This window comes from Sciurus vulgaris (assembly GCF_902686455.1).
Source record: "Sciurus vulgaris genome assembly, chromosome: 7".
In the NCBI taxonomy this organism is placed as follows: Eukaryota; Metazoa; Chordata; class Mammalia; order Rodentia; family Sciuridae; genus Sciurus; species Sciurus vulgaris.
Window position 1 is genome coordinate 148,633,324 of NC_136467.1, and position 72,089 is coordinate 148,705,412.

The window sequence follows — 72,089 nt, forward strand, 5'->3', positions numbered from 1 at the left end:
TCTGCGTGTAATAGGCTCAGGCTGCTTCTCTCACAGCCAGGATGGCCAGGAGAGCGCATGGTCTAAGCCTGCCACGGCCTTTAGCTGAGTCGCACAACATTACCACACAGAGTCCCCAAAGAGGGAACTGAAGTCAACACACTCTACGCCAGCCACACTATCATGTGCTTGATGCTCACAGTATCAATAACAACCAAATGCCTGCAAATTGCAATCTTAAAAAATTCAACCAAGGTGACGAGAGAGGACACTTCAATTGCTCCAAAATGGGAAAGAGGAAATGATCACGGCCAGGGAAGAGAAGAGTTAGCACAATCCTCTCAATTCTGAGCTTAACGGACTTGCTAGCTAGAATATGCTAGAATATGCTCGCCCTGCTTTGGTGCCCTTGGTTCTCAGCGTACTTCCTTGTATCTCATTCCTCCGTGGAAAGCTGCCTGCACATCACAGAGGGTCATCTGTGAACATTCACGCAGTGTTTGAAGGAGCTGAGAGCCACAAGGAGCCTGCCTTGTTCAGGTAAGGTGCCCTCATTTAATAACAGCAGAGAAAATGATTCATGATAAAAAGGAATATTGCAGAAACATCTGACAGAAACCGAGACCTCTATCTGTAAGGATCTTATTTTGAGTTTTTGAGTTTTGTTTTTAATTCTTTTTAATCAGGGTTGATTTATTTAAAATAAAGAGAGAGATGCTAAAAGGATGACTTCAGGAAACCTGTCTTAAATACTTTTGAATTTTGATACAAAAAGAAAAAGAAAAGAATGAACCAAACATGCTAGAACAATAAAGATGAGAGAGTGATTTTAAAAGTTCTGGACTCAGCGGGTCCCCATGATTTAGTGAAATACAGTATGAAATATGTGAAAACAAGATAAAGTGCTGGAGAACCAATGAACAGAGATAGAAGAAGAAAGATAAAGAGAAGGGGAGGGGGGAGAAGGAAAAGAGTGGGGGGGGGGAGTTGACATTAAGTCTAGTTCTCCAATTTAACCCCAGGATTTGGAAGGAAAATGAGCTACTATTTCTGTGGCATAAAATAATAAATTCTAAAAACCCCATCTATTCTAGAATTTCTTATCCCTTTCAATTACTTCTTTGCCTTAAGGCATTATTATTATTTTTTTAAATTCCAGACCCTCATGTGCCTTTATTCCATGTTTCCTTTTCAAATTAGTTGTCACGTGTGGGAACTTGGAGGTGGTGGGACATAAGACAAGTGAGTTTGGGTCATTTTGACCATTACCCAGGAGGCAGGACACATCTGTGGGACACAACCTGTGGGAAACACATCAGGTTTAGCAGAATGTCTTGGTTCCTGGAAAGGTGACATGATGCAGGACATAATCAACAGGGAGCTCACAGGGGGTAAGTTTCGTATATTAATGTGATATTTAAAATAAATGAGGCAAAGGCAATTTTTTAATAAATGGTATCGGGACAAGGAGGTAGCCACTTGGAAAACATCACATTCACGTCATTTTCCTTGAATCAAAATAAGTTTCAGATAGAATATTGCAATACAATATATTGCAATATATTGCAATACAATAAATATATTGCAATGTAAATAATAAGATCATATGGTATTAAAAGGAAACAAAGTTTTTAATTATGGAGTGGGTAAAGACCTCTCTATGACTCAACAGAAACTGTAAAAAGATAAATCTAACTATATAAAAATTTAAAATTCTGTAAAGAGAAAACATTAACCATTCAAGGCAACTGACAAGCAGAGAAGTATGTGCTACTCATATCCCAGACATTGAGATCATCTCCCTAAGACAAATCCACCAGGAATATGTTCCAAGAACCCCAGAGGAGGCCTGTAATTGTGCAAAGTACCCAACCCCATACTCGTTCTGCTTCTTCCTATACACACATACCTATCATTCAGTTTAATTTATAAATCAGGCCTTGTTAGAGATTAACAGCAACTAACAATAAAATGGAACAAATATAACCATATACTGTAATAATAGTGATATCAATGTAGACTCTCTTGAAGGAATCAAGAGGAATAATATTTTCAGACCACAACTGACTGCATTTAACTACGGGTAATGAAAACTGAAGGGACAGGAAGATTCATAAAGACCTACAAATAGTTCTGAAACATATAAAACGATGCTCAACCTCACTCAAACAAAAGGTAAGAAATGGAAACCATAAACTGATGGAGCTTCATAGCTACCCATGAACAGGTTGTAGGAATTCTCCAAATTTAGATGCATGAAAACTGCCTGGAGAGATTACTAGCATGCAGGTACTGATTGAGAAGGTGGAGGGGGGCGAGAATTTGCATTTCTAATAAGCTCCTTGGTGATGCTTCTGCTACTGGCCCACCCATACCTTGGGTAGCATGCATTGCTGGTGGGCATGTAAATTTGTGTTATCCATCTAGAGGGCAATTTGGCAACATCTTTTAAATTAAAAAGCACACATCTTTGTGGGATAATTAGTAATTATTCTATGGTATTTTTCACATAGGTGTCAAATTACATGTGAAGGAGGAAAGTTATTGCAACCTTATTAATAATAGCAAAAACTTGGGAGGGAATATCTTCAACAATGTAAAAGCACTCTCCAGGGCCTGGGGTTGTGGCTCAGTGGTAGAGCGCTTGCCTAGCATGTGAGGTCCTCAGCACCACATAAAAATAAACAAATAAAGGTATTGTGTCAAAAAATGCACTATCCAGACAATCTAATATGCAGATGGGAGAAATAATTCTGATATGGAAAAATCTCCATATTGATACTGGTAGTGTGAGTCCTGTTCCACAGGTGTTGAAGACTGAATGGTGAAGCAGGAGCAAAAAGTTTTACTTAAAGGATAAAACAGAGAGAGAGAAGGACAGAGGCTCCTCCACAGAGGCAGAGGAGGGCGTCCAAGTTGGTCCCCTAGGAGTGGGGGGTCCTGTCCCTTTTATAGATTTTAGATTTCCTTTTTTCTCATGCACCCTCCTCCTCTCATCCTGCCTTTGTGACCCGAAAGGTGGAGTGATCCAGGGCAGGAACGGAGCCATCCAGGGGTACAGGAAGTGAGTTGCGAGGGGCTACTCCTTAACAACTCCTTGTCAGGGAGGAACAGTTCCTGGAGGCAGGTAACCTTGGCAACAGGTGAGGAGGGGAAAGTACTCTGGAGATATTAGCATTTTATTGCCTCTTGAATTGCCCCCCATCTTCCAGACCCAGTCATTCATTACCTACACTGGCTGCCCTTTTGCTGCCCCCCATCAGATATTTTCATTTTATAAAGATGGTTCTTAATAGTAGGTCAAGAAAACCCATACGCATTTGTGCCTGTGTGTGATTGTTTTACTGAATGAGTTGAGACGGATATCTTCCCTCCCCATGGCTGTCCCAAGAGGAAAGACTGCAAAGCTCTTTGAGACACACTTGGATAACATCCACATGCGCACACACAAACAGCCCAGTGCTGCTCGTCACCAAGGTAGTTTTTTTCTCTGTCTTCTGCCACAGAAGGCAGATGGCCACAGCTTCCTGACCTGGGGTTGCTCATGTCCCAGTCCTCAGGCTTCATCCATGGGGCCCCTCAGACTCCAGGAGACCCACATCAAGCTAACCAAGGACACCCTGGACACCTCTCTCTGGTTTGAGGAGCAGGAAGGCAGAAACGTCTATCTTGTTTTGGCTACTCTTCTGAAGTTGCTATTTGCCTCAACTGGAACAGATGGAGGAGGTACAGATCTTACGGATATAGACCCTAGTATTAGAGGTCAAAAACCGGTAGCAGAGTTTATTTTGGTTTTTGTTTTGGTTTCATTTTGTCTTTTGTATTGGTCAACAGTCTTGAAGTTAAGATTTTACATAAACCTCTGATTTCTGAACATCTGAGATGCATGACAAGGTGGCCTGTGTCAGCCTGAGAGGCCCTGGACTGAAGCTGAGCAAAGGCTGCCCCCACCCTAGGACCCCTGTCCCAAGGTTCCCACTACTTCCTGTTGTCTCCACTCCATTTACTGTCACTAGCCCCCCAGTCCTTCTACCCTCCTGTGCATCTGAGTTTATGACCCTTCCCCTGGCTACTGAGATTGTCAACCACGGACTTGGGTAAAATGCTTAAACCTTCAAAGTGTTCCACTACTTGCTTCTATGTGGTTTTCCTGCTCTTCCTTCTCTCCAAATCCAGGAGGGCTTTTTTACTGCCCCAAGTTCTCCTCTTTCCCAAAAGAAAATGGGATCATCTCATTCACACTAAAATGTCAGTGACTTAATATATCCTTTGGGGAAAAATGGTCGGGAGTAGATTAGCTTTCCCAAATGGTGACATTCCAGCCATTGCAGCATTTGTATGAATGAGACATTTTGGGGCAAGAGACTGAGAGACTATCCCCTAAGACCCTTCAAAGCACATCTGGTGGACAATTACTCCTTTTCCACTTGATGTCAGCCAGCTAGAATCTTGGCCGAAATGATCAGAACAGCTGTTCCTTTGTGCTATTCAGGCTAGTGGCTTGCCAGGGAATCCCTGCCCTAGTTGAGTTCTTTCTGGTAAAAATATTTATATAATTCATTCCTATTCTGGGATGGGATGGGATGCCCAGTGTGTTTTAACCTACCAGAAGCTAATGAGTGTGATCAGTGCGGTGTGGGAAGATGGAGGGAGGGAAGGAGGGAAGGAAGGGTGGAAGGGGGTGGGCAGAGGAAGCGAGGAAGATTAAAAACTTGAACATAAACTTAGTTACATCCACAGACAGAGAAAGTACCAGAAGTTTTCTCATGGTGCTCTGAAATCTGAACCCACATCTGGGAATTTGTACAGATCATTCTGGAAGCCCATTTCGAGAAGAATGATGACAAATCAAAAAAGCATTTTGAGAAAAGAAACCAAGAGGAGGAGAGGTTGGACCTACACCTACAATAAGAGGAGACTAAGGAAGAACTCCTCCTGTCAGCAAGGAGACGCTCAGGGATCGGATCTTTGTTGTGCCGGAGAGCAAACTAAGGCCAATGGATGGAAGATAGGGGATGGGAGTAGGAGGAGATCTTGGCTCAGTATATAAATTTAGCAGCTACTAGATAGAGTGGAGGGAAATGACTTTCCCTTTTACTAAAAATATCCTGAGAGAGGCTGTTTGGCCATCTGTTTGCAATGCTATAGAAAGAATCCTTACCCTGGTTGGTGACGGCCTGATTTGAGTTTTGTTGGGACTCTTGAGACTAAATTCCACATTTATATGAATTCCCACTTGCATGTCGTACAGAACATAGAATCAACCCACAAATGCAAGGTCAAGTCTGCAGATATCCCCCAGATTTCAGGAGAATCACTTAGGTCTGATGACCCCCTTTTGCCTCCCAAACCAGCATCTATACCACCTCCATTTCTTCACCTCAGTCTTTAAGCTCCTTGTCTGTGCATATTTTGTGTTCTTTGTTGTCAGTAAGCTGGTGAGATAGATTTTCACTCAGTGGGTTTTCCCTAAGTGCTCTTGCGAAGAAAATGATGTGGCCAATTGTTTATTCCATGGATAGCCTTTTTCTGTCCCCAGAATATGGCCAACATCTCTCTGACTCACATTCACAGGACAGAAGGATTGTTCTGGCTTATGTTTTTACTTCTTTGGGCCAATTGGAGAGTTATTTATAAACATTTATTGATTTGAATTCATAAACCAAAGAGGGGGAAAAAAAATCTTGCTGTGCTGGTCGCTATGGTAACTAGCATTTCACACATGCATCCGCCAACAGGGACGGCTCACAACAGAAACCAAAGCTACCTGTCACTTCCGACTGCACGTTGACTCCTGTGCATCTTGAACTGAAGATCAGTTATATCCCCCACCAGGGCCAAGAGATAGCATTGTGCCAAGGCAGAAAAATAAGTAAATTTTGTTTTCATTTATTCCTGCAGTGATTTCTTTGCTTCTCTCGGGGACATTTTTGCAGACAGACATGACTTCTAATCAATTTTCATTGTCAAGAATTAAAGTGATTCCACCACAAGTTGAGCTCTCTGCCATGTGTTGAAGCTGATATGGAAGAAATGTGGGTTCTATTCTTTATCTTCAAGGAACCTAACATTATAGCTGGGATCCAGGAGCTCAGACATAAAGCAGCAGGCAGGCTACACAAGGACAACTGTAAAGTGCCCAACTGTAAAGCACCACAGAAGATAATAGAAGCTAAGCATGCTGGGAGGAGCACAGGCAGGAGACAGGAGCTTTGCACAGTGTAGCCCTGAGTAAATAATTTCCCTTTCCTTTCTTTCCTTCCTTCCTTCCTTCCATCCTTTCTTCCTTCTTCCTTTCTTTCTCTTTTGCAATTTATTAAAATGAGAATGATAGCCTATCAGGTTGTTTTAAGGAACAAATAAGAGAATTACATAAAGTGCCTTGGATAATGGTACACCCATAGCAATCTCTCAGTTAATGGGAGTTGTTATTTGTGTGTTGGAATAATGTCTTGAGATAATAAATTACATCTTGTTTTTGCCAGGAAAAGGTCCTGGTTTTATGGGGGATTGAAGCTTATACAATTTTTGGCTCTATTTTAAAAATGTAATAAAAATTTTATGAATATAAAATCAGGTATGAAGAAACACTACAAATCCAAAACTTAAGAAGCTGACAGAATCTAAAAATATAGCATTATTTTAGTGTGTAATTGCATAATACTTCTTTCTAATATTTCTTCCTACACATCCTGACTGTGTACTCTGCCTCTTTGTATGACTTTGTTTTTATAACATTATCTATAGAGAAAACAGAAACATCATTCAGTGTTCTTCTTGCAGGGCTGTTGAATTTACTTTTTATTATTGATGTTGGGATGTATAAGCCATGTGACTTCATATAGAGTACACTTTCTATTTATAGTACTGCTACAAGCTTATCACTTACAAATACAGGAATTCTGATTAGTTCTATTTCGTGTGGTTGCCATAAAATAGAGGAAAATATAGAGTGTGTGTATAAATTTATACACTGCCTCACAGACTATATTCCAGGGAAAACTTCTGTTTTGACTAGGCCTCCATGAGAATCAAATACTTGGCTTACATTCAGTGATTGGAAGAACTTTCCACAGATGCCCTTCTGGCTCAGTGCATTTCAAACCTTGCTTCTCTTCCACCACCATGTATTTCTGTTTCCGGAGGGGAGACGAGTACACCTATTGACCCCTGGCCCTGCCCAGGGAGCCAGGAGAGCTGGTAGTAGAATTCTCACAAGTCATTCCTGTACCAGAATGGCCTGCAATCTATGGCAGTAACTGTAGTACACAGTCCCCTGACACTAAACTAAATGCTTTTCCCAGCTTAACTTACCCATGGCCACTGATGGCCACTCAACGCTAGGAGAAAGAGAAGTGTCTAATCAATTATCCTTAGAATATCCTGGTTTTGCTTATTTGGCAATGAATACATTGCTAGGGCCCCACCCAGGGTCCTGGAAAGGGGCTTTGGAGATTCAGCTTCATTGCTTTCATGGAAATGATTTCAGTTCTTTCTGGTTTGGGGCAAAGGGACATTATTCCACAGGTGAGAAAGAACAGAAGCAAGAGCGCTGAAGAATAGAGGACTGATGGGTCCCTGGGACAGACACCAGATAGAGCCAAGCCCTAGTCAGTGGGACGTGACGAGATTCAGCTCTGGAGGACCTTGGAGGGAAGGTGGAGAGAGAAAGAATAAAGAACTTCCGGCAGGAGAGAGACAACAGGAAAGCATTTTCAATATGAGCCTGAGTGAATGCCTACTGGGCTTTGGGTTTCTGCAGAGGCCCCAAGAAAAAACATGAAGCTATCTCATCAAGAGGCAGGATTCACGCTCAAGCAGCTGGTGGCTCGGCCTGATGTTGTGGAGATGCATGATGTGACGGCCCAGGACCCCAAGCTCTTGGTTCACCTCAAGGCCACCTGAAACTCAGTGCCTGTGCCACACCACTGGTGTTTTAAGTGCAAGTACTTGCATGGCAAACAGGGCATCGAGAACCCCCGCTTCGAGTTGCCAGACTTCATCAAATGCACAGGCATCCAAGAGATGCGGGAGGCCCTCCAGGAGATGGAAGAACAGAAGACCATGAAGTCAAAAATGCAAGAGAAGGTTCGGCCCAAGATGGGAAAGATTGACATTGACTACCGGAAACTGCATGACTCCTTCTTCAAGTGGCAGACGAAGCCAAAGCTGACCATTCATGGGGACCTGTACTGTGAAGGGAAGGAGTTTGAGACACGACTGAAGGAGAAGGAGCCAGGAGATCTGTCTGAGGAGCTGAGAATTTCCTTGGGGATGCCAGTAGGACCGAATGCCCACGAGGTCCCTCCCCCTTGGCTGATTGCCATGCAGCAATATGGACCACCCCCGTCGTACCCCAACCTGAAAATCCCTGGGCTGAACTCACCCATCCTGAGAGCTGTTCCTCTGGGTACCATGCTGGTGGCTGGGGCAAACCCCCAGGAGACGAGACTGGGAAACTGCTTTATGGTGATGTGTTTGGAACCAATGCTGCTGAATTTCAGACCAAGGCTGAAGAAGAAGAGATTGATCGGACTCCTTGCCGGGAACTGGAGCCATCTGATGAAGAGTCCTCAGAAGAAGAGGAAGAGGAGGAAAGTGATGAAGACAAACCAGATGAGACCGGCTTTATTACACCTGCAGGCAGTGGTCTCATCCCTCCTGGAGGGTTCTCGTCAGTTCCAGCTGGAATGGAGACCCCTGCACTCATTGAGCTGAGGAAAAAGAAGACTGAGGAGGCAATGGATGGGAGTGAGACACCTCAGCTGTTCACTGTGTCGCCGGAGAAGAGAACAGCCACTGTGGGGGGAGCCATGATGGGATCGACTCACATTTATGACACATCCACGGTTATGAGTCGGAAGGGCCCGGTCCCTGAGCGGCAAGGTGTAGAAGTGGCCCTGGCACCTGAGGAGTTGGAGCTGGACCCCATGGCCATGACCCAGAAGTAGGAGGAGTATGTGCGAGAGCAGCAGGCACAAGTGGAGAAGGAAGATTTTAGTGACATGGTAGCTGAGCACGCTGCCAAACAGAAGCAAAGGAAACGAAAAGCTCAGCCCCAGGACAGCCGTGGGGCAGCAAGAAGTATAAGGAGTTCAGATTTTAGGTCCCCCTCACACCGCCAGATTTCTTTTAGGCTCTTTGGGTGCCTGGGCCTCATATGTGGGTCCCTAAGAACCAGTTCCCCTGCAGTCATTTCATGGACTCATTTTAGAAATGTTTTGTAAATAAAGCTGTTTCCCAAGGGGTGGGGGGAGGAGGCGGGATTCAGGCTGGGGTGCAGCTCAGTGGTGGTAGAGCACTTGCCTAGCATGAACAAAGTCCTGGGTTTGATCCCCAGCCCTGCCAACAAACCAAAAGGCAGAACTCCATATGGCAAGAGGAACCTAGATAATAAGACTAGTAGGCGAGTTCTAACTTTTGAGAACATGCTATTGAGGGTTGGCTGTGAATCTGAATTGCAGACACTCAGTGGAAATGTCCTTACAGTGTTCAACTGGAAAGCAACCTTTGAGTCTTCACACACAGAAGAATGGGGGGCGGGCAATGTGGCTAGCAGTCCTCTCCAAAAACTGACTCCACTAGAATTTAAAACCAACATCTTGACTCGTCATCCGAAGTCAAGACAATGACAGAAGACAGAGAAGAATCGGGCTCTTCCAGCCTGTCCATTCCTCACTCGCTGGAGCCGCCCAATCATCACTGAGTACCCAACTCGTCTCATGAACCACTGCATTTTCTCCTGAAGGTTTTTAGACAAAGACCAGAGGAGAACAGGGTCAGCTAGGGAGCACCTAGTTACAATGGGCTAAAGTAAGATTAATGGACCTAAAGAAAGGGAAACAACCAGAATATCTGGCTGAAAAACATGTGATGAGAGAGAGAGGGAAGCATTAGTACCAATCATGTTATTTTGAATATTGAAAGAGATATGGCCATGTGGGTACCCTGCCAGTGAAGCAGAATCTGTGTGTTTTATATATTGGTCCAATAGGTTTGGATTTTAATTGCTTACTTATTTATTCAGTAAATAACTATTGACTGAGGGTCTATGGGTGTCTATACGCACTATTTCAGGTAAGAGAGAAAGCAACGTTTAAGACAGACGAGGTGTTATACTTTAGATCATGAGAATTTCCCCAAAGGCCCATAAGTGGAAGTCTTAGTGGCCAAGATGGCACTATTAGAAGGTGGTGGGACCTTTGGAAAGTAGGACCCAGTGGAAGATCTTTAGATCATTGGGGGCACGCCCTCAAAGGGTATAGTGGGATCTCAGATCCCCCTCATTCTCTCTTTTTTTACCTGGCCATGAGGTAAGAAGTTTGACTCCCGCCGTATACTTCCACCATGATGTCCTGACTTGCCACAGGCCCCAAGCAATTGGGCCAATGGATCATGGACTGGAATCTCTAGAACTGGAATCTCCAGAACTGGGAGCCAAAGTAGATCTTTTCTTTTTGTAAGTTGATTCTCTCAGGTATTTTGTTACAGTCACAGAAAACTGACTAACATACCAGGCTCCTATTCCCATAGAGTACACTTTCTAGTCAGAAGCAGAGGGGAAATTAAAAAAATTAAAAAACAATCATTTCAGATACCAACATGCTATAAAAAATATAAAAATGAGTAATAAGAAAGGTTGTGGTAAAGGAAGAAAGGGTTCAGCAATTTTACCTCTGTTAACCAGGAAATGTCTTAAGATGAGCTGAAAGATAAGAAGAAGTCAACCATCTGAACACTAAGGATGAGACTCCTAAGCCTGGAGCCAGAGAGAAAAACAGAGTGGCTGGGTAGAGTGGGCAGGTTTGGGGAGGGATGAGTTATGTGATGAGGGCACAGAGATGGGCAGGAATGTCAAATAACTTGCCTGGTAGCCATGGTAAGAAATTTAAATTCTGGCCTCAGTGTAGTGGGAAACCACTGAAGGATTCTAAGCAGGAAATTGATGTGGTCTAATAGAGAGTTTTCAAAAGACAATTCTAGCCATTAGGTGGAGAATGCAATATAGGAGTCAAGAATACAATCAGGAAACATTTATAATGAGGGCCACTGGAATCATCCAGTCAAGACATGATGCTAACTTGACCTATGGTTATGAGGTAGAGCGACTGAATGAATAGCCCCCATTAATGGTATCCCAGTATCCAGCCCTTTGGTCTGAATTTTATAGTTCCCTTCATTCTGACTTTGGGCTTTAAGCAACATGAAGCAAAAAGAGGCTTTCAAAGACCTGTATGCTGGGGTTTGCTCTCTCATACAATTTGTCTTGCTTGCTCTTGGAGCCCCACTATACCATAAGAATAGGGCCAAGCTAACTGCTTGCTGGAGGAGGAGAGACCACATGGAGCAGAGCTGAATTATCTTAGCTGAGGTCATCCTAGATCAGCCAACCTCTAAACAACTTTCCAAGCCCACCCAAGACCATCCAAGCCTAGTCCAGATCAGCAGACATGTCCAGACAAACCAAGGACTTGTGAAAAAAAACTCTCTCTCTATATATATATATATAATAACTGGTTTTAAAATATTTTTTGAGAACTTCTTATTCAGTATTAACTGATATAAAAGATTTAAAAGTTATGAGACAAGCTTAGCTCTAGAATATATTTTGGAATTAGAGAAGACAGAGCAGCTTACTATTAGAATAGTTATCCTTTCTCAAGATACATCAGTCCAGAGCACAGCACCATTTAATTGTATGATGCTCACAGCTTGGGAATGTGGAGACTGAGGGCAAAATAAACTTTCATTATGGAATCCATCTTTAAGGACTTAAGAGGGCAGGAGGAAGGAAGAGGAGGAGGAGGAAGAGAAAAGAAACACAGAGAGAGAAGGGTATGGGGTACAACTTCTCCAAAAGAGAACATTATTGAGATGGAATGATTAAGATTTTTAATTCATAGAAATTTGATTTGGGGTCCAGTAAAAAGGTTTTAATCCAATATTGTTTCAAATACAAGTTATTCATAAAAATGAAGAAATTGAGCAAAAGGCCTACAAAGTGGGACTCGACTTAATTCACTGCTCCGAAAGCCTGGGCAAAATTATATTTATGGATTCAGTCTGATCAAACCCTCTGGGGTCAGTATGTGCCCACAAAGGAGACTAAGAGGTAAAAGTGGAAGTAAGAGAGAAGAACTGCTAGCTCTGCGACAGGCGGAATATCTCTTATCTGAAGGTTTGGGACCAGAAGTGACTTGGATTTCGGATTTTAGCAGGCTGAGACTAACCTTGGTGACAAGGCTCCCCTCTGCCAAGAGCAATGACGGGGAGAACTCAGGTGTGAGTGCTGCGCAGGCAACGCTCACAAGAGCCAAGAAGCGCCTGGGTCCCAGGCGTGAACAACAGTGTCCACTTCAACCCGCCCAGCGGGTGCCCCTGCTCCCCTCCCACCTCACGGGGAGGGAGAATGGGGTGACCAATTCAGGCACGACCATGACCACGCCTTTCCATTATCACATGGCGCCAATGCTGTGCCAGAGAGGTGAGGAAGCAAAGGCGGAAAATGGATACTCTAAGTGAGGTGTAAAGAGAAGGAGAAAAACTGGCAGTGGCCACCGAGGAAAGGTGGGGAGTGGAGCCACACAGCTGTAATCACAGCCACTCAGGAGTCTGAGGCGGGAGGATCCAATTTAGCGAGACCCTGCCTCAAAATAAAAATAAATAAAAAGGGCTGGGGATGTAGCTGGGCGGTAAAGCGTCCCCGGGTTCCATCCCCAGTAGCCAAAAATAAAAATTAATGAGAGAGATCTGAGCACACTGATGGAATGAAGGAAGAATTAAAATCAAAAAATACTGAAAATGCAGAAGAGAAAAAGTAACTGGGGAACAAGCACTGAGAAAGAGGGGTGGCTCAGGAGGGAGAGGGCACACGGATGGACCCGGGGGGAGACAGGAAAGATGGCGGCCCAGAGAGACGGAGGGGAAAGGGGAAGGAATCCGTGGCCACCATGCCGCAGTTTGCATTTTCTCTCCGTGAAACGGGAGGCTGAGTCTTCTGCTGAGAGAGCAGGGCTCTGGGCAGGTTCAGGATTTGACATTGAAGTTGCTGCCTTGGGAAATAGGGAAGAAAACCAGGAGAGGCTGGGAATTACATGAAGGCCATGGAGCCGGTCCTGATGCAGTTTGGGGTCTAGGTTTCTGCCTAGGGACGGGAATAGGAGAAATGAAAGACTGTACCTGTCCTGGATGAGGAACTGGCTGGATCGGCTGATACGAGGCACCAAGGGGAAGAGAGAACTGGGTGGTGAAGACAGCTAAGGAGGAGAGTCCCACTGGGAGCGGGGCTGGTCAACATGGATAAGCGGAGGGACCAGGAAAAGGAGAGGTTTAGAGGGAGAGAGAGACTTGAAACAGTAGTTCTATAAAGAGGAATTCTCTCTCACGTCTGTTCAACAGCAGTGATCTTGGCATTCAGATTTTTCTGGTTTTGCTGAGAAACAGGAGCCACTCTGACCGTGGGGCCCAGCGTCTGACCATCACATCTCCAGTGGCCTCTGACTCACGGGTCTCGGTGGTCCTTCCCTCTCTCCTTACTGTCGTCTGCAGCATCAGAAGGTCACTGACCACACCTCTGCAGCAGAGTAGGACATGGTGGCTGCTGGGTATGGTGCCTCTGGGAAAGCCGGTCCTGCCTCTGGGAATTTCCTCAATCTCCTTTCAAAACCCAACCCGTTCCTCCTAGTTACAGGACAAGGAGAAGATGCTCTGTGGCAGAATTGATTTTATACCAAGACAAAAGCTGCGTGTGCTGAATAAATGTTTTCCACAGGGAACGTGGCCATCTGCAACCACAATGAGTTTGCATTCGACTTGGAGACGCGTGTGTGCGATAGCGAGACTCAGGTCCTTCCTGCTTATGCGCACACATGTGGAAACCCTATCGAGAATTCACTGGAGATTGCGAAATGCTTCTGTTCTACCGGGTTGCATCAGACTCCAGGTAATTTTTATTGAAATGACATGGAACAAGGTAACATGAGGACCACTATGGCTGTTTGGGGGACAACAGAGGAAACTGGAGATGGACGAGGCCATTTAGGTCACTCAGCACTTTAAGCTCCCTGGCAGAGAAGTTCTGCCCAAAGCCCTGTGCTCAATTACGCTTCCCCAGGTTGGTTTTAACAGACACGAGAAATCAGGCTGCCAGCCGCCTGTTCCTCGGGACTTTCTCCTTCTCAAGAGTTGATTAAGACCTTTGGCCTGTCTCGCTCTGATTTAATTTTGTTACTGCCTCCTGGCTGCATCGCCTTATGAAATTCCTGAGCATATCTCCTGCTTACCATTAGCTGGGTTTCAAAGCGCCTTCAAGAGAAAGAGAGAGTACATTCCTTGGGAGGAGGCTTTGGACCAAATGACCCCACACAACCCGCTCACCACTGACCTAAACCACAAGCCATCACAGAGTGCTCCCCACGTGCCTTAAAGACCAATAAAGAGAGCATCCCAGGCCTCATAAAAGGGTTGGGAGCTGGAGGAGAAGATGCCATAAATAAGTAATGCACTCCCAGGTCCGATTTCTTTTGTTTAGTTTAAGTGTCCAAATACCACCTTGTTTTATTAATGTGAATATCTTGTTACCATTCTCAGTTTCAATACTGATGGAATCAAAACAAAACAAACCCTGCATCTGTTAACAGACCAACGTTGGTCTATCTCCCCTTGAAAAGGGGGCTGGTTCTGGTGGTTGTTGAGGGTTGCACCTTCTTGTCCTGCCTTACCCTTGCTGCTTCTGCATTGTCCTATAGTGAGAGATTGCCTGGTAGTATAAAACTGAGCCTACTCATCTTGTGATCAGCTCAAGGACAGCCCTGTTCATAAGCCAATTCCAAGGTTGGACCTAGAGCTAGGGACTTGGAAGGGACTCCTGGACACTCAGAATGGGCAGGAACCTTAGAAATGGTCCATCTATAGGCAAGGAAACAGGTTTGGGCAATTTAAATAACTTCTCCAACATGAACATAAGCTAGTGGCCAAGACAAGAGTAAAACCCAGTCCTCCAACACTCTACAACCTGAGGGGTGATACTTTTATGTACCAGGAAATAATCCCAGCCATGGCATAAATTATACCCCTTTCTTCCTGAATCCCAAATATTCCCTTAAGGTGAGTAAGTCAAATCATTTTTTAATTAAAAAAAAAAAAAGAACATGTATTTTTTATGTAGGAGAAAACAAAATTTGCAGGACTTTTTGAAGAGAACACAAGTCTCAAAGGAAGTCTGGGCTTAGACCATTCGGGGTGCTGTTGCTGCACCCCACTGCTCAGCGTGCACCATGTGACAAGCACCACTTGGCCCCACGCTGCCCCCATTGCCCTGGAATTCCCCCCAAGGACCACTGTGACTATTTTCTTTTTACCCTGACCATTGTTTCTTGTCTTATCTCTACATGAGCAAGTACAAATGATTCAAACCCATATGTACTGGAATCTACTTTATTTTTTTCTTGGAGAGAAGGGGTGATATGACCTCAATGTCTTAACCTGTTGAAATTTGATTTTTTTTTTTTTTTAATTTTTGATATGTTGCCTAGCCTAGCCTTGAACTCCTAAGCTCAAGTGAAATCCTTGTCTTAGCCTCCTGGGTAACTGGAACTATAAATGCATGCCACCATGCCCAGTTCTGAATCATTTGTGTTTCTTTGCCATTTTCTTTTTGGACTACAGGTCCAATTTGGCAAAACTAATTTTTTTAGAAAGATTAAGCCTGGGAAGGAACACCTCATTTATTTTCTTTAAAAAAGAAAAAAAGAAAAAAAAAAAAAAAACTCTTCTCACTTAATCCTATATAGTGCAGACATTTTGCATTGCAAAGCTGCTATTAGAATTCATATTTATTTTTCTTCACCTCAATTTACTATCATTCCCATGTTTTAAAGAGTAAACACAGGATTTTTTCCCCTTTCACTTACTTTATCTCCTGCCTTGCAGAAGAAGTTGCTCTTGGAATTCAGTAAAAGCAGCCATGATATGAAGCATGTGCTTCTGAAGTACAAATTGGAAGACCATTTGAATGCTTTCCATGCACTTCACAAAATCTCATCTGGTCAGAACAGCTAGCATGATGTAGGCAGCCATTCCCAATGCATTTCTTTCCTGAGAAGCATGCTACAAACATTCACCTAAATGGTTCCTTTTCACTGTTTACCTTGTGTGCATTACATCAATGACTCTGATTCTTCACCCCTTCTTGCACAATGCACTTGTCTTAGGACTTCCCAGCCCTTCCTACCAAGTGGCAGGACAGACTTTCCAGTTCTTTGGTTATAAGTTCAGTCGTGTAACTTGCTCAAAGGGTGTTTGCACGTACCTGCTTGCTCTCTTGAGTCTCTCCCACTACCTTGAGTAGAACATGCTCCAGGTAGCCTGCTAGACCTAGGAGGAAGAGGAGAGGAAGACCAGAGCCAACTCCAGGCTCTGATCTTATCTGTGGCAGGACTCCAGATGTGTGAGTCCTGCCACAACCAGCAGTTGGTCCCTTCACCTGAGACTTTTGAAGATTATCTTTCCATTGCTCCCAGCTTCCACTGTTCCGTTGAAAAATCAACTGTTCCTCTTACAGTTTCCCCTCAGACTGCTTGCAAGATTTTTTTCTCCCCTTACATCCTGTGATGTGCTTAGATATTTGACTCACCAGAGGTCTTTTGTGTTTCTTACATCTGTCACTTTATATCTTTCAGGGGTTTTTGTTTGTTTTTTAAATTCTCAATCATTACTTCCTCATGTATTACCTCTACCCCCATTGTTTCTCTCTCCTCCTCTTCTAAGACTCCAATAACAGGTAAGTTGATGTCTTCAGTGGATGCTCTAGGTCTCTTATACACTATATGGTGTCTTCCATGTTTTGTTACTGTTGCTGCTCTGGGGTTCAGGATAGGTATTTCCTTTTGATTTATCTTCCACTTATCAATTCTCTTTTCACCTAAATCTGTTTTGCTAACAAACTTATTCAGTGAGTTCTTAATTTCAATTATTACATTTTTTTACTTCTGAAATTATCATCAGGTTTTCCAGTCATATGTGAAAATTCTCATTGGCTTTTTAGAAATTTCCTGAACATTTTAAATCTTATCTGATTTGTTATTATATGTAGGTCTATTTTCATTTTTATTACTTCTTTTGAGTCTTTGTTGTTGTTTGGCCACGTTCTGTAGTCTCCTCTTGTGGCTGGTTAATTTTAATTACACATAGAACATTATATGTGAAAGATAGTTAAGATAGTTTTAGGTTTCGGATGATGTTATATTCCTCCAAAGAGATTTATATTTACTGCTAACAGGCTAGGCTATGGCATTAGCAATCCCAGATCACCTTAATCTGATCAAAGATGAGATGATTCAAAACTGGTCTATTTCTGTTTCACTCTTCCTTCTAAGATGTGGTTCTTCAGGATCCCAATCCAAGCCTTAGGGGAGCATTACCAGGGTATTTCCCATTCTTGCCAGGCCATGGTCCTCCTCTTTGTCCTCCAAGATTCATGATAAGTATAGAACTCTTCTCATATTCTTACCTGTCTCTTCTGAAATCAACACTTATCTCCAAGAGAAAGCATCCACAAATACTGAGCTCAGCTATCTGGGTTTCTTTTTTCTTCTAGATCTTTGGCCCTATAATTCCCCCAATGTCTTGGTAACTCTCTTATGTCTTCAAGCAGATTTTTTCCCATATTTGTTCTCAGTAGAAAAGAATAAGAAAAATGATATAAAAAAGAATAATGAGATGTACCAGAAATGTTGAAAGCCAGAAGACAATAGAAAGCTTTCAAGTAATGAAAATGAATGACATTTTTCAAGTAATGAAAGGAAATAACTGTTAACCTCATTTTATATCTGATGAAAAATTTTTTCAAAAGTAAAAATGAAATCAACACATTTCCACATCAACACAAATGGAGATATTTGTCACTAGTAATGCCTTTATAAAAGAAACACTGTAGGAAGTTCTTCAAATGGAACTAAAATGGTCACACATATATACACGTACATGCAGGAAGAAATGAAAAGCAACAGAAGTGGTAAATCCATACAAACATTGACTGTACAAAGCTAATAACATTTTATAGGGCTCAAATATATAGAATTTAGATGCGTGACAGCCATAACAAAAAGCAGAAGAGGATAAATGGAGTTAATGTGCTCTAAAGTTCTATTATTTTCCATAAAAAGGTAAAAGTATTACTTTACATTAGATTTGAAAGAGTCAAGAATGTGCTCTATATTCTAAGAGTTACTAGTAAAAAGATAAAGATCTAATCTGCTTATGGGTGATAATAGTGGAGAACAGAAAGATAAAATAAATAATTGATGAATATAAAAGAAATGAGAGTGGAGCACATAGGATCAAAAAAGGATAAATAGAAAATAAATGATAAAATGGAAAATATAATCCAAACATATCTGTATTTGGAAACATATTAAATGGAAACAGATTCCTCAATTTAAAAATATTGTCAAACTGGATTAAAATAAATATCATCAACTAGATGCTATTTTTAAGGGGTGCACTTTAAATATAAGAACAAGGAAAAGTTGAATATGAAATAGACAAAAAGAAATACAACGAAAACATTAAACAAAAGAAGTTGGTAGTTATACAAACATCTGGCAAAGGAGACTTTAAGGTGAGAAATATTAACAGAGATTTTAAAAAGATAATAAGATATATAAAAATTGTAATATTTTTTACTTATTAGCATGGTTTCAGTGTATATAGAGAAAAATTTGCCAGGCATGGTGGCACACACTCCATGGCTCAGGAGGCTGAAGCAACAGGATCATAGTTCTGAGGCCAGCCTCAGCAACTTAGCAAGACCCTGTCGCTAAAGAAAACACAAAAAGGGTGGGGATGTGACTCAGTGGTTAAGCACCCCCTGGGTTTAATCCCTGATGAAGGAAGGAAGGAAGGGAGGGAGGGAGGGAGGGAGGAAGGGAGGGAGGAAGGAAGGAAGGAAAGAAGGAAAAATTTTGACACACATAGAGGAGAAATAGATACATCCACAATCCTAGTGGAAGAATTCAACTTAGTTTTCTTTCTTTCTTTCTTCCTTCCTTTCTTCCTCCCTCCCTCCCTCCCTCCCTCCCTCCCTCCTTCCTTTCTCCAGTGCTGGGGATGGAGCCCTCCATGCACACGAGGCAAACACTCCACCACTGAGTCATCTCCCCAGCCCTAACTTGGCTCTTCCATCTATGTATCATTTACATGGTTTGGGGAGGAACCGAGTCCCACAGTCCAGCAGCCCCTCAGGAACTGCAAGTCTGCCAACCGTCATGTGAATAAGCTTGGAAGCGATCTTTCCACCACCAGTCAAGCTTTGGGATGAATATAGCTCTAGGCAACAGCTTGACTAAAGATCATAAAAGACCATCAACCAGAGGCAACTAACAAAACTGTACCCAGATTCTTGACCCATGCAAACTGTGAGAGAGTGAGTGCAATCTTAAGCCAACATGTTTGGGGAGATTCAATGGGTAGCAATACGTAACCCATAAACATTCTGACTCATCAATATAGAAAAAACCCAGTAGAAAAATGAGTAAAAATGGATAAAGAATTGAACAAAGAGACAGCGGTCAATAAACTAATGAAAAAGAGTATTCTAGAAAATGCAATTTGAAGTCATAAAGAGCTACCACAATCCACCCACCAACATGGATAATAGATTAATAATATATGTTTACTCTCATTATTTTTCTAACTCTTTGTATTGAACACTTATGTCACTGAATTTCCGTTTGTCCCAGAGCAGGCAGTTTAACTCAAGTGACTCAGCAAAATATATGCATATCTGTCTCTCATCTACCTGTCTATGTGAAAGATGCCAAGAGACTATGTAGAGAGAAGACAAGTTAGCAGAACGTTAGCAAGAGGCACACCTGGCCACTGGTCAGCAAGCCCCAGCCGGTGGGCAAAACGAGGCTGAAACTGACTCTGTAAATAAAAAATTTTTGCACACAGCCACGCCCATTCATTAAAACATCTATGGCCACTTTTCACAGCAGCAAATATTAAGATGTTTTTATTAGTTTATAAAAAGACTGGCTTCCAAAGTGTTGGTGAGGATGTAGAGATATTAGAATTCTCATCCCAGCTATTGGAAGGGGAAATTAAACCAGTCACTGGAAAACTGCTTAGCAATGTCCACCGAAGCTGAACTACGTTCTAAGTAAGTGCATTCCCACCCATTAAAAATGTACCCCCGCCACACGCACGCACACGCAAATCCTAAATTCAGCAAAGAGACAGTAAAGATTCCTTTCAAACACACAGAGATTTACAAAAAAAAAAAAAAAAAAATCCTAAGCTATAAAAGAAGTCCCAACAACCAAAGAATTAATATGAAACAGTCTCTGATCACAATTCCTTAAAATACATTCTAGGGTTGGGGATATAGCTCAGTTCATAGAGTGCTTGCCTGTCAAGCACAAGGCACTGGGTTCAATCCCCAGCACTGCAAAAAAAAAAAAAAAAATACACTCTAGAAAAAAAATAAGCAAGCATTCCCCACCCTCACTGTGTGAAAGAGTAATCTTTAATTTGCCAGTCAAAAAAATCAATCAAGTATAAATTAGAAAGATATCCCTAACTGAAATTTGGCAAGAAGTGCATACACAAATACATATAATTTCTGGTATAAACCTAAGATGGAAATTAGAGGAAGTTCATTATATTAGATTAATAGAAAAAACGAAAATCAATAATGTAAGTATCTAATATAAAAAGTGAGAAAAAGAGTAAGAGTAAACATATAAATAGAAGGAAGAAGACCACTTGAGCAGAATTTGGTGAAACAGGACACAATAGCAATTAACAATGAGTCAATTATAGCCAAGTGTTACAGCCTGACCACATTTCAGTGAAGGACTGGCCACATAGACCATGGTGGTTCCCCAGGGTTATAATGGAGCTCAGAAATTCCTAATGCCTAGTGAGGATGTAGCCACGGCAATGTCTTAGCAAAGCACATTTCTCACGTGTTTGTGTGATGCTCATGCAGACCAACCTACGGTGCCGCCAGTCATGTGAAAACAGAGCGATACAATTACACAAGCACCTAATCCCCAATAAAGAGACCAATGACTGTGCTGTGGTCTTAATCATCACCTTAAAGGGCGCTCTTCTGCTCATAAACAAAGCTAACTGTAAAGCAGTGTGCGAGTTACAGTAGCAGCAGCCTCACGCATCCTGTGCTTACCCAGTCTCCTGACGGCATCAGGAGGCAACATCCTGTGACTGGCCTGTGCCACCGAGCTTTGTGGAAGTGCACCCTAGGATGTTGGCACAAGCCGACAGCAATGCCTTTCTCAGAGCAAAACACCAGCATTCAACAACAGATGACTGCTACTATCTTGAAGTTAATATCTGTACTCCTCCTGAAATACACAGACCTTCAAAACCTTATTGATTTTCCCTTTTTCTACATTTTATTATCTAGTATGTTGTTTTCATCTTGCTTATAAACAAATCCCCAATAATCAATGCTTACTTAGAAGTCCAATGTTATCAATTTCTTCGCTATTTCTCCCTTAGTCCCTTTTCCTTTTGCATTCAATTTTCTTCCTGCTTACGTATATCCTTTAGTAGTTAGAGGAGCCGTGTGACTAAATTGTGTGTGTATGTCTGAGTGTCTGATTATACTTTCATTCTGGCTTTAGTCTTGAGTGACTTCGATTAGGAAGGACTTAGTTTAGTTTTAGTTAGGCACAGAGTCACATTATTTCCCCCAGTTGTCGAGTTTCTATTTCTGTTGATGAAAACTCTATAGATTGGTGTAATTGTCATATCTTTACAGAGGACGGCTCTGTCACCAGCACACTGGGAGAGCAGAGTGACAGGTTACAGCAGATTGCTTCACTGATCTCCTCCTATTCCTTCAACTTCCTCTGGAGAGCTGGTGTTTCCATTTTCTTGGATGGAATCTAGTTAATATATCTTGACTTTATTCATCATTATCAACTAATAAAATTACCTGGTAATTTTTCAGAATGGACTTTATGTGTTAGAACAGTTTTCACAGCAAAATTGAGCAAAGGCACAGAGATTTGCCCCACCTAGGCTCATGTCCCCGACTTCAAAGGCACAGAGGTGATAACGGAAGAAGCTAGCTACGCTAATGCATCCTCATAACCATAGTTCATAGCTTAGCTTTAGGCTCACTCTTGTGTTTTATGTCAAATAGGTTTGGACAAATATGTGACACGTACCCACCACCATAGCATCATGTAGAATGGTTTCACCATCCTGAAAGTCCTCTATGCTGGCCCTATTTATCCCCCTACCTAACCCTGATGACCACTGACCTTTTTACTATCTCCACAGCTCTGCCTTTTCTAGAATGCCGTGTAGTTAGAATGCTACAGTCTGCAGCCCTTCAGATTAGCTTCTTTCACGTGCTGAGAAGTGCCAAGTTCCTTCCACGTCTCTTCCAGGTTCTTGGCTCACGTCTCTTTAGTGCTGAATGAATTTCATTGTCTGGACATACCACAGTTCATCCATTCAACTTCTGAAGGACATCTTAGCTGCTTTCAGTTTTTGGCCATCATGAACAAGGCTACCCTAAACATCCATGGGCAGGTTTTGTTGGGTGAATATAAATGTGTATGCCTTTCCTTTGGGTAAATACCAAGGGGCAAGGTGACTGGGTAGTATAGGGAAAGTATTTTTAATTTTTGAAGAAACAACAAAGCTGACTTCCAAAGTGGCTGCACATTTTTTGTTACAGCAACAGTGACCAGGAGTTCCTGTTGTTCCACCTTCTCAACAGCAGCTGGTGCTGTTCAAGTTCTGGATGTAGGCCTTTCCTGTTTTAATCCAAATTTCACCCATGAGACAGGATGAGGAACATCTTTTCATGTGCTTATTTTCCAGCGTATATGTTCTTTGATTAAGTGTCTGATAAGCTCCTTGGCCCGTCTTCTAACCGAGACATCTTCTTCTGGTTGAATTTTAAGAGTTCTTTGTATATTTTGGATAAAATCTTTTTATTGCATGTGTCTTTTGCAAATATTTTCTCCTAGTCTATGGGTTGTCTTCTTATTCTCTTGACACTGTCTTTCATGGACGTGTTTTTAAATTAATGAAACCTAACTTATTAAACTTACTAAATTCCTCTTGTGATCCATGCTCCAGAGCATATATAAAAAATCACCACCACACCCAAAGTCACGTTGATCTTCTATGTCATCTTCAAGGGATTTTAGAGTTTTGTATTTTTGCCTTCAGGACTGTGATTTATTTTCAGTTAACTTCTGTGGGGCGGGGCAGGGGGAAGGCTATATCTAGATTCTATTTTTGACACATGGACATACAGTTGTTCTTGCATTATTTGTTGAAAATAGTATATTTGATCCATTGTATTATCTTTACTCCTTTGTCAAAGATAGGTTGACTCTATTTCTGGATTCTATTCTGGTCCACTGATCTGTGTGTCTCTTCTTTCACCAAAACTACGCTGCCTTAATCACTACGGTTCCACGGCACATCTTAAGGTAAGACAGCATCCCTCCTCCAACTTTATTCTGCTGCCATATTGTATTGCCTGTGTGTAGAAACTTCAGAATCAATGTGTAGATGTCTAGATAACTTACTGGGATTTTTACTGGTATTTCATTGAATCTGTGTATCAAGTTGGAAAGAACTGACATTCTGAAAATATTGAGTCTTCTTTCATATGAACATAGATGACCTTCCCATTTATTTAGTTCTTCTTTGAGATCTTTAATTAGAATTTTTTATTTTCCTCATATCCCTGGTATATTTTATTAAAGTTATCCTTCAATATTCGATTTTAGGGGGCACTAATGTAAATGGTACTGTGTTTTTATTTCAAATTCCAAATGTTCATTACTGGTATATAGAAAGGTGATTGACTTTTGCATTATTAACTTTGTATCCTACAACCTAGCTACAATCACAATCGCATATTAGTTCCAGGAGGTTTTTAGTCAGTTCTTTCATAATTTCCACATAGACAATCATGTCATCTGTGTAGAAAGCTTGATGTCTTCCTTCCTAATCTGTACACCTTTCTTTGCTTGTCTTAGCTTATTGCATTAGCTAGGAATTCCAGGATGATGTTGGAAGCGATCTGGCTATTTTTAATTTGTAAAATAAAAAGATTCATTTTAGTAAATAGAATATTCTTCCTTGTGTCCTAGTAAGCCATAGAAAATATATTTAAAGTCCTTCAGCCAGGGCCTGCTTCTCACTAGAGGGAAAAGGAGCGTCAACTACATCTCCATTTGCCTCCTCAGCTTCTCTAACGCTCATTCCTGCTCTTGACTAAGTTGCTTCCCAGATCCTTGGATTGGAGTGGGGGCATTCCACTAGTGCTCATTTTCTGGGAAAGAAGATATTGGCATAAGATCTACTCTTTTGCTGCCGCCATTGTTCTCCCTGCCCACGTCACTTTACAACCCAGATTGTTAGCCCTCGAACCTCCTCGCCAACCACTGGTCAGTTGTTATTAGCCCGCAAAATTCCACTACTTAAGAATGGCTCCCCCACCATTTTCTCCCTCTCTTTCCCCCCCCCTCTCTCTCTCTCTCTCTCTCTCTCTCTCTCTCCCCCCTGCAGAGAGACATTCTGCCTGTCCACTTAGTAAAATCTCTTGCATGAGTCCCGCGTCCAGAGTGGTTTCTGGTGCTTTCATTGGTGCCGTGACTTGATGGGCTCTTCTACTGCCACTTAGGATCCCAGCTGTCCCCCCAGAGCCTGAGACGCTGGTCCCACCTTCCATTCGCCAGACGCTCTCCACATCCACACCGGCTTTCGATGGGTGAGATTTCCCCTGGGTGGGCTTCAACCCTCCTCTACTGACCTGAGACACAACTGTTGATAGTCCAGCACCCTCGAGGTGGTGGAGGAGTGGGGACTCCCCCAGCCACGACTTTTACAGTCACAGCTGCCCCCTTAGTTGACCTTATCTGACGGGCAGGTCCCCGACCTTTATGGTGGAGATTCTCTCTCAGGGTTGAGGTTCTCTTCGCGCTCGCTCTCAAAAATCCTGACGTCAGGCCTCAACTCTCTTGGCTTTTGCCTGGCACACACTGATGGTTGGGTGACGACCCCAGCACTATGCTGCTTTCTCATCTCTGGCCAACTAGTCTGTGACCTCAGGACGCCCTGGACACTGACTTGGCTGTATCAGCCTCCGCCATGGAATCTGGGTCCTCCGTTCCGGCAGATTCACCCCTGGAGTGTCTTCTACTAGACAATCTTAAAACCCTTTACCTGACCCCCAACATAAAGCCACCAAAACTTATCCTTTGATAATCAATCCAAAATGGCCACGTAATGGCACACAGTATCTGTGAGCAAGCAGACAGATGGAACGGGATTCCCGATCTTCAAGTCTTTTCTTTCTTGTGCTTCTTTGCTCTTCCTGCAAACCCGAACCCCTCCTTTTGGCTTCTCCCCCTCTTAATCCCTCCTCCTCCTCCTCCAACTTTGACTCAGCTAACAAACCACCCCCATACCGGTCCCCTGCAGCAGAGGCCCCTCCGGCCCCTGCTCCTCCATCTCCTTTGCCCGGTTCTGTTTCTGCTTCCATTCCCCTGCCCAGCCCACCCAGTCCTCCTGCCAGGAGATCCCACGCGCACATTCCAGCCCCGCTACTGGAGGTGGCTGGTGTGGAGGGAGTAACTCTAACTAGCCCAACAGCCAGTGGCGTGTTGCAGTAAGGAGTATGATATAGCAGCCCCATTCCTCAAAAGTAGTGGGAGACAATGTTCCATAATTTTCTGCACCCAAAGCTGAGACCTGCAATTCACTATTGACACCTCTGGCTCCAAAAACTTTGCTCCCACCTAAAGCCCTCCCTAATCCTCTTTTTTTACAGGAATGAGACTCTTCACCCCTAACCAACAGGAAGATGCTACTCAAGAAAGACCATCATCCCACCTCTGATATCTATAAAAACAAAAAGGGAGGAATGTTGGCATCAGATCTGCCATTTTGCTGTTGCCATTATTCTGCCTCCCCCTCACCACTTTACAACCCAGATCGTTAGCCCCGAACATCCTAGCCAGTGATTGGTCCAGATTGCTAGCCCGCGAACCTCCTTGACAACCACTGGTCCATTGTTATTAGCCTGTGAAATTCCACTACTTAACAATGGCTCCCCACCATTTTCTCCCTCTCTTCTCCTCACTTTCATGCTCTCTCTCTCTCTCTCTCTCTCTCACCCTGCAGGGAGACACTCTGCCTGTCCACTTAATAAAATCTCTTGTGAGTTCCCGCATCTGGAGTAGTTTCTGGGTGCTTTCAGAAGGGTCTGGCAAAACTGCCTGACTTTGTTGATATGCTCTGGCCTGCACGCTTTCGAGGATTTGTGGATTTTGGTGCTGGTTCTTTTGCATAGGAGCAATTTGGTTTTCTTGTCCCGGGGGAGGCTGCATGTTGCTGTTCTAACAGAGGCAGCACCGGGTTGACTCCAGCAGTCTGCCCTCTCTGCTGCCGCTCTCAGTGACCTGCACTCCTCTTCTCTTGCTGGCTCCCCTTCATGTTGGCAGGCCTGCATCTTGGGTAGGTTCCCTTCAAGATGGCCCCTGTTCAAGAATCCACAGTGTCTATTTAGCCCTAGGAAAAATATATATTTTCCAAGCCAAATGGAGATGCATTCCAACTTCCTCTCTTCCTTCTTCCCGGCCCTTACAAGTGGTTCCACTCAAGGCTTCTTGAGACTGCAGTTAAGAAAATAAAAATTAGTCCCTGTGCTTGCTCACATTCTAGGGGACAGTATCAGGTTCTCTAAGTGACCTTCTCAAAGTCCCTTTTACTAGACATAACATGAATAGACTCTGACCAACACACCCCCATCACCACCACACACACATGTGCGAATGTGGAAAAGGCCTTTAATTTTTCCTAAGAAACCCTTTCCTGGCTTCTTGAACTCAAACCTTCATGTTTTTAAAGTCAATTGGAACTGTGTTGTGGTTTTTAATGCTGCTGTCTACATCCTGCAGAGGTAGGTGAGTTCCTCTCTTGTAATGAAGAAGCACTTACTTCCTATTATTTTGTTACTGACCTTGTTGGGTCTCAGCAGAAATTAATAAGAAGTTATAATATAAATCATAAGTTAATAATATCCATTATAATATCGTAGTGCGTATCTTCTTATGTCTGTTTTTCTTTGGTGGCCTTCAGTATTGCCCCCACGTCTTTAGGCGTAGGTTTGTTTTTATTCTATTCCTAACTTGGAGACATCGGCGTTGCTTTGGGCAGTCTTCGCCCACTGCCTCTTCAAATACTGCCTCTCTTCAGACAACCTTTCTTCTCCCCGGAAGGCTTGGTGAACATACATCCAGGTCTCCGGTTCCGTCTTCCATGTTTCCTGACTTCTGCTCTTTTCCATCTGTTCATCTCTGGGATGGCTTCCCCACTGTCGCCTGTTCTCTGGTTGAATCACGCAGCTCTGTCTCTGGTCCATCCTTTCTCCTCTCACCTAAATGCCATCGCCTATTTTCTTAGCGATTGCATTTTGATCTTAGTTTCATTCGTGTTGTGAAGTCCTATCTGGTTCTTTTAAAACTCTACTTTGTGATTCCCAGCATCTGTCCCTGTTCTTTGTTCTCTTTTGTCTCTAATCATTTTGATTTTATTTGGGGGGGGGGGTGCTGCTTCTGGGGCCTCGTGGCTCCTAGGCACACGCCCTGCGACTGAGCTACTCCCCGCCCCTTGAATAATTCTAAACCTGCCTGCAGCAGTTTCCCAGTAAGCTCTTGTGTGTGGTACCTGGACAACTACTGGTTTTTACTGTTGATGGATTCTCACCTTGCTCCGTCTCTGTGCAGCCTGTGACGATTTTACTGGTAGCTCAGACTGAGTCTCGCCTCTCCCCTCAAGGAACCACCGGTCACATCTGAAGGGAACTATCCTGGTACAGCCTTTCTTGGCATTTTCTCCAGCCAATGTCCCAAAGTTTTCACTATAGACCAATTTGTGCAAGTTTCAGGTTTCTGTGCACTATGGGCAATAAAAACGGGGACTTCATATCTGCATATAACACAGGTTTGAAATTTTATTTTTCCCATTATCTAGATTTTATCACACATACACAAATACCTCTGCCTATCATTGCTTCAAGCAAGAAAATGACAACTGTCCTATATTTCATTTCTTTTTTTTCTTTTTTGGTACCGGATATTGAGCACTGGGGTGCTTTACCACTGAGCTACATTTCCAACCTTTCTGTTTTTTACTTTGAAACAAGGTCTGGCTAAGCTGTAGAGGATCTCACTATATCACTATGTTGCTGAGGCTGGCCTCCTGCTTGTGATCCTCCTCCCTCAGCCTCCCAAGCCTCAGGGGTTACAGGTATGCATCACCATATCCATTGTCACTATTTCATGTTATTTAGTATCACATAGAAGCTAAATTTCTGGAAATAGACTGCCTAGGTTCAAATCTCAGCTCTGCCACTTATTACCTGTGTGATCATGAGCAAGTTATTTTAGCCTCTTTAAACATCAGTTTCATTAGTTATAAAATGAGAGTGACAATAATAGATAGCTCATGTGATTGCAATGTGGACGAAGTTCATATATTCAGAGGGCCTGGAGTACCACATGGCACATATTAAAAGTCCAATTAATTACTTACTTTATTATTGTTTTGTTTTTCTTATGATCGCTATCATCATTATCATCCTCTGCATTCCCATGAGTTTATTTTTTAGAAAGGCCCCCCCTTTTTTAATAGACTTGCTACAATATATTTTCTTTTTAATCCGAAAATAGTATCACCCTGCCAAGCTGTGACACTAAATAAGACTCCCTCCTCCCTGGCTCACGTAGACTTAAAAAAGATGCAAATCAACCTTAAATTTAGTCTGTGTAAACTATCATTAGAAAGGGTGAAATTCATGTATTTTGGAAATAATTATAAATAATGTTTATCGTTTCCTCCTGTTTAAGCATTATCTGAATCATGACACCCTGTATCCAGGAAAACCGTTGGGAGACGGCAATTGCTGGCTACAGCACCGTGGCTCAGCCATCAAAGTCACGCCTTTGGAGTCACACACCCTGTTGTGAGCCCCCAGAGAGAGAGGTCCTCAGAAGTGAGTCTTAGCAAGAGTGAGCGACCTGGAACATCATCGGGCAGGCTTTGTAGTCGAGTCTAATGAACGACTGCCCGACATTCTCTGATCTCTGACATGACAGGCATATGGTGTTTATCAATAAATAAAAAGGATATAATTACGTGGAGACTGAAGCTGTCGGACTGGGTAGCATTTCATAAGCTGGCAAGCCGTCTGCCCCACGCTTTATCCTAACAGGTAGAATAAAATGAAGAGTCTCTGTAAAAATTCACTCATTGCACATGTTGGTGTTAGGTGGTCTTTAGTTTCCCCCAGAGAAATAGTAGGTCATGTTCTAATCTGTGTCCAAAGACGTATGCTAATATGTCATTTAAATGACACTTCAGGGTGATCACAATCGGTCCTTAGAGCTTTGAATTCACCTCCTTAAAAACATCCCCAGTCTGAAGGCCCCGGCGTTTCCTGAAGAGAGCGATCAGTACCTGGTGTAGGACGCCACTGGGCTGCTTTGCGCTCTATAGGAACCCTGCTCACAGACACAGGTTTGTGCCCTTCAATGCCAGCCTGTGGGAACAGGTGAGATACATCAACAAGGAAACTCCAGCAAGAAAGGTAAATGGGACAGACTCCCCGTCTGCCTGTTTCCTACATTTAGGCTGCATCTGCACAAAATGCTTTGTCCAAACAGCACACGTGGTGCAACTTGATTTGTAGTGCCAAACGCAGCTTTGACACAGCCCACAAGTTTGCCAGTGGTATAAAATTTTTGATATCAGCCTTACATCCTTTCTTTCTTTCACATTCCATTCTCCTTCTTTCACAAATTCTATTGGTTCAACCTTCAGTAAACTTCGGAATCTTAACCACTTCACACACTCTGCTGCCACCTCCGTGGGCAGAGTCCCTACCTCCCACCTGGACGATGGTGGCCACTTTCAGGCCTTTAAAAAGATAGAGCAGGTCGCATTAGCAGAGAGGTCCCTCGGAGTGCCCACTATGTGAGGTACAGAGAAAAAGTGACCATCTGTGAACAGGCAGTAGACCCTCACCAGATGCCGAATCCGCCAGTGTCTTGACTTTGGACTTCCAGCTTCCAGGACTGTGAGAAATCGACTTCGGGGGTTTAGAAGCCACCAGTCTGAGTATTTTGGTACAGCCTCTGAGAAGATTAGAAGGCCACCTCGGGCAGGTACCATGTTAAACAGCTGCCACTGGAAACTTCTGACAAGTGCCCCAGGACCAAGGCTGCCTGCACTGAGCGAGTTCTGCCTGGGGGCAAATAAAGATGAGCTCGGAGGTGTTCCAGAGCAGCCAGACCGGGCAGGTAAGGGCAGCTGGTGCACGGTGCTGGGGGATGCTCCAGCTCCACTTGGTCCTCTCCAGCGGCTGCCAGGCAACTGTGTTCCTAGATATGTATCATGTGATGATTGTGAAGCAGTCAGTCCTCAGGGTTGCTGGAGCCAGGGAGAAGATGAACTATCACAAAGCTCACCGTTCTCCTCAAGATCTTTTTTGCTACCAGGAATTGAACCCAGGGGCGCTTAACCACTGAACCACATCCCCAGTCCTTATTTTATTTGAAAACAGGGTCTCACTGAATTGCTTAGGGCCTTGCTAAATTGCTGAAGCTGGCTTTGAACTTGCAATCCTCCTGCCCCAGCCTCCGGAGCTGCTGATATGACAGGTGTGCACCACCGCGCCTGGCTGATCCACCTGCTTTTAAACACTCCTGAATTGTTGCAGGCCTTTGATGAATTCCCAGAGTTCTGGAAATGCTGACCTTGACAATTTCCATCCATGTTCTCCTTGAATTGAAGGGAAAGAACAGATTTCCAAGGTCCACACCCCTCCAGTTCTTGAGGTGCTTCTGCTCTTCCCCTGTGTTTAGACCCATTGATTCTTTTGGACCAAGAAAACAGATCACATTTTGGACACTTTGTCCCTTCCTTTTTAATACATAGCACTTTCTATTGCTACCACAGACAGCCTCTCCAAATAGAATCCTCTTCTGTGGGACCGTCCTTGGGTTTTGACATGTGCAAATGGATGATGCTGAGCAGCCCATTGATTTCTGTGAGCACTTTCTTTCCTACGTGTTAGGTGCTATTTACTGTTAAATTTTTTTTCTCACATAGCTTTCTGAAATCTTCATGTGCTCCCTTTCCTCCTGGTTATAATAGTTCAACGGGGCTTTGCTAAACTTAAATATAAGAGTGCACATGTGTGGTCACCTAATTTTAAAACACAGTGGCACAGAAAGCAGGATATACCATGCCCACCAGTTGTTTTTCAAAATTTTTTTTCTCTACCTGAAACCAGTAAGACATAAAAGGAGGTTGGATAATCAATCCAGCTTTTAAAACCCATCCTGTCTATGGATGAATAGGGTCTAAGGATACCATGGAGGATAATGCAATCTTTAACCAATGTGTTATGGCATTCAGAAGGGATTATTTTTACATATCCAACATGGTCACAAGAAAATGAAGAGGTAGATTTGAATTTCCTTACATTTTGAAATTCTTCAAACCTGTGATATTGCACTATTCAGAAATAGTTTATTCTTCCCAAACATACCAATTTAACTGATAAGGACATCTCAAAATTAAATATGCATATAATATATGTAATACACATGCATGCATGTATGTGTGTATAAACTAAGAAACGTATTTCTAAGACAATGTAAACGCTTAATGTCCATATACATGGGGCAGAGTATGTTTGGACCTAGGCTAATTTATTGGTACATAGTTCTGTAATACTTCTTGCAGAATACAAGGTAGAATGTTTTAGTCAGTGTGTTAATCAGCGTTGCTTTGCCGTGACCAATATGCCTGACAAGAAAAACTTAGGAGGAAAAGTTCATTTTGAGCTCACAGTGTCAGAGGTTCATGGTCAGATGACTCTATAGTTCTGTGCCCCAAGTGAGTCAGAACATCACGGCGGAAGGGTGTGGTGGAGGAGTGCTGTTATTGCTGCTTACTGAAGACAAAGTATAAACCCCAAAGACACTCCCCCAGTGACCTACGTCCTCCAGCCACACCCTACCTGGTTACGGAAAGCAGTACTCAGTACAGTACTCCTTTCAAATTATAATCCATCAAATGGATTAATCAACTGATTAGATTATAGCTTTCATGATCTGATCATTTTACCTCTGAACATGTCTGCATTGTCTTATACATGAGTATTTGGGGAACACGTCATGTCCAGTTCATAACAGACTAATAAGAAGTTTATTTGCGCTGGGTGAGGTGGTGCATGCCTGTAATCCCAGCAGCTCAGGAGGCTGAGGCAGGAGGATCGTGAGTTCAAAGCCAGGCTCAGCAATTTAGCAAGGTGCTAAGGAACTCAGTGAGACCCTGTCTCTAAATAAAATACAAAATAGGACTGGGGATGTGGCTCAATGGTCACGTGCCCCTGAGTTCAATTCCCAGTACCAAAAATTAAATAAATAAATAGATAGATAGATAGATACGATGTTCATTTGCTTTCTCCATGTGAAATTACTTATTGGATCATGTGTGTGTGTGTGTGTGTGTGTGTGTGATTAAGAATAGTTTTTTACTCATAAAAGTGCAAAAAAAAGAGAAGGGAAAATTAAGATTAGAAGAAAATAATTACATAAAAAATTTATAAACATGTCTCCATAATTATAAAAATATGTTTGGTTAGCCACTTAACTGCAATAAGTTTTATACCACTGATCCATCACTTGAATTGTCCTTTTATGTTAAAAGAAGTGCCTCTTTAATTAAGCTATCCTACGCTGAGGCTGACTCTGCATTCAAGTGACCCTGTCCGGTGCACAGAGCGGGCCAGGTGTTTCCATGCAGTACAGTGTACGTAGAAACAGGTCAGAGAACCTGAGTAAGTTACTTTCATAAAATACTTGGGCCATTTCTCTGTGTTCCTGGGGGACAACTGGGTGAAATGCTTTACTTGGTAAACAGAAAGAAATATCTATTTTATCTCCATTGGGAGTGCACTTGTATACTGACCTCTGTGGCATTACTCTCACCATTGAGGTGATTTAAAACATAGTGCCCAAGGGTTTTCTATTTGTGCAAATCCCCCTCAGAATCACTGCAAGGAAATGACAGAAACCCTGGCTGTATTTCGACTCCTCGGTGTGCTTTTAGCTAATTTATTGGCACTGGCCTTCTTGGCAGAGTCTGCTGGGCTGCTTTCTAAATGGAGAACACTGAGTACACAGACCATGAGCTTCCTCTAACTGACACTCCTGCGCTCTGTCAACCGGCCACCACGCGCTGTCTTCTGCTTCTCCCTTTTAGGTTCCAAATTTCCACAGTCCTCCTCACAGGATATATACTTGTGATTAAGTAGGAATATTTTGAGTTTAAGGAAAAAAGAAATATTCAGCCAGATGCAGTGGTGCTTGCCTGTGATCCCAGCAGCTCAGAAGGCTGAGGCAGGAGAATCTCGAGTTCAAGGCCAGCCTCAGCATCTTAGCAAGGCCCTAAGCAACCTAGTGAGACCCTGTCTCTAAATAAAATATGTAAAAAGAATTGGGGACGTGGCTCAGTGGTTGAACACCCCTGGGTTCAATTCCTTGTACCAAAGAAAGAAAGGAAAGAAAGAAAGAAAGAAAGAAAGAAAGAAAGAAAGAAAGAAAGAAAGAAAGAAAGAAGGAAGAGAGGGAGGGAGGGAGGGAGAAAGGGAGGGAGGAAGGAAGGAAGGAAGGAAGGGAAGGAGAGAGGGAGAGAGGGAGGGAGGGAGGGACGGAGGGAGGAAGAAAAAGAAAGAAAGAAAGAGAGAGAGAGAGAGAGGGAGGGAGGGAGGGAGGGAGAAAGGGAGGGAGGAAAGAAGGAAGGAAGGAAGGGGAGGGAGGGGGGGGGGGGGGGAGGGAGGGACGGAGAGAGGAAGAAAAAGAAAGAAAGAAAGAAAGAGAGAGAGAGAGAGAGAGAGGGAGGGAGGGAGGGAGGGAGGAAGGAAGGAAGGAAGGAAGGAAGGAAGGAAGGAAGGAAGGAAGGAAGGAAGGAAGGAAGGAAGGAAGGAGGGAATATTCAGTTATTAGAGGAAACATCTGGACTGTTTTGAGACCCAGAAAATACCACCTGGGAGCAGGTGGAGGCTTTCTAAAGCACCACGTACTCTAACAAAGCCATGCATCTGGGAACTGAGACTACTTTCTCACCCAACTCAGGCCAGTCTGGATGTAAATGGAGTGGGAGGTCCTGGCATTACCAAACACTATGGCTCCTCCTGCCCATCTTCCCTGAAAAGACTCACATATGTACACCTAGACAATCCCTGCAAGTTTTTGTACCAAGGAGCATAAGGTTTCCATGCTTGGAATTGAGTAGGGCACTTGCAGGGAACAGACCCCACATCAGTGGATAAGAGGAAAGAATCCCCAGGTGGTGAGGATTTGCCCTAGTGCCTCCGGATCTCCTGAGACACATTTGTCTTGCAATTTTGTCTCAATGTTGACCTGAGCTCATTGACTCTCCTACATTTCTAGTAAAAGTTTGCTGGAAATCCAATGAAAACAGTGCAATAATTGCTTCATAACAATCTTCAAGTCATGTTTGTTTGATGAATTTTAGAGATGAAGAAATATGTTAGCATTTTTAATGGAAAGGTTTTCACCAAAAATATTTACATTTATAATTGATTTTTTAAAATTCAAGTTCAGACCATGATAAAGGATCTGGTATCAGACTTACCTTCACACCAGAGCTATAGAGGCTGAGAGAACGCACAGGACACTGGCTGCAAGGCTTTGCACAGCAAGCGATTCCTAGGTGCCCTACTCAGGAGAGGAAATACACCAGATGAGCCCCACACTCGCTCTAGAGTCCCTGCCTGAAGCCATCTTCCACTTTAAGCTCAGGGACATGGAGCCCAAGTGCAGTCAGTCACACAGGCAGAGGAAGCAGGGATCAGAGTTTACTTCTGCCAGGGAGCTAGGATTTGGAAGACAGGTTCCAGGTAAAGGAGAACTAAAGAAGGGCCCCAAAATTTGCATAACAATTTTTCTTGGAACTCCAACTAACTGGGAAACACACAAAAAGGAAACTTGTTCTGTAATTTCTGGAGAAACCACAGAAAGTATAAGGTTATGACCCACACATGAAAAAAACCTGATAGAGGAAATATAGTGGAATAATGTCAGGAAAGGTAAAGTCAAGTCCAATTAGAGCAAAAACAAATTTAAATAGATTAAACAATCCAAGTAAAACACTAACATTGTCAGATTGGATAAAAAAGAGATGTGAGTCTATTTACAAGAAATCCACCATAAATATAAAGATACAGATGGGTTTAAAATCAAAGAATAAAAAAGATGCCCCATGCAAACACTACCTTAAAGCTGGTGTGTCACTATAATTACCACACAAAGTGAATTTTAAGATAAAAAATCATTATGAAAAATAAACACATTTCAAACTGATAAAAAGAGCAAATCAATAGGAAAGAATCATAAGCTTATATGCACTTAATAATCCAGCTTCAAAATATATAAAGCGAAAATTGACATAACTCAAAGAGAAATCCACAATCCTAGTTGGAGATTTTAAGAAAATTTTCTCAGTAATTGATAGAATAAGCAGACAAAACCACATCAGTAACCTCCAGAGATTTTTGACAAGTAACAACTTGATCCAATTAACATTCATAGACTACCATAAGTAATTGCAGAATGCACACCATTTTCAAGCATACATGGGATATTTATCAAAATAGAGCACGTTCTGGGCAATAAATAAGTTTCAACAAGTCTCAAAAGGTCAAGATAATAAAATCATACCATGTCTACCTCTGATCACTTTGCAAATCAAATAGAACACAGAAACAAAAAGATAACTAGAAATTTTCCAAATGTTTGAGAATTAATTAACATACTGAGCTAGGAATTTGGGATAAACAGAAAGACATACTGAGACTTAAGAGAAACGTCCATTGAGATGCAAAAAGCACCCAGGAACAATTGCAACTCCTGAGTGGCGACCCACCGTGCCCTTGGGCAGAGCCCTTGACCCTTGGCCTTGTAAAATGAGGGCAATGAAGAGCACCAGGAAAACTGGCACAGAATTATGCAACTCTGACCAGCTCCACCTCAAACCTAGTCCCTAAACAGAGGTCCTCTATTAACACTAACAGCCCAAACTGGGCACAGTGGTGCACATCTCCAGTACCAAATAATAAATGAATAAATATGTATAAACAGCCCGCACCTGTGGGTTGTTGTCTCTGGCTCTGGAGATGGCATGCATTCTCCTCTGAATGCGTATTCCTTGCTTCTGACTGGCACATGCTGAAATTCCTTTCTGTCACATATGCCAACAACCTTGCTAGTCTTGAGTCAAGTTCCCCCTTCTCTCTGGACCCTTTTCCAGAGAAATGTCTTCTCCTGTGACAATGTCTTTAAATAAACCATGGGTTTAAAAAACTCTAGATGAATATTAGAAGGCATTTTATGATGATCGATGATGAAAACAACTTAACAAGATATGTAGTTTCTTTTCTGCAGGGGTGGATACTGGGGATTGAAGTCAGGATGCTATACCACTAAGCTACATCCCCAGGGCTTTTGATTTTTATTTTGTGACAGGGTCTGTTTAACTTGCTGAAGCTGGCCTTGAACTTGGGATCCTCCTGCCTCAGACTCCTGGGTTGCGTGGATTACAGGTGTGTGCCACAGTGCCTGGCAGCAGCTGCGAATTTTTTAAATGAACTTTTAGAATGTAGACTTTTGCTCCTGCTGTGGAAGATTAATCAAAGTAATTGATTGGCAAAACCCCTTCTCTCTAAACCACCACAATACTAGATAAAATTCGTGGGGCCCTGTGTTCAGACACTCAATAGATGAAGCGTGACTAAAATCCCGGAGGGAAGGCAACACTGAGCTGAACATTATGCTTGCCCTGGCTCTCTGGGGACAAATTCCTGACCATGCACAGTGAACCAGAGTCCCAGCAGGGCTTGGCAGCCTTGCTGAGCTGAGGAGGCAAGGATTTGAGCTTGGGGAAGATGAAGTGCCTCAAATTTATGGAGCAGGGCATCAGAGATAAGGGAGCCCTGAGAGGTTGGGGTGGCATGTGGGGTCCCCCGCAAGTCCTTATCTGTGGCCTAGGCTACACTACATGAAGCTGAGCAAAGAGTGCCTATTTGGGACCAAAGATACCAGAAAAGAAGCAAATGTTGAAGGACATTGCAATTTCAGAGCAGCTAATTACTCACTGATGCCTCAGGAATCTCCCAAGAACAAGCTGAGACACCCCAAAGGCTGCGCTTTAAAATTGAGGGGTACCCTCTTTTTTTTTAATCATTTATTTAACTTTTAATTTTTTACAGACTGCATTTTGATTCATTGTACACAAATGGGGTACATCATTTCGTTTCTATGGTTGTACACGATGTAGATTCATACACGTACATAGGGTCATGATGTCGATCAAGGCCTGCTATAGACCCGTCCCCCAAAGGACGAAAACCATGTCCCAACAAATTCTTCAGGGGAGAAAAGTTTGTGTGTTGATTCCTGTCCAGTTAATGGGACTTGGGAAACCCCTCTATCCTGCTGTCTGACAAAATCTGACAAAACAAATCTGCACAGGTCTAAGGTAGTAACTTAACTACCATTTAGCACAAAAACTGCACTCTGTAAGGAAATTTAACCGTGTGCAAAACTCTCTGATGTCACTGCCAAATGCCCTTTTCAATTAAAAAAATTACTAGACATGCCAAAAAATAGGTAACTGTGATCTATAGTTTTTTTTAAAAAAAAAACCCATCAGTCAATATAAACCAACCTCAAGAAGATCCAGATATTGATTTAGCAGACGATGACTTTAAACAGAAATATGGTCAGTTTTTTTAAAAAACATGGTCTTCATGAGTGAACAGATAGAGAATCTCAGCAAAAAAATGGAAATGTAAAACATGAAGATGCTATGACAGTAAGTTTCATAATTGAAACTTAAAAATCACTCCTTTGGCTTAACAGCAGGTTGGAGGTAGTAGAAGAGTCAGTGAAATTTAAGACGGATCAATAAAAATTGTTAACCTGAAAAACAGAAAGAAAACAATTGAAGGGACTGGTGGGAAAATATTAAAATAGTGTAAAGTTGAAGTAATTGAATTCCCAGCAGGGAGCAAAATGAGAATGGAACCAGAGAGACATCTGACAGATAATGGCCAAGGACACGCGAGATGGGTGGACAGCCAACCAACACCAGGGACGCACCACACTGAGCGCCACGTTAACTGCACCTGAGGAGAAGGAAGCAGAAACCCTGGGGGACACACAGTGCTTCAGAGGAGGAAAATGAGCCCCGTGAGCACTCAGTGACCGGCCACATCAGTAAGGCCTTCCCCCTCCAAAATACAGCATCTCCCGCTTCTCTCCACCTCCAAAGAAAGCGCACGGCCAGGTGGCCCAGCTCAGGTCACAAAGGCAGATATTCTATGCCTGGGACTCTCTCCTACCCACATAGCAGGCACCATGAAAGGCTACCAGCTTTCAGTGGGGGCAGAAGCAGGAAAGAGCACCAGGCCAAGTCCACACTGTGATGCGAACAGCCCTGTCACCTGGGTCAGACGCCCTGAGAGACCCTGTTACTGGAAATATCAGTGATGGGGAAAATACTATGTGACATTTATGGAAGGTCCTCCTAAGAGAATTACAATACAGACCCCTAGGATTGCAGGGGAAAGCCATTTGCAGAAGATCATAATACATCTTTTGAAAAATAGCTCTTGGCAAGGAATTGGGCCCTGGTCGAGGCAGAGTGCCTGACCACGGGATGCCAAATGACCATGCAGCCATGACTTTCCACCATAAGCTGAGCTCTGACAGAACCACCGGGTTCTAAGAGTGGACGAGCCCAACAGCAATCCATTAAAGCTGGAAGTGCTGCTTCACAGAGGGGCATGTGCAGACCAGAGGCCACGATGGTGCACACGCAGCTGGAGCAGGCTGTCACCCACCTTAGACCTGCACTTCCTTGACACTCTCTTCTACATCCTTTAAACCAGCCAAGAGTAAAGAAAAATCCCTGGCCTGGTTCACGGATGTAGGGAAGCCAACAGTCACATGGCCCCTCTACTCCAGCCCCACGTAGACGTGAAGGGAGTTCCCACCATGGTGTGTGGCTTGGGCACTAAACAAGGTCATCCACCTTTGTGTGAAAAAAAAGGGAGGACCAAGGTCAGAATCCACATAAAGAGGTGGCAGCAACCATGTGGCTATCAGACTGGCGGTCAGAGAGGAGGAAGTCTTGAAAGGAAAAGTCCATGACAGGGACCCCAAAGCATGGAGATCTCTAGAGCATGTGTTAAAGCCCTTGAGCCACAATGGGGTAGAAAAAAGGCTTGAATCATTGGTGTCAGCCAGCTTCTGTCATCAGTGACTGGACCGGCACCATGGGGACCTGAACAGATGCTCCATGGTGGCCCTACAGTTCTTACCAAGGCTCATCGGATAACTAGCAGGTTGGTGGCAGATACCAGCGCTGGGTCCGCAATACACCCCATCCCTCAAAGAGACCAACCAGTCCCTTGACAGTGAGTTGACCACTTTGGACACAAGAAATTAGATCTCAGGAAAGAGCAGACATTTTGGAAGGGCGTAAATATCTATTTGAGAATAAGTTTGCCTTGTCTGCCCACAGGGAGAGTGTTTGAACCACTAGCCCAGGACCCCACCTGTTATGGTTTGGATGTGAGGTGTCCCCCAAAAGCTTATGTGTGAGACAATGAAAAAAGGTTCAGAAGAGAAATGATTGGGTTATGAGAGCCTTAACTTGAGATCTTTAACCCAATCAGTGAAATTAATCACCTGATGGAATTAACTGAGTGGTAACTGGAGGCAGGCAGGGTGAGGTTGGAGGAGGTGGGTCCCTGGAGGCCTGCCTTTGGGTATATGTTTTGTATCTGGAGAGTAGAGCTCTCTCTGCTTTCTGATCATCACAGGAGCTGCTTCCCTCCGCCACTCTGTCCTGCCATGATGTTCTGCCTCACTTGAGCCCTGAGGAATGGAGCCTGCTGTCCATGGACTGAGACCTCTGAAACCATGAGCCCCCAAATAAACTTTCCCTCCTCTAGGATTACTCTGGTCAGGTCTTTGAGTCACTGCAGCGTAAAAACTGACTAAAACACCACCTAACTCCAACAGACCAAAGGGTCTACTTTACCACAAAAAAGAGATAAGGCTGTGAGCACATTCCACACCCCAATATCCATCAGATCTGCTAAAAATGGCTAAAGTGCTATCTGAGAGGTGATTTCCAGTAAGATCAGGATAGGGCATATACTCTAAGTCAGTGACACTTGTATGGTGTCCCTGCATGATTTTTTCTGACACCAAATGTGTGGTGTCTTTTCCAACACCAACAAGCAATTCTCCCACTCTCTGACACCAACCGGGCATCCAACAATTCAATTCAGTTCTGACACTCACTACTCAGAGTTAGAGCAGACTCCACAAATCCAGGGTGCAGTCCCACAAGACAGCCTCAAGTTGGGGCACCAAGTGACCCACACACCCAGCTGTCTACAAATTCAAAGGTTCCCACAAATCCTTCTTCAGGGTCAGTAATGTGGCTGAATGAGTCACACAACTCAGGAAAGAGCTTTACTCATGATTTCCAGTTTATTATAAAAGATACATCTCAGGAACAGACAAATGGCATACATGCATAGGCAAAGTCTAGAGGGTGGCAGCATGTCAGCAGGCCCATCAACCCCGGGGCTCCCTTGCTGGGTAGGGGTTTTACGGAGATTTCCTGACATAAATGCAATTGATTAAATTCTTGGCCACTGGTGTTTGAACCCAGTCTCTAGCTCTTCCCCATTCCTGGAGGTGGGAGAGTGAGGCTGAAAGTTCTGACCTTCTAATCCTGGGTTGATTCTTCTGGTAACTAGCCCCCATCCTCAAGTCCCTCTTCCTCTGAGTCCTCTCATTGGCCTACGAAGACAATAAACTCCAAGGGTTTTAGGAGCCCCATGCCAGGAACTGAGGACAGAGACCAAATATTTATTATGTAATGGGTCTGAGAACCAATAAGTAAACTTAGAGGTCCCTATTTGCCCTCAGGCCCTAGGACCCTATATGGCAAATTTTGCTTCCTTTCTCTGCAACTCTGAGTTCTTTCAGTTCAGAGAACACAGAGAAAGTCAGAGAGCACAGCAAAAGTCACATTCAACTCTCAGCAACACTGCCACTCCGGCACTTGAGCCTCGTTGGGTCCTGGGACCAATCGACAAGGAGTGGAGATTATGGGCCCCAGTTGTCAGGAGGAAATAGGCTGCTTCTTTCCATGAGGCAGAAATGTGTCTGGAAGATCCACTTGGAGGATGCTCTTGGTCCTCGCTTGCCTCATCTGACAAATGTAGACAAGTGCGGCAGCCGTGTAATGTGTGGTCATGGGACTCACACTCTCAGGCACGAGGGTCTGGGTTACACCCTGTGATGGTCATCTCTGTATGTCAGCTCGGCTAGGCTATGACGCTTAGCTGTTCCATCAAAAACTAGTCTAGAGGGCTGGGGATATAGCTCAGTTGGTAGAGTGTTGCCTTGCAAGCACAAGGCCCTGGGTTCAATCCCCAGCACTGCAAAAAAAAAAAAAAACAAAACTAGTCTAGATGTTGCGATGAAGATATTTTTGTAGATGTGATTAAGATTTAAGTCAGTTGATATTAAGTCAAGGAGATTATTTTCAATAACCTGGATAAATCTCACCCAATTAGTTGAAGGTCTATAGAGCAAACTCTGAGGTTTCCTGGAGAGGAAGAATTCTGCCGCAGGATTCGGATATAGAGATCCTGCCTGAATTTCCAGTCTTCGGGTACCTGCCACAAAATTCAGACTTGCCAGCTCACGAATTCATTGGCCAGTTCCTTAAAATAGATCAATCTGGATAGCCAGATAGAAAGATAGATAGATAGATAGATAGATAGATAGATAGATAGATAGGTAGGTAGGTAGATGATAGAAGATAGATAGATGAGAGAGAGAGAGAGAGAGAGAAGATAATAGACAGACTGACCGACACTACTTCTCTGGAGAATCCTGACCCACACAAATGACTAGGCAAACCACCAAGTTTAAGACGAATGTCAGCTTAGGACCCGAGGAGTCCATAGTGGATGGAATGGAAGGTGAAGATGACAGTGAGTGGCAGCCCCAAGGTCACCTAGAAGCTGCAATTCATTCCATTAACCTTCCCCTTATAAGTTCTCTCAGGAAAAGGAGCAGGAGAATCCAGGAGGAGCAGCCCCTGACTTCTATGAAGACTAAATCCCAGAGGCAGGTGGTGGGGGGTGATGGACGCTGTGGCCCTCAGCCCAGGTCCTCCTCCAGGAATGAAGGACTTCTTTTCCCTGGTGTTGGAAAGGCTACTAGCAGAAAGTCCCCTGCTGTCAGCCCATATGGGAATACAGTACCCCCCTTATCTACCAGTGACACATGCCAGGACCCCCCATGGGGACCCAGATCCAAGGACAGTACTGAACACTGTGCTTTTCCTATTTATACATATGATAAAGTTTAGTTTATAACTTAGGCACTACCAGAGATTAGCAGAACAATTATGACAATATACTGTAACAAAATTGCTGTCCTCACTACTCCAGTGTTTTGGGGTCATTATTAACTAAAACAAGGGTCACTTGACCACAAGTAGTGGAATCCTGGGACAGGCAATCTGACAACCAAGATGGCTACCCTTGACTAATGAGCTTGGACACACTGGACAGAGGATGACTCATGTTCCGGACAAAAGAGAGCAGGCTGACATGAGACTTCAGCATGCTACTCAGAACCACATGCAATTCAAAGCCAAGAACCATTTATTTCTGGAATTTCTCATTTAATATTTTTGGGCTGCAGCTGATGGCAGATAACAAAAACCACAGAAAGTGAAACGAAGGATAAGAAGTTTCTACTGTACACTGGATGAAGAAAAAAAAAGGTCCATCACCCAAGGCCATGCCTCTTCCTGGCCTGCTGGGTGGAGGCCCTGGAGCAACATCCAGCTTGGGAGCTCCCCAAGGGGGTCAAAGACTGCTGAGGCTGTGGGGCCACTCACCTTTCCCTGCCTAATCCCGTTAACATCTCCACCTCTAACTGCCAACTGCCCAACACACAGCAATCAGGAAAGAGTAAATGCTCTATGAATCGATTTATATGAAAGTCAAGAAGAGGCAAAGCTAATCAATGATAACAGAAGTAAAAACAGTGGTTGGACATGGGTGTGCATGTGTAGGGGGTTGTTATCCACTGGGAAGGGCCTGGGGTGGGGGTCATATAAGTTGGAAGTGTTCTGCATCCTGATCTGTCTAGTACCAACATGGGTGTAGATTTATGTAAACACACTAGATGTGCATTTGGATTTGTTGAATTGAGTATACCCAAACTATAACTAAATTCAACCAGAGGTTTTTTTTTTTTTTTTTTTAGAGGTAAATTGAACTCATTTAAATCCTAGTCAAGTCCTTTGCTAAAAGTACGACCTTTCGGAAGCCATTTCCCTCTAGGTCTCAGAATTTTCAATTCCAAAATATGGAATTAAACTGGATGATCTGAATTACATGACATGCATTTTTCAAAACAGGTCTCTAAAGTGTTCTTACAAAATAAAGGGGGGGAAAAAACCCAAAACTTCATTTTCAGTCCCAAAAAGAAAAACAAACAGCCCAGAGATATGGGGATGGGGTCAAGTAACACGAAATTTTTACCCTGGAAAATACAAATATTTAAATATTAAATGAAAATACTCCATGTCAATTTTTGTTGTTTCCAAAGCATTCTTCTTCCCAGAAGAAGCCAGAATCTCACAACCCCACTACCAGGGACGGGCTACTATGGGTCAACTAGGGCCATTTCACCTCCTGGCCTCACAGATTTGTGTCATACTGGGGAAAAAAAAAAAAAAAAAAATGGAGGCCAATCCAAAGCCCATCAGCAATCACATTCCCTTGGTCTCTGAGATGGGTTTAAGAGAGCTTGCAATGGAAGGTGAATCCAAAGGAAGGTCAGACTTTGGTTGATAATTGGGAGGAAGACATCTGATCTACTCCTACCTTCTACCTCACCTCTCCTCCACATCTAAAGAAGGAAACTCGTGGCCTGGAGCTGCTGGAGGCCTCTATCTTGGAGCCAATTTAAGAGCAAGTCTCATGGGCTGGGATTGTGGCTCAGTGGTAGAGCACTCACCTAGCATGTGTGGGGCACTGGGTTTGATCCTCGGCACCACAGAAAAACAAATAAATAAAATAAAGGTACTGTGTCCATCTACAACTAAAAAACAAATTTAAAAAGAGAACAAGCCACACATTGGGAGAGCAAAGCAGGAGGATCTCAGCAAATGGAGCCACAGCCTTAGAAACTACGTGAACCTTGCACTCAAGTCATGCTTGAAGCCTGACCCATCTCCAGAATTTTCAGTTAGAGCAGACAATAAATTCCGTTTAAGCCAGTGTAGCTTAGAATTTTTCTCACTTGCCTCATTGTTGACAGCAGTGTCAACAAGGATTCAGGGAAACCAACATCGATGTGGTGCTGGTAGAAATTAAATCTGATGCTACTGTTTGTAGGAAAATTTGGAAATATGTACTAAAAGATCTAAATATGGGCTTATCCTTCAATCTCATATATAAACTTGGAAGAATGTACTCATTCATTCGACAAATATTTAAGCATTATGTGCCAAACACCATTCTGAGAGTCGGGGGTTTAGCAATGGATACAACCAAGTCCCTTATAGCATCAGCCTTAAATAGTAACCAAGGATGTGTAAAATATCTAATTACAAGAGTATTAATTTCATAGCCCTTTATGATTTAAAACAGTAAATAACAATTAAAATGAACAACTAAGGAAAATTTCTCAAATTTTGGGCATTGACATGATAAAATGCTATTTAGACATTTAAAATGAAGTATAGAAACTACTTAATGATAAGGAAAAATATTTCACCATATTAGGTCAAAGAAAGCTAACAGCAAAAGAGAATGTAGCGTGTAACTCATGTTTGTACACTTATGTGTGTGTATTTATGTACAAGAAAAGCCTGGGATTAGTTATTTTGAAATGTCCAATGGTTATTCTCAGGAGTAGAATGGTAGATATTATTTTGTCTATCTTGATTTTTTTTCCCCTAATTTTCTCTCCTGAATATATTTTTCCATTGTTGTCAGATAAAACACCAGTCTTACAAAATGACCTCAAGTTGTTTAAATTAAAAAGCAATTAAGTAGTACTTGAGTACTAACATTGGGTTTTCTCCATTATCAGGTGTACCTGCTCAGGGAAGACCATTGACACATTTTCTACTGCATTGGTGACTTCTCTCTGATTTGCATTTGTTTGCAGTGCTGGGGATCAAACCCAGGGCCTTGGGTACGCTGGGCAAGTGCTCTACCACTGAGCTAGCCCCCAGATTTACATCTGTGCTTTTTAATGTAATAAACCAAGCAAGGTCTCGGGACTAGGCCCTGAGACTCTGTCTTAGATTCAAAGCTAGTTCCACTGTTCTGGACCTCGTGCTCAGCACAGCAGCAACAACATGAGAAAGAATCTGTCATGGAGAGATAGGTCATTCAATACATTTGGAGGTATCATCAGCTCCCTAAAAATAACTTGGCAGCTCAGAGTCTTGCTGTTTAAAGACTTAAAACCAAAGTGCACCTGAGTGCAGCACACAGTGGGTTTAAAGGGTTTGCAGTCTCTTCCTTGCCTTCCCCAAGGTCACCTCTAGCCAGGCAGGAAGAAATTGTGCACAAGGTGAAGTTCAAATGAACTTCACATCCACCCTCAGTTTCAGTTTTGCCCTTGCTGATCCCTCAGATTAACCTACTCTGCTTTCAGGTATGGGGATGTTTGATTAAAAGCATTATGACCTTCATCACTGAAAAACAGTTATAAATTTCCTTTTCACTTTACTTATCAGCTTAGCTGTAGTTTAATGCCCGTGCATAATTTCCCCCAGAGGTGAGTCTGAGTTGCATCAACTAGTTTTCTAACTACCAGTTCTTCTGTACAAGAAAATATCAGCAGAACCCATTACACATATGTGTTATCTGTTACAAAGAGAATCCCCAAGTCACCCAAACAGAGCTACAGCTGTTCATGGGATTTCTCCAAGGGCCAGAAAACCTGTGGGTTTGACCTAAGAATGCTCACAGACTCTCAAAGGAAAGTAAAACATTCTTAAACAACTCAAACAAAAAACTTCACTGAAGCCATATTTTTATTTAAAAAAAAATTTTTTTAAGTATCTGGTCTAATTCTACAAGTAGCCAGTTCCACTGAGAATGTATTTCTTCCCATGAAGCTGGAAGATGGAGATACTACTTCTTTTCAGTGCATAATTCTTCAGCACTATGTGTAGAACTCTGTCTTCAGTGACCTGCAAGAGGTCCTGTGACTCGTGCCACTCAAGAGATTGGTCTACCCTCAGGCAGCTTATTGTCTAAAGTACTCTATCCATGAGCAGGAGTCTCAAGGACAAGCCAAGACAGTGCTTCTCAACCTTCATGAAATATTCTATTTTTTGAAAATTCTCGTAAGCACTAATAAGTTTGAAGTTACTTTCCATGACTAATTGAGGTGGGGGGCGGGGCAGAGAAAATGTATAAATGGATGTCACATTTTTTGAGTTTGGGTTCAGTCTTTCATAGTCAGTTAAAGATTTTTAAACAAAGTGGGTAATAATTTACTACAAGTAATAAAATAGGATCAATCTTGCCAAGGAGTAGGAACCAAGGATTCAGGGCAATCCATATGTACTAATTTGGATATGACAAGCTTGGAATCTATTTATAACTTATACAGTATTTTATGGCTCTTAAACACACACACACACACACACACACACACACACACACATCATACTGCACAAGTCCTGTGAATATACAAGTGTCCTTTGCCAAAAGCAGCTGAAAAAGCAAAAGGATTACCCAAGTATTGTTTTTCAAACCTGAATTCGTAATGGGTAATTGTACAGAAATATTTGGTACTTAATAACTTTGAAACTTTGAATTCAGAAAGACTTTATGGCCCTAGGGCTACATGGAGTTGATGGCTCAGGTTCATAAATCCACCAAAGATGGTTCTGGCCATTGTAACTGTGCTCACCTTTGTGCGGATGTAAAACAAAACCCACTGTGGGTATCAGTTATGCCCAGCACACTGCCTGCCTAAGGGAGCACTCCATGAAGGCTTGGGAAGCCAAACTGGGTATGAATTATGGCTTCAATTTAAATAGGTTTGGAAAATAAGGCATCACTATCCCTCTTAAACTTTGTTCTCAGAGATTCACGTAATGCCAGAGGATTAGTAATGCTTTAATTACCTCTGGAATTCAAAACTAGGGAATACTCAAGTATGACTTTGTATAAAATGGAACAAAGTTTCAAAGACAGCTATCAGATATTTACTGTTCCCCTGAACGAATGAAGACCGAGGAAGCAGGGCTTGCATGGGACTGGAAGGAACACGGGCAGGGGAGTATCTTATTTCCAAGAGTTGAGTTCTCTGACAGCTAGCCCATTCTGGGATCAGAATTTTCTTTTAGATCTCACACTTTACCTAGTGAGTATCTAAGCTTCTGCTACATCCGCAAACACCCTCCAGGGAGGACTCCCTGTCCAGGCAGGACGGCAGACAAGACAGTCGAAGTCGGCCTTCTAAGGCTTCTTGGTAAGTAGTTTCCCCTCACTAAAGGATTTCTGCCTGGGCTTCATCTAAGTGCTATAATTCTTAAGTGACACTGCAGGATGAATGTTAAATATCAAAAGACACGCCTCTTCTCTTTCAGGGCCTGCTTTTGTTTTTTCCTAATTTTTAAAAAATTATCTTTCAGCACCAGCACACAGAGTCCCTTTTCAACCTATACCTAAGGAATACGGAGGGAGTGTTGTTTACATATCCACTTTCTGGCTCTCTTCTCTCTGTAAAATACTTAATTTTTAAAATCAGATTAAAGAAAAGTTTTTAGCTTTAAATTTCTTATTTCTCCATTTCTCTCACTGGGGATTCAAACTGCAAGAACCTGATAACCTCAAGAAATCAACCTCGAGCTGAAGTCAGCAAGGTGGTTTTGCAGAGGTACATTTGCATTCTCATTAGCTTTTGCAAATGCAACATTTCTCATGGTCCTGTGGAGGAAGGGGCCCTGGAAAGAGAAACAGCACGTATGTGCCTCTTCAACAGGTTAACACACTGACCTGCTTTAAAGGGAATAAACCGAGTGGCTCCAGGCAATGAATGTAGGGGCTTCAAGGGAAACTCCTAGTGAAAAGGATTTAAAAGGAAACTGTACACTGACAGTAAGAGGTGAGGTGTTCTGCTCCTATTAACTCTTTTTGCCCAAACCTCAAACATGACTGATGTTAAGGCCTCGATGAATGTAATTTTGATTAAAAGAAGTTGCAAAAATCTGTCTCATTGCAAAAATCAATCAATATATATGGGGAGTACAGTGTTCTACAAGTGCTTTCAGATTTGCTGGTAGAAATGAGTGGTTATGTAACAAGTTGATTTTACAAATTATACCTTTTACAATTACATCCAGACAAAACAGATAGGGTCAACTCACTAAACAGCTTTGTCATTCAAATAGAAGGAAATCGATCCTTTGCCTAGAGGGGGGAACAAGGAATTTATGATGACTGACTGTCCCGATCTATCTAAATAACGAAGTTAGGGGGAAGACACAAATGTGGTGATTGGGGCTAAAGTACTAATTTATGGTCCTCTAAAATAGTAGACGGTGCCTGACGGGCACAGGCATCTACATCGGGCTGGGCTGTGAGCAATAAAAGGTACTCTTTCTACCAAACACACCCAAGTGCTAGAAATCGTTCTTTCTTTTTCTTCCCACCCCCCACCCTTTTGGCTCTACCTCTGGTTCTCCTCAGCAGCAGCTCTTTGGGGCCAAGGAAAGCAGGGGACCCTCTTACTCTCCAGGCCGCAGAGTATCCAGCTCCCGTACAGCTGGCAGAGCTCCTTGGTCCCAGGTGCCTGGGAGGGGGCTGCCTCTCTTCTAACTGCCCCCAGGCCTCGGGACCCCCAGTTCCAGTCCAGCACGCCCGCCCTGTCACAGGGGCCTAGCGCAGAGAGCTCGCGTCGTCGGCTTTGGAAAGCAACGCAGCTCCCCGCTTGGACGCAGTCTCCGCGTGTGGGTCCTGGCTGGAGCCGCGCGGGGTCCCTAGGACTGTGACGGGCTGGAGCAGGCGACGCCAGGGGCAAGGCCGTCTCCAGCCGTTTCCAGCCCTAACCCAGCGCCAGCTACAGAGCCCAGGCGCGGCGACCCAGCGCGGCGCCGCGCGGGGAGAGAAGCAGCTGTTCCCAACAGCTGGGGGGCGGCGGCGCCGGGCGCCCCAGGTGCTGTCCCGGCCAATCGCAGGCGTCCGGCCCGCCCCCTCCCCAGCCGGGCGTCGACCCCCGGGCGGCGGGGGAAGGGAGCAGAGAGGTGGAGAGCCGTCCTCCGCACTGGTCTTCCAGCTTCCGCGGCGGGAGGGACAGCCCGAGTCGGAGCCGCGCGGAGCCCCCGACCCGGGCCGCCGCCGCGCCCCCCGCTCCCACCTCGGCGCTCGGACGCGCTCCCCGCGACCCGACCCACGCCCCGCCCACGACACTTAATTCTCAAGAAAGAAAAATCTACCTCTCAGCGCACCCTCTGCTCGGCGCGAGGACCACCCTCTGCATTTTTTACCTCCCCGCGGGTGAGTGGAAACCGCTTGCACGTTCTGTAGCACCAGCTCCCAACCCAGACGATCCGGAGAATCTGTACCGCGACCGGCAGGGGGGGCGGGAGGAGAGAGCCAAGTCAAGTCTCCGGGGCTGCTGGCGACTTCGGAAGCCGCGCGCCCAGCGCCCTCGGCCGCCCCCGGCCGCTCGCCCCCGCCGCGCCGCCGCCCTCGCCCCCGCGCTCCCCCTGGGCCCCCGGCGGCCGCGAAAGGGTGCGGGAGACGCGGAGCCGGAGGAGGAGGCGCAGCCGCTGCCCGAGCCGCAGCCGCAGCCGGAGCCCAAGCCCGAGCCGCGGGGCGGGCGCGAAGATGCACACGACCCAGAAGGACACCACGTACACCAAGATCTTCGTCGGGGGGCTGCCCTACCACACCACCGACGCCAGCCTGCGCAAGTACTTCGAGGTCTTCGGCGAGATCGAGGAGGCGGTGGTCATCACCGACCGGCAGACGGGCAAGTCCCGGGGCTATGGATTTGTAAGTTGCCCGGATGGGGGGGCGGACGACGAAGACCCCGGCGGGGAGATCGAGGACGGTGGAGGAGGGGAGGGTCGGAGTGGCGCTGGTCCGGGGCCGGAGCTGGGAGTGAGGCTCTGCGCGACCGTGCAGGGCGCCCGGCCGTTTCGAGCTGCGCTGCCCCTTCGCTCCCCGCTGAACAGAAACTTTGCGCGCGGCGGAGCCGAGCTGGGGGAGGGAGGGCCGGCGCCTGGCCCGCCGGGTACCGAGAGGACCCCACTTGATGCTGTGTCTGGGGGCCAGGGGCAGGAGTGTAACGACCGCTGGATTTGGGGTGCGGAGGGCCGGGCGGGAGGGGCGGTAGCCCGGCACGATTGCCTTCCCCTCCTGAAGGCCCGCCGATAAAGCGCGCTGTTGCTTTGTAAAATGCGTTGTGTCTCCTGGCGTTCGGGCTGGGATAGGGAGAGGACGCCCCATGAGGGCTGAGGCTCTTCCCCTCCTGTCACACCCCCACCTTTTTAATTGCAAAGGTAGGTTCTTTTTTAAAAAAAAAAAAAAAAAAAAAAAAAAAGAGAGAGAGAGATAATCCCATGGCTCTTGGCCGAACTGAAACAGCACATTAAGCTTCCTGGAGATTTAAACGTGCAAATTCAGCTGCCGGAGAGCTGGGAGCCCCCAGAGTAGGACAATAGCTATTGTCGTTGGGGAGGGAGTGTTTGCGGGTGGTTAGTGGCCTGGGGCAGATGCGAGGTTGGACCTTTTTTTAAAGCGATCGGTGCCTCGGAGGTCCGGTGGGGCCCTGGGCGCGGGGGTGGGGGGGCGATCGGTGAGGGAGAGGGCAGCGCACGGGGAGGGAGGAATCTAGAGGAGTTTTAAGAATTCAGGCTTCCAAATCTCTGCTAGGCCCGGCTAGCACCCTGAGGACTTAGCGTGGAGGTGGACGGTTCCTTCCTTGTTTGCTTGCTTCCTTCCTTCCTTCCTTTTATAAACGGAAGATCAAGGAGTAATGTCCAGCCTCACTCCCCCCATCTACCCCCAACCCAAAGAAAAAGTTGGATGTCAGTTTATTGTGAGTGACTTCTCCGCCGCGATTCTTGGCTTCTTCAGGGGTTAATTTAGAGCTTTGTATGTATGTCTGTGTGTGTGTGTGTGTTGCTAAGGTCACCATGGCTGACCGGGCTGCTGCTGAAAGGGCCTGCAAAGATCCCAACCCCATCATTGACGGCAGGAAGGCCAATGTGAATCTGGCATACTTGGGAGCAAAGCCGAGGATCATGCAACCAGGTGAGAAAGGCCTGCCTCCCCCTCCCAGGCAGAGCCCCCCACTTAGGGGTAGAATTCCCTGATCCAGAAGATGTGGGCTCCCGAGAATCCGTAGATGTGTTTGGTAAACTTGAACTATGGCTGGTTACTCTACCAAGACATTAAAGATAAATGAGAGTTTTACTCCTTTTAGGATTTGAAATGTACCTGTGTGCTTTAAAAGGAGGTGGTGGGGTCTGGGTAGTTTGGACAGACACAAGAGTTAGATTGATTCATCTCATTACTTTCTGGTATACATTTGTAGTCAGCACTCAATTTTCCAATTTTTAGCTAGCCACCTGTAGCTAAAAATGTGAGTCATGTGTATGATATGGGCCACATTTGCCAACTGCAGCAAGTGTGCTCCCTGATTAATGTTCTTTCCTTTTATCACCAGTTGCACGGTGCTCAGAGCAGACAGCCTGCAGGAAACATGGCCTAGAGAAGTGTCGGGGTGGGGGGTGATATCTGGACGCAAAGTTTTAACCTAAAATCTCAGAATACCTGCAATTAAAGAATATAGAGTTCACCTACCCATGTTCCAGATTTTTTAAATGAGATGAGAAATAGTTTCTTAGAGGTGAGAAATCGTTCACTCAAAGTTGTGTAGCTGTGAATTGCTAAAAGAGTGCATGCAACATTTCACCTGTGTGGAAATATGACCTTTTGGATTATTTACCACATTGTCCTTTGCATGAGCACAAATAATTGAGAGTTGATTATTGAGCACATTAGTCATTTCCTTGGGCAAGCAACTTAGATTAAATTTTTTGCCTACTCTTCACTCATTTCTATCTGAAATTTGGGAAAGAGGTTGATGCTTCCATCCAAGTGGATTTTAATAGGAAACTAGATTGTCAAGAACATGTACAAATATCCGTGGGCTTTTAAAAATATGTACTTGTCCAAACATTGTGTGTGTATGAACTATCCAGAAAAGAAGGAACGGGGAGTTTGTTTCCATGAATTTTTAATATTATAAGCTGTAAAACCCATAATCTTCCAAAGCATTGTCCAGAGAATTCCAGAATGGTCCCATATTGCAAAGACTTTTTGTAGACTGTCATTCAGAACTGCAGGAATACTGTTAGATGTAACTTCATTGTCAGATCCTGTTGTTCTTAGTTTTACTTGATAAGCATTTTTCTCTGGTCTAAATTTCTAAGATCTTATTCAGTGTCAACTAAACTTTGCAGATTTTAAAAAATGTTCCCTTTTTCCATCTACTAAAACCTTTATTTTGGATCAGCATTGATAAAACCAACTTTTTAAAAAACATTCACATATACTATTCTTTCAAGTGTTACCAAAGAACAGTTACCCTTTTTAGTCAAAAGTTGTGATTGCGTTTTATATGTAGTGATAGTAAATGCTCAGTCATGCACGAATAGAGAATGTGTTATGTTTTGTTGCTAGGTTTTGCCTTTGGTGTACAGCAGCTCCATCCAGCCCTCATACAAAGACCTTTCGGGTAAGTCCATTCATCAGGCCCTCTGAAATTTCAATATGCCTGTCATTTGATCACCTGCCTTTTTAGGATAAGCAGACAAGTTCAACGTGTCACAAAATATTCCTGGTTATACATATTTACATATGTTTGTGTATTTTTAATGCTGATGCTACAAATATTTTTAGATGAGTCAAGTTATCTGACCAAGTATGCAGACTTCAAACCAGACAAATGTTAAGCTTATGATTAGCAAAACAAAACAAAACTTCCAGGTATGACTTGTGCACAAGACGATTGTGTCCCGTCACCGTGACTGCTGTTCAACTTGACTCAATTTTATTTATCTCTTTCTAACCTGACAGGGCTCGTATACAGTTAAGCTAACTGATGAGAAGGATACCATGATAAGAGGTGGAATAGTTCTGTTTGGAATTAAACTCTGTAACCAGTAGACTCAGACACACAAGCTCAGATGGTGATTAACGATGCATGGATGTTGGTGTTGTTGTTTTTATTTTTCACAATAGTCAATAGCCCTCCGTGTGCTTTATTTTATTTATTACAGTAATGAAGTGGTGTTGATAGCTAAACTGTGTGCTTTTTACTTAATTGAAAAGAGCTGTAGTGAAAGTGTTTTCTTCTCCTCTGGGAAGGGGCTCTTTGCGGTTTGGTTTTGGTGGTGGTGTTGAGGGTTTGACTTCTCACTTTGCCATGAGAAGCAAAGGGCCTTTTTTTCCCCTGCTTTAAGCTCTAGCCTGTGACTTCCATTTAACCATATTTTTGTAGTGAGTGCTAAATTGTGTGATTTCTCTCTGTAAGATTACAAATTCATTGCTTGCATGTCCTAAGTTTCTGTTCTATGGGAAGTTTCCTGGGAACGGGCTTCTTTCTTTTGCTACATATATCTACTTCTAGGCTTTCTAGATTAAAGTTTCAACAACTGTCATCAGATTTCATTAACACTAGCCAGTTTGGGGGGTTTCTTAAATTTTTGATTTTAGTTTTGTTTTCAGTAGCCTAGCACTAACCTCCATCTTTCAGACCTAACAGGTGAATAGCCTGCTCATATTTGTGTTGTCTCTGGGTTCTGTCATTACCAGCTTTCCTGTCCTGAGGCCCCCAAGTCACTTCCACTTAGACATGATCTGGTGGGAGGTCACTGCTTAAATTTATCCTGGACACTGGAGTCTGTTTGGGCTATATTCTACCAGGTCAATATTTCTGTAACTCTAATGCCAGAGATTTTTTAAAACTTCCTTTTAAATATTCTAGTTGTTCAAAGAGTGTTTTATCCTCAGCACTAATTTCTTCTTTAGCTTTAGGACCTCAACACCTACATATGTAGCCTGGAAGGATGGAATCTGTCTATTACAGATAGATGTCCGCTATCTGTGTCTCTGAAAATAGGCCAAATCATAGTAATCATAGTAATTTGACTCGAGAGTCAAGTTTTATTTTCCATGAGCACCTTATTACCTTCTCTTTAACACATTAGAGGTTCACTTTATTGCCAACTCCAACTTTTTTTTTTAGCTATTAGAAGAGTCTTTTGTCCACTATGATTAGAAAGGGCCCTCATACACACAACTATGGATCAAAACCATCCAAGCCAACTTGGATATTGATAACAAATTGTGGGTCTGACCATCTCTGTGAGTTCTTCATTGGTCTAGACTATTTAAAGTTGAGATTGGAAAGAGAAATATGGTCTGAAGAAGTGATGGTGAGCCTAAGTCATGATCTTACCCTAATAGTCTTGAAACAGTGATAAAACCAAATCCATCAACAAGTATTAGCGTATATTTATCTGTTCACTGTGCAAAATGAAAAAAAAAAAAGTGTACTATTTGAGAAACAAAGAGAACACAAGCCAATCAAGAATTACAGATTGCTAAATGACTTGGTATTATTTCAAATACAGAAAGAATTCAGAGGAGCAAGAAAATAAGAAACAGGTTGGAGGTGCTGGGTGGGTCAGGGTGGGGGGTAGGCTTGTCCCAGGCTCACCCAGGGCATGTGCCGGACAGGTTAAACGAAAACTGGGTGTGTTTGAAGACTGTACCCCCCTAGTCCTAGAGGATGGAGGGAACATAAATAAAAGCCCAGTGCATGGAAACCAGACTGTATGGAAGGTCCTGAGGGTCAGGTTTCTATATTCAGCCTGGTCATCATAGTTGTTACAGATCCTTAAGAAAGAAGGTCACACCAGGGAAATAAGAACTACCAGGGTAAAATGTGTTATGGAAATTTTAAACCAAGCATGTTTTGATAGTAACCTTTTGTTTTTCATCTCTTCTAATGTTAACTGTCTTTATAAAGGATGGTGATTATCACTATGTGCATAAATTGTTTGAACTTGAAATTCTTAGACATAGATAGCGTTCCAGGTGGACCAAGTGAACTTTCTCTCTTTTTTAAGAGGTTCTCAGAACTGCTCTAATTCTGAGTCTGTACCCAACAAATCACACCTGGTCATCCTAAATTCTATTTGAATGCCACATGTTCTTATTTTAGGCCTGGAAAGAAGCTTGAGAATTTTTTATTTTACTTGACTTGTTTGAAATTCTAGTGACTTTTTCTTTCTTCTTTTTTTAATGTGGTCCTTAAATGACCCGAGGTGACTCTGAGTCTTTAAAGACAAAACATTAGCCTGAAGGAATTTCTGATGTTAACAGAGTGGTCAGATATAGAGAAACAGGGATTTGCTGAAAAATCACGTATAGTTTGTGTTGGAAAGAAGCATTTTTTTTGTAGAAACCTTGGAGAGGAGAGACCACTGATCTGTGAATAGAAACTTCTGGGCTAGTTTAGATCAGGTTGAATTTACACTGCAGTATTTACTCAGTACACATTTAAGTGCTAAGTTTTATGCAAGGTGTGGTACCCTGTCTGTTCTAGGTATTTATCCTGTCCACTAAAAGGGGCAGGGCAGACTGTAAGTTTGACCAAGCATTTGCTCACCTGCATGGAAATGATAAAGGATTTACATAAATTACATCATTTATTTCTCACAATAAGTATTTGTAAAAGGCACTGTTAATATTTTTTCCATGTGAAAAAACCCTAAGATGTAGAGTTGAATTGACTTTCCCCTGATCCCAGGACTGGTAAATGCTGGAATCTGATTCCGGATTCAGAGTCGTGGTCTGCCTGACTTCAAAAGCTGTGTTCTTTTCTAGTGTCAAGTTACAGCCAAAAAAGACACAACTTCATTCTCAGATCTAGTAAGACAGCTGATCAGCACTGGGAAGGGACGTCCGTGTGGCTTGGGATTAGGGAGAGAGATCAGGTCTGTGGGACGCAGGAGGTGTTCTTGAGGGATGTACAGGTAGGCCTGGATGTCAGAGGATGACGAGGCTAGGGAATTGCTTTACTGAGCAGCTCCTGTACTCCCCATAGTAGGTCCTACCCGTGGAGTTTTATTTAATATGCAGCGACTCAGGGTTGAAAATGTTAGTCCATTTCACATGCAAAACAGCTGAGACTAGAAGGTAGAGCAAATTTCCAAAGTCTCCTACCAAGGGGGTGCTGAAGCTGGCGTAGATGAGACCTGGATCACAACAGGTAGCTGTGCAGTGGGGATGGACATCCCAGGTGAGGGATGGATGGCACAGGCAAAGGAATCTCTGCATATCCAGGAACCCTTAAGGAGTCCAGCTGACCTGTGTTCAAAGAAAAGGAGAAAGAAGTACTAGTAAGGTATTTTGGAGCCAGATGCATAAAAGGCCTAAAATACCAAGGTTTACAAAAAAATGTGCACTTAGGTATGACATTAGGGGCTGTGGATTCCTTACAGCAAGTGAATCAGATGCAGTCTTGGTCAGTAGTTTGTGCAGTAAATTGGAAAAGGAAGCCCGGATGTTGCTTCAAAGTCGGAGAGAGACATCAGAGAGGCCTGAAGAGATGGGGGAAAAAAGGAAATGTCGTAAATTTTCTTTGAAAATTACCCAGAGTGTCTGCTTTGCTCTCGTGCTTTTGGAAGTGCTAGGTTTGTATGTACCAGAGTTAACTGAAGGAAGGAACGTTGATAGTGATATAGCGGAGCACCAGGCACAGTGCATATGTCTGTAACCCCAGCAGCTTGAGAGGCTAAGGCAGGAGGATCCCAAATTTCAAGGCAATCCTCAGCAATTTATCGAGGCCCTAAACAACTGAGCAAGACTGTCTCAAAATAAAAAAAATATAAAAAGAGCTGGGGATGTTGCCCAGTGGTAAGGCACCCCTGAGTTCAATTCCCAGGAAAGGAAGGAAGAAATGAAGGAGGGAGACTTCCAGTGAATTGGAAGTGAATTGTGAATTGTGCAGATTGTTAAAAAACTGCTGAGGCAGGAATTGATGCAGAAATGCCAGCGTACCGTTGGTGCCATTCTGCCTTCCTTGGGAACTGGAAATGGCAGGTTCTCCATGGGCTTCTGGGGTCTCCTCTTCCTTAAGCCTTCAAGGGCTCCATGTTCCCATTTGCCCTCCAGATGCCCTGCTCACCCCTGCCAGACTTCATGTAGGAGTCTGGTCTTCCTGCAAAAGCTGTACTCTCATCAGGTGGCTTTTTCAAGCCAGAACTATTTCTTAATAAAAAGTTAATGCAGAGACAAGAGTCTTATAAGCCTCTTCCTGTGTTTCAGTGTGTTCTCCAAAGACACACACACACACATACACACTTTTACTTCTTTATTCAAAGATAGGAACCTAGTAACCACTATGTTGTCCTTGGAACTTTGGGAATACAGTGGGTGAATGCCTGGATATCAGTGAGGTCTGTGCTGGCTGGCCTTTGCAGCTGATAGATGTTTTACTTTGGCCTTATAAAGACATTTTACCCGCTGGAAACCCTGTCGCATGACAGGATCAAAAATAGCCCAGCTGCAGCCCCTGCTGTCCATCACCACGTGTAAACTGGCATTGAGAGGAGACTCTCTCAGCCGCGTCTGCACATTGTGGACGGGGCGGCTCCAGGGACAGTGTTTCATAAAGCCACACCTGTTGCCCAGAGTGAGCCAGTCACCTGATCTGCAGCAAAGTCCTGCGTGTGTGCATGATCCACACGCCGGGTTTCTGACAAGCAGTTAGAACATCTCTCAGTGTCCTCAGAAACACTGATGACGTCCTTTCTCTGGGCACTGGGAAAGATCTACAACTCTAGTAAAATTGACCGTATTTTTATCACTGGGGTCAAAGTTCACTAGCCTCTGTGATGAATTCACCCTTTCCATGGGTGTTTGTTAATGAGTGCTTTTACTACCACTCAAAGCAAAGTCTTGTGTTTTTGAAAAATCCCAACTGTGAATTTTTGTTTTGAGTTCTTTAAAGTTTTGAAGATTGCTACTTGAGTTCACACTTCTTGTAAGTTGGGTTTGTTGACTCCAGGTAGCATTCTAGTGTCATGTTTTAGGGTTTTGCTAGAGAATTGTTTTAAAGAAAGATGAAAATAAATTATATTTGAGGTAGTGTTTTACAGATGGGCAGTAATCAATCACGAGAGAGCCTGAGATGCATTGGATGTTTTAAAATACTGCTTATGATTTATTTTTCAAATTAACTTTTAAGTAAGGTCAGTGGAGTGTGTCTTGTATGTGATCTGTGAATGTAAAATTTTAAGAGGTACTTGACTTTGTTTCACATTCTTGAACTTTTGCAGGATAATACGTAATTGTATAATAGATTTTTGTAAAATATTTACTAATAGGGCAGATGTAAAATGGACATGCCAATAAATCTCTTAACATTGACTTGGAGGACGAAATCAGTTAGCCAGTGTACTGAAAAAAATGTTCTGTGTAGTGTGCACCTGTTAAGTTTTCTGTTAATTTTAGAAATATTTAGCTGTTTTCCCCTTCCTTTTCCCTCACCCTCCTCATTTCCCCAAAACCCCTTCTGTCTGTCTTGCATAGAGATAAACAAGCTGCCTGACCCTCAGTTGCCTGATAGTCAAACAGGTTTGATTGACCGTTGTGTCCTTATGGATTTTATGGAAAAATTAAAGAAAGACAGAAAGAAAGTGTGCTGCACATCCCCTTGGGAATCACTGCCATGAATGTTAATAGCATTTTTGTAGCTTCCCACAACAGCCTCTTGTGACAGAGTGAGCTGCACTACGTGCGTTTGAGACGTGTGATTCTGCTGTGTTTACCACACTTGTGAACTTTTAAACTCCTGTTTTTATTTTGTCGCCTGCTTCTTTTTTTTTTTTTAATTATCATTTTTAATAAGGGTGACTGAGGTTGCAGAGAGATTAATGTGTGCTGAGTCTGCATAGCAATTTCAAGTAGGGTTGCCATGATAATAAACAAACGGATTTTGTTGCAATCTAGTTTTAACAAACTGGCCATCTCCCGCCTGCAACTGAGCCATCACCGATTACCTTTTTGAAGTCCTACATTCATAGCGATGAACTTTCATATTTGCTAACTTTTTTTTTTTTTTTTTTTTTTTTTTTTTTGGTATGAACTCCTTACAAAATTTTCTAAAAGGCCTTAATCAAAGGCGTCGTTAAATCTCAGCTGTGCACAGTCCTGACGGTGCTTGATTCGGTTTCGGAACTTTGGTGGATCAGTGCTACTGAAGTAAGCATAAGCGAGAATTCTTGCAGAGAGGGTCCTCCTGATGTGCTGCCGAACTCGTGGCGGGTGTCCCACGACCTTGGCTCCTGCCGGGATGCTCTGGAGGGACCCCGAAAGTCGATATTATGGCAACCCTATACTCATAATAACCACTAAATTTGAGTCTGTCTCATCTCTCAACAACGAAGGCCGCAGGCGGGGGGCGACCGCCGCCTGACTTCGTCTCCCGTTTCTCCGCAGGATTCCCGCCCACTACGTCTACCCGCAGGCCTTCGTGCAGCCCGGCGTGGTCATCCCGCACGTGCAGCCCACGGCGGCCGCGGCCTCCACCACGCCCTACATCGACTACACCGGCGCCGCCTACGCGCAGTACTCGGCCGCCGCCGCCGCCGCCGCCGCGGCCGCCGCCTACGACCAGTACCCCTACGCGGCCTCGCCGGCGGCCGCGGGCTACGTGACGGCCGGCGGCTACGGCTACGCGGTCCAGCAGCCCATCGCCGCCGCGGCCCCCGGCGCCGCCGCCGCCGCCGCCGCCGCCGCGGCCGCCGCCGCCTTCGGCCAGTACCAGCCGCAGCAGCTGCAGACCGACCGCATGCAGTAGGCCGGCCGTCGATCCAGCCGAGTGTTCCCTCCTTCCCTCCCGGTTTTCCGACTTTTCGTAGCTATTCCGAGTTAACATTGACTTAACAGCTTTAAAAACAAAAAAACACAAAAGAAAAGAAAAAAAAAAAAAAAAAAAAAAGAAAGATGCTATTGTGAAGCCGAGTTGTTACGATTATTTTTTTTTATACTCCAGGTAGTGTTCTAGGTAAGAGAGAAGGAGGGGCATGGGCGCAGTTTTTGGAAATCAATCCCAAAGAGCCTGAGTCACTGAAAGGCTACCGCGGAAGGACGGCAGGAGCACCGGTGGAACTTCACTTTTGTAAGGGGATTTTTATTTTTTGCTCTTTTTTATAGTATCAGGGAAGCAAACTGCCTTTTACAAGTTAGAAAATGCTATTTGAATCTAGTTGAACCAGGGAATACAGAGTGAGCAATATGTAGCTTGAATTGCATTTTAAAAGCAGATTTTTTTTTCTTTTTTTTCTTTTTTTTTTTTAAAAACAAACCAAACGGCGAAAGCACTGATTGTCATTTTTAGCGGTCACTACTGGCCGATAGAACTTTTTCGAGGAAGAAGGTGGTGTGTATGCTATCTCACAAATGGGCATCGAACAATCAACCCAGGAGCGTGGCGGTGGGTAGAGTGGTGGACGGGCACCAAAGCTCTTCTCTCGTCTGTCCGCAGATGAGTGGCACCCGGGCAAGTGATGTGGACCTAATGCGCGCAGTCGCTGCACCATCAGTAACACACGGTTCTGGAAAGAACACATCACTTGTGCTTGTTTGATGAGCTTGTCACATCCTAATCCCTCTCCCCATCCTGTTTCAATTTTGGGAAACTTGTATCTGCTGGTGTCAGCAGTTCTGATCGCTAAACAGGATCAGACTTTTACTACAACAGCCTTCTCTTTCTATTTATCGTGTCGACTCGGGGCTTAGGAATAGAGGCAGGCGAAGTTCGCAGACGCTAAACCCTTAAGAGCTGTCTTAAGGACATTTATTTTTTTCCCCCCTTTTTAAATAATTTTACACTTTTTAGTATCTATTTCAGAGTCCTATTTAAAACTATTTATTAGTGAATACAGTACCTGAGACAACAAGGTTATTGAGATTACAATTCTTCAACGGTTAATGATAATGTGGTTTATACTGTGCCTTAATAGTAATGCTATTTAAGATATTTATTTTTAAGTTTTACTATGCTGCACTCTAAAGAAAGGAACTTTAGATGTGACACTGTAAAATTATGTATTCATCTCATGGCATAAATTATTTAGTAGGTCTAGATGTAGCATATTAAATATTAACCTATTCAACTGAAGATGTTGACTTGGATTTATTTAAATTCATATGTGCACTGTATAAGAGAGTACTCTTACATTAACACATCTTAGTTTATTTTAGTCAAGATTTTTTTTTTTTTTTAAACAAGCTACATTGCTAGGTCCATGCTTCCTTCTCTGATTTCTGCTCGCATAGGTCTTATTTATCGGTAATTCGTTACTTTAACACTATTCTGACGTAGTTTATGTAGTTTCTAAATGCTGCTTTACGTTTTTTCTTCTGAAACTGCAATACTTGCAATTTTTATTCTTAAACTAAATTGAATACTATTTTACACTGTATTGGATTTTTATACTTGAACAATTTCATACAAGGGAAGACAGGTTAGCATTTTTATGGACTTTCTCCATTATCACTGGATTTACTTTTAAGTATCCCCATACTAGACAGTGTTACGTGATGTAGACATGACTCTCCTGTGCAAATTATTTATTCATTGTGTATATTGCTTTATAACGTTTCAGATCTTCTAATCTATTCACTTGTATTAAATATAATTTTTAAAAACTTCTGTTGCAGTGACTGTTTCTAATTCTGTCGTAACGGTGATGGTTTCTCCTTTTAACAAGTATTGGCAGCCATGATTCACATGTGATTCTTTTAGCGAGCATAAAACTATCCCAGATGCCCCATTTTTGTACCTTGAAAGTTCACCATATATCTATCTTACACTTGGCAAGTGACAAGGGTGTCCCAGGAAGGGGGCACTAAAGGACTGTCTCTCTCAGAATTGTTTGGATGAAGTTGGATGGAAAGGAGTGGGTTACGGCAGGGACCAACTGGAAGCTGGGATTTGGAGCTGTTGTCTACCATTTTCTAGCAATGTGAGTGGAACAAACTGCCCTCTGATCCCCTTTTTTCCTGAAGTTTTTATGGGTTTCTCATGTCTCATAATTGGAATGACAATACCAGTGTCTTATAGTCATTTAAATATTAAATAAAGTACACCAACTGCTTGCCACAGAGCCAAATATGTGATAAGTGTGTAGTAGCCGTTGTTGTGAAACCCTGTAGTGACAGCTGACCAGAAGAAAGGAGTCAGTTGCATTTTTTAAAGTTTCTGTCCTCAAGAATATGGTAGTGTCAAATAAGGTGTGGATTAGAACATGAAGTGAGGGATGTGGCATCTGTGGTCATGAAGTGTGTGCTATATCGGAGAATGGATTGTTGCTCTCTTAGTCCTAATGTTTCGCAAATCCTTGATAGAGCTTTTCTTGAACTCCATTAGTTCCAATAACTTTGAGCAACAGAAAACGGTGATAACAGACTTTCTGCTTCATAATTACCATCCCATTTAGAGCCACCACAGTCGCAGATTTTAATTGCCTGTAATTTTCCAAGGAAAAATAGATACGAGGGAGCAGTATTATTGCACTCCAATGTGTTATTTAGGATCAGTAAAATAATTTCTAAGCTACTTAATTCACTCAGTGCACCAATGACTATATTCCAAAAAACATGTTTTACTTTTTAAAATTTTTCAGATTTATGAAAGGTCACTTTCGTCTGCAATAAGCCATCTGTTGCGGAACTTGAAATGAAGCAGTATTTGATTTATTGATCAAAAATAGGTCAGACAGTTCTGGAAAAAACCTTGTAAAAAAAAAAAATAGCTGCATTCAGGAATGCCCAAAGTCCACCCTCTGGTTGTACCTTTCTTGGATGTGTTTCCTGATGTAGTAATAGGAGCAAGATCCTTACTTTTAATGCTAAGGCATACATTTCTAAAAAGAAACAAGTTTTAACAGATGATCCAGGGAACTGAGGAGCGGTGACCTAAGTCGTCACAGGCCTCGCAGGCGACGGGTACTTGAGTTAGAGTCGTGTGTCTGAGATCCAAGGTGCTGGGTGAGTCCTGGTTTCCTCCCTTCCTATTTGGGTGACCTTAACCTCTCCAAGCTAGTGAAATGTGAGTTGTTCGTACCCAACATGGTGGTTCTATCTACCTCTGAGGTTATACTGTTTAAATGAAGGTTACTGTTTGAATGTGATTTTTCTTCTGGGAAACTCGTGTTGAAATTTCATCCCACTGAGATATTAAGAGGTTGGACCCGGTGAGACTAAGAGGTGATTAAGGCTCTGACCTCATGAAGGGATTAACTCATTCAAGCAATTAATGTATGAATTGGTGTCTTAGTCACCTTTTCGTTGCCGTGACTAAAATACCTGACCAGAACTCAGGAGGAGAAAAAGTTTACTTTGGGCTTCCAGTTTCTGAGGTTAAGTCCCTAGTGGGCTGACTTCATTACTCTGGGCCTAGGGTGAAGCAGAACATCTTGGTGGAAGCGTATGGCAGACAAGAGCTGTTTGGCTCATGGCTGGGAAGCAGAGAGAGCAAGAAGCCAGTGACCTGCCCCTCCAGCTATCCCCTACCTGTCTGCAGTTACCACCCAGCACTCCATTCTGATTATAAACCCATGCAGTGGATTAACCCATCGATCAACCCAGCTCATCATCGGCTGCATAATCTAAACACTTCACTTCTAAACGCTCCCGTCTGACCTGAGCTTTGGGGGGGACACCTCACCTCCAAACCATAACAGCAGGTTAAGGGTTTATCTTGAGAGTGGGTGTGCTCTCAAGCCGGGTTGGCCAGATCTCCCGTGTCCTTCCCGACCCTCACCCCGTGATGTCCTGCACTGTCTCGGGATCCAGCCAGCAAGGAGGCCCATCACCAGATGCGGCCCCTTGACCTTGGACCAGAACCCTGGGCCAAAATAAACCTATTTTCTTGATAACTTACCCAGTTTGAAATTGTATCATTAGCAGAAAATGGGCTTATACAATAAAGTAATTGATAAAACATTTTAGAAATTCTAAAGCATTGGACGAATGGACATTATTATAGCCGGGTGATATGTACAATATTAATTTGGTAACTGGTTTCAAATATTAAGTGATCCTTTGGGAAAAAAAAAGGCACAATTGTATTTCACCATATTATGTGAAATATAATTTTATACCAAATAAGTAACAGATAAACATGAAAGTATGAAAAGTAACATGGAAGGAGAGAGAAATTACCCGGATCAGGGAAGGAAGAGTAGACGAGAAGATTATGGAATATATTTCTCTCGTGGAGGAACTAAATTTAGTCCTTGGCTGGCTCCTGTCAAATACGGTTCTTAATTCTCTCCGAGGCTTGAAGGCGTTCATTAAGATGACAGCCTGAGATGGAGAGGGCAGAGGTGAAGAGGAACAAAAAAATAAATAAATGCATTTCCCTACTTACTTCTGTCCTCCCTTCTCCTTCAAGAGTTCCAGGCGGTCTCCATGGAAATTCTAACTTTGTTTTGCTTAAGCACTTCATACAGAAGCAATTTCATTTTGGGTATTTGTTCTGAGTTGCGTTTTAGTTGTTCAGTCTCGATTTTAGCTAAATCATTGCAATGTCGACCTCTTTTTAGTTTTATGTTATTTGTCATTGACATAATAATTGAAGTTTTTTAGAGAGTATGATGTTTTGTTATGTGTACACAACGTGTAATGATCAAGTCAGGGTCATGAGCATATCCATCATTTCAAACGATTACCATTTTTTTGTGGACAGAATATTCAAATTTCTCTCTTCTGGCCACGTGTGTTGGCTCTTGTCTGTATTCTAAGCGACTCAGGAGGCTGAGGCTGTAGGATTACAAATTCAAGGCCAGCCTCAACAACCAAGTGAGGCACTAAGCAACTTAGTGAGACCTTATCTCAATATAAAAATATAAAAAGGGCTGGGGGTGTGGCTCAGTGGTTAAGCGTCCCTGGGTTCAGTCTCCAATACAAAACAGAAAAGAAAAATCCCTCTTCTGACTGTTTTGGCGTACATAATACATTGTTGTCAACTATGGTCACTCACTGCATAACAGATCAGAACTTATTCCTCCTATGTAACTAACCTCAAGTCTGTGACCAATCTCTCTCCAACCCATCCTCCCCACTAACTACCCCAGCCTCTGTTAACTACCATCTACCACTGCTTCCAAAAGATCTGTTTTTTTAGATTCCACTTAAAAGTGAGATCAAGTGATACTTTTCCCTCTGTCCCTGGACATAATGTCTCCAGGTACATTCGTGTTGCTGCAAACGACAGGATTTTGTTCTCTTTTCATGGATGAATAGTATTTCACTGTGGATATAGACCACATTTTAAAAATCCATTCATCCATGGATAAACGCAGCTTATTCCATGTTTTGGTGACTTTGAGTACAGTGCAGATGTCTCTGATAAACTGATTTGGTTTCCTTTTGCATACTGAGTAATGGAATGACTAGATCCTGTGGTAGTTGTAGCCTCAGATTTTTGAGGAAGCTTTGTGGTGTTGCCCATAATAACGAAGATAATTTATATCCCCACCAACTGTGTGTACCTTCCCCTTTCTCCACATCCTCACCAACATGTATTTCTTGGCTTTTTGATAAATCGCTATCCTGACTGAGAGGAGCTGATATTTGCTTGTGCTTTGGGTTTGCACTTCGCTGACGATTGCTGATGTTGAACGTTTTTGAGTGTGCCTGTTGGAATTCCGAGTCTTGAAGTATCAGTTGTGAATCAAGAAGAAAGAATGAGACAAGGTGTACACAAGTCCTCCGAATTTTTAGATAAGAAAAATGATTTACATTTTACTTTGATGTAAACAATTCTGAGTTATAGTGAAGTATTTGGCCCTTCTGGACTGACTTGCTCACGGATAAGGTCTACAAGGGCCCCTTCTCTGGGTCACTGTCCCCCACAAGATGAATGCCATCGCTACTTACAACCGACATGCCACCATTCAGCTATTGATATACTTTAAGTGGATTGGAGGGTACACACTGTTTACCATCCTGCCTCTGAGAGGTAATTCCAATTACATTACGACATGAACTGAGTACAAATCGTTATTTCTTTTCATTTAATAGCTCAGATGATGCATTTATCAAAGAGCAGATACCTAATTCTGACTTCCAGAATGAATTCTAAACACAAGCTGAGTTTTGCAAAGCAGAAAGCTGCGTCTCAGCTCTGTGAATGACGTTCCTCCGACAGTCCCAACCAGCAGTGAACTTGTTTACTTTGTAAGTTCTCCTGCTCCGTCACCTGTCCCTGTAGATGCCTCGGGAAGAGGAAAGAGGCGCAGCAGATGCTGCCTGGGGACCCGGGGCAGACACATGGTATTCCGCCTCTACTTGTGTGCATTTTGAAACTGAGAAAAAGGGATTACAGAAAGGATGTTAAAAAATAAATAAATAAATGAAGAAAGGGGTTGCTGAGATCAACAGCCTCTCCTAAAAATAGGAGTGTGAGCTGAAGGAGGGGAGTCACATGGGCTGGACCACGGGAGGTGGGCCTGCCACCAGGGAGGCCTGCAGGCCAGAGGGGAGTCACTTGAGAGCTTGGAGGCTCGCTCTGACGGGGACTGGGGGGGAGGGGAGACAGCAATTAGATGCATAGCTTCCTTTGGTTTTCTAATTAAATCAATGATATTCAGGACAGCAGCTGAGTTCCTTTTAAATTTTTAAATTTTAATTGACAAGTAATAGTTTATATATTTATGGGATACAATGTGATGTTTTGATTGGAATCATCAGTTTGGGCGAATTAACACATCCATACCTCATGTACTTATCATTTAGTGGGAGAACATTTAAAATTCACTCTTGGAGCAATTTAGAGCTAGTACATTATAACCATGGTTACCTTGCCTTGCAATGGATTGCCAGCATCTATTCTTCCTGTCTAGTGAAATTCTGGCCGGTCCACTGACATTTCCCGTTCCTCGCCCACCACCACCCCTCACCAGCCTCTGATAACCTCCATTCTACTCTCTATGGGCTGAACTTTGTTAGATTCCACATGTGAGATCAAGAGATATTTGTCTTTCTGTGTCTGGCTTATTTCACCGAGCATATGTCCCCTGGGTTCAAAATGTTGTCAAAAATGACAAAATTTCACCCTTTTTGAAGGCTGAGTAGTATTCCCTTGTGTGTATACACATTTTCTTTATCCGTTTATCTGTTGATAGACACTTAGTTGATTCCACATCTTGGCTATGGTGAACAGTGCTGCAGTGCTATAGGGAAGGAGATATCTCTTTGACATAATGATTTCAGTTCCTCTGGCTACATACCCAGAATCAGAGTTGCTGTATCATATGGTAATTCTATGTTTAGTTAACAGCTGAGTTCCTGAACTATGTTTGCAAAGGTTAAAACATCATTAAAAACATGTGCTTTGTAACTGATAACTTTTAGAAACAGATGATCAAGTTTAGACAGATCCTGGTCACGGACCTTGGACCTCCCAGAGACAGGAAATGTTGGCCATCATTTTAACTAACCTATCTTCATCTCCCATTTTAAGAGGACAAGCTTGCAAGTCGAAACCGAAGGGATTAAAGAAAACACTTGCACCTTGCTGTTAGCATGCGTTCATTCAACACGTCGAGAAGCCATTTGTGGCTGGAAACCTCGGGCTCTGGTACCTGCATTTGTATGCGCTCTGCTGTCTGTCTCAGTGCTGGTCTGCTGTCGACGGGCTGTAGAGAAACCAGGAAAAGTTCACGGTGGGATGGACCTGCATCCACTCACCTGCCGTGTCCCCCGTACCTGTATTTAGTCCTTATAACAATGACAGGCAGGCCCAACCACCCCCGTTGTTCAGACAGAGAGTGCCAAGGCAGCAGCAGGCAGCCTGCCAAAGCCACAGCATCAGGACGTCCAGAGCCCAGAGTTCAAGATGGGGTAACTGAAGCCAATGCCACATGCACACCAGCCCACCTGCAGCCTCCCATCTCTGTCCAGAGAACCCCGGATGCTCACCTGTGGTCCTTTAGAGCCACCACTTGTCCCCAGTCTCCTATTCCATGTGAGCTGGCAAGTTCTGACTTGGAGGGAATGGTCCTGCATGTGGAGTTGAACATGAGGGAGGACAGAGAGGGAAGAGGCCCATGGCTTACAAAGCCTTCAGTGATGCCCTGCATGGATTTGGTTAATTCCCAATCACAATTAAATCTTCTCTTTCTCTCTTTGTTTTTATTTTTATTTATTTTATTTTTTTACAGATTGCCTATTGATTCATTGTACACAAATGGGAATTTGTGAAATGTACAACTTTTCATTTCTGCGGTTGTGCATGATGTAGACTCACACCATTCGTGTAATCATGCTTGTACGTAGTGATGAGGTCTGTCCCAGTCCACCATCTTTCCTTCCCCACCCCTTCCCGCTGCATTTCCCTCTACACAGCCCAAGTTCCTCCATTCTTCCCGTGTACACACACCACAGCTTCTCTATCCATTCCTCTGTTGAAGGGCATCTAGGTCAGTTCCACAATCTGGCTATTGTGAATTGAGCTGCTGTGAACATCGATGTGGCTGCATCATGGTAGTATGCTGATTTCAAGTCCTTTGGGTATAAACCGAGGAGTGGGATAGCTGGGTCAAATCCCAAACCTCTTTTATATTTTATTTAGAGACTGTGTCTCCCTGAGTTGCTTAGGGCCTTGCGAAGTTACTGAGACTGGCTTTGAACTCTCAATCCTCCTGCCTCAGCCTCCGGAGCCTCTGGGATTGATTACAGGTGTGCACCACCACCCCTGGCTAAATCTGTTCTTCTGATTCAACTTCCAAATGTACTTTCTCTACCTGCTTAGGACTGGGACAGCCTATTTTTTTTTTTTTTTTTTTATTCTTTTAATGCAAAATTTCCACCCTGCATCTCCTTCATCAATACTATTTTCAAAACACTGTAGGCTCTGTCACATACCCTCTTTAGCAATATTTAACTAATGCCTGATGGAAAGATAATATGTTGGAAAAGTGTGACTGGGTAAATGTGAAGTGAAAGGAAGACTCTGAAGTCCCTGGAGGACTCCAGGGGCCGAGGTGGGCATAGAGCCTTAGCTTGTGGATCCTTTGGCTTGAGGTTCTCTCTCTCTCTCTCTCTCTCTCTCTCTGCCCCCCTTCCTTCCCTCCCTCCAGCTCTTGCTTCCATTTTCATTCCAAAAACTACAGAAAAAATATTGGTTGTTACCAACATCAGACCGAATACCCTTTTTTACCATCCGTCACCCCTTCGAGTCTCTACCTGGATCTTGGCTGCAACTTTCTGAGGATCCATCTGTGCCCAACGCTGGAACCTCATGGCAGCGTGAGGTTTCAGAGTCACAGCACAAGGTGGTAGGGCAGTGAGGGGCAACCCAGTGTGGCTGATGCCAAGGACTCCCTGCCCTGGGTGGTTTCCGCCATCTTTTTCTATGTCACTCGGAACTGTCTCAGAAGGTCTAGGGAGAGCTTAATAAGCAAGCTTTCAGTTTGGGGTCAAAGCCAAACTTGAGGGCCCCAAAACAAGCTAGACACAGAATCAAAACCCTTAATAAAGATGGCAAAGCAAAAATGTTTCCGTGCTCATTTTCTTTGTTTAATTTCTTTTGGCAACGTTTGTGTGGTGACAGTACTAAAGTTTCTAATGACTGTTTAGTCACCTTGACCTCAATGCACTTGTGCTTTTGCGGGGAAAATATTATACGAATGCTGTGATTAATGATGATAAACTGTTACAAAACTGAATGAGAATATCATAAGAGCCTAATAAAACCAAAGACAAGTAAAACTGAATGTGAATTTATGTCAAAGAATGTCAAATGATGATACGCTCGTAATGAACATTGCCAGCGATGTTCGTGATCACAGTGGGCTTCAGTGCGGAATATAGTTACTACAGGTAACTATGGGTCAAGGTCATCTGCCTTAGCCAGACTGCACTAATGAACATGGAGAGGAGATTGAGCAGGAAAGGTGGCCAGAAGGAGGAGCTTTGGGAATGCTTTGGGAATGACAGAGGGGGCAGGCACAGTCTCCTACCTGGAGACAAAAGGTGTGACCTTGGGTCCCTTTAAGGACACGTTGATTCTCTGTGTCCTGGGCATACCCAGCATCTTGATAATTCACACCTTGAGCAGCTGCTTCTCTTATCATCTCTGGCATACTTTTTCCAGCATGTACAAAGCCTCTTATCTCACCCACAGGCCCTCCCGCAGGCCTGTCTCTTTCAGCTGTCTAGAGGCCACCTCCCTGAAATCTCCCAGCTGTCTTTCTTACCTCCCATCCTCACTTTTATCTGTATTTTAAAAAACTCTCGCCCAGCTGCCTCTCTGGGCGTAGTGCTTGTCTCTCAGAATGAGACATCTCAGCAATCTCAGCAAGAGATGACTGGAGAAGGCTCACAGCCATTGTAACAGTACTTTTTCAAAATTAGCCCTGAAATCTATCAAGAAAAAAAAAAAAAAAAATCTGGTCTCGGTTTACATACTAACTGTGCTCCACACACCCATCCAGCGTGAGACGCCCCGGAGTCTCCTACAAAGAAATGTATAAGAGAACCACAGGGCACGGAATTGTCCAAAGTAAGAGACCCTTGGAAATAAGAGACCCTTGGAAGTGCAGAAGCTGTGGCTTCCGCCCCAGCCAGTCCCTGCAACGCTCCCTGCGTTGGGTGACATGCTAACACTGTGCACAGAATGCAAACGCTGGGAGAAATTTCATTTCATATCAGGAATGATTTACCAACAAGAAAACCTACCACCAATACTTCTGGGAGATTCTGACCCTTAATCAATGCCATTGTCATTCTTCCAGAAGGATCTATGTGGTTCCGTGGGATTTTCATAGGAGATTTTGATAACGTAACGAATCCTAAGGTATTAAGTGAAACCATGTGATCTTGGACTGGGGGACTTTTTTACCTGAGGACCTCTGTGAGCAGAGGGGACAAAGGGACAGCTCTCACAATGGCACTGTGGGCACAGCTAGGAAGCGTTGGTTTGTCCGTGGTTACTTTTTTTTTTTTTTTTTTTAGGCGGTGCTGGGGATTGAACCCAGGGCCTTGTGCTTGCGAGGCAAGCACTTTACCAACTGAGCTATATCCCCAACCCTCACATGGTCACTTCTTAATTCCCATTCAAGAAAATGCTCATGGAGGACCAGCATCTTGGGTAATATCCTAGTGCCTTTGGGGATTGACCAATACTGTTGTTCTCTTTTCTATTAACCCAAGAAATTTGAACAGATTTGTTAAGATATCTTTATGTCACTAATATGGTAAGGTAGATTATTACCCCAAAGAATGATATCAACCCATATGAGAGGTCAATCTCCTGATTGTGCAGAAAGACATATCTACCCTATGTTGAAGTAAATGGGAATATTTTGTATGCTTAATTAGCCTAAGTTCTTAGAGTGAGGAAAGTTAACACTTTAAGGTCTATCTAAGCAGGATTTATTTGTTTTGACTGAGTCAAACATCACATCTTGAATGTCTTCTGTAGCAATCTGCATTGATTATCGTCTTCCAGAAAGAACAACTGGACAAATACATACACATACACATATGCATCTCCAAGTTACAAAGGACCAATTGTTTATAGCTGTTGCTAATTAGATAATAATTTGAACCCTGCTAGAAAGACAGAGTCTCGGGCTGGGGTTGTGGCTCAGTGGTAGAGCACCTGCCTAGCATATGTGAGGCACTGGGTTCGATTTCCAGCACCACATATAAATAAATAAAAGTAAAGGTCCATCGACAACTAAGAACAATTTAAACAATTTTTAAAAAGATAGAAACTCTACAAATTGTTAAAGATGGATTGGTGTGAATTGGTCGAGATCCT

At 43.4% G+C, this 72,089-nt stretch overlaps 1 protein-coding gene and 1 pseudogene across 3 annotated transcripts; both read left to right on the forward strand.

Annotated features, from left to right (window-relative positions):
• Positions 1-7,743: 7,743 nt before the first annotated feature.
• Positions 7,744-9,219, forward strand: LOC306666742 (splicing factor 3B subunit 2-like; annotated as a pseudogene). The gene has a single exon. The product of its transcript is annotated as a splicing factor 3B subunit 2-like (transcript).
• Positions 9,220-49,331: 40,112 nt separating this feature from the next.
• Positions 49,332-61,967, forward strand: RBM24 (RNA binding motif protein 24). 2 transcript variants are annotated; one of them, XR_013765036.1, is made up of 5 exons: positions 49,332-50,221; positions 51,361-51,484; positions 52,919-52,973; positions 59,750-60,431; positions 60,798-61,967. XR_013765036.1 is itself a non-coding variant. In XM_079147085.1 (4 exons), the coding sequence occupies exons 1-4, from the start codon at positions 50,054-50,056 to the stop codon at positions 60,108-60,110; spliced, it is 708 nt and encodes a 235-aa protein (XP_079003211.1). In that variant the 5' UTR covers positions 49,332-50,053; the 3' UTR covers positions 60,111-61,967. The 2 variants fall into 2 exon arrangements, 1 of the variants encoding a protein (XP_079003211.1); XM_079147085.1 differs by having other exon boundaries at positions 59,750-61,967.
• Positions 61,968-72,089: the final 10,122 nt, after the last annotated feature.

What these genes read in the sequence shown, in the direction of transcription:
- RBM24 (XM_079147085.1), top strand. Translation starts at nt 50,054, where the DNA reads ATGCACACGACCCAGAAGGACACCACGTACACCAAGATCTTCGTCGGG. An exon ending in AGTCCCGGGGCTATGGATTT is followed by an intron (nt 50,222 to 51,360) that starts GTAAGTTGCCCG and finishes TGTGTTGCTAAG; the next exon opens with GTCACCATGGCTGACCGGGC. An exon ending in GCCGAGGATCATGCAACCAG is followed by an intron (nt 51,485 to 52,918) that starts GTGAGAAAGGCC and finishes TTTTGTTGCTAG; the next exon opens with GTTTTGCCTTTGGTGTACAG.